This window comes from Carettochelys insculpta, chromosome 6, assembly GCF_033958435.1.
Source record: "Carettochelys insculpta isolate YL-2023 chromosome 6, ASM3395843v1, whole genome shotgun sequence".
In the NCBI taxonomy this organism is placed as follows: Eukaryota; Metazoa; Chordata; order Testudines; family Carettochelyidae; genus Carettochelys; species Carettochelys insculpta.
This window is the reverse complement of record NC_134142.1, coordinates 120,332,754-120,393,701: the sequence shown is the minus strand read 5'-3', so window position 1 is coordinate 120,393,701 and position 60,948 is coordinate 120,332,754. Positions and strand designations below refer to the sequence as shown.

Below are 60,948 nucleotides of genomic sequence, written 5' to 3'. Positions count from 1 at the left end.
TTTTTTTTTTGCAGCCTACAAATGTAAACACATACAAAAAATGAAAAATGAATACATTTTCACTGCTTATTATTTACTCACAATAATAATAGTACATCGCCATAATTTGTATATTTTCTAAGGACCAGCTTTTTTTTCTTATTTTGCAAGGACTGGTACTGGGCCACGGACCACATTTTGGGAAACGCTGCTTTATACCATTGTTCTCCTTCCTTGCAAGGTACTACTTGCAAAGATGAAAAATACATAAATAAACGCACAAGAGATAAATACAAATGAAGATATTTATTCCCATTTGCAAACAGGCACAGAAGGTGAGTGGGAGAAAGAAACATAAAAACAGATTGGACTGTGACTTTCAGATCATATCAATGCATCTATCACCATGCCAAGCCTGCTGTAACCTTCTTCCTTGAAGCTGATTGTGTCATATATTTTTATTGTGTCTCTCCCCCGCCCCCCCCAAAAAGTTATTTTCTGCTCTCCTCCTTTTGTTGGTTTTTTCCCTTTTCTTTCTTTCTTTCTTTTCTTTTTTTTTTTAACTTCCTACAATAAAGTTCCCTATTGGATAATGCCGGGTCCCTTATTGATGTCTGCTTCCCATTGGAGACTCGCAGAAGCTGACATCACTCAGGGAAAGGGTTGGGCGTTGGGCTTGGAAAGCTCAGTTTGTTACCATCATCCCCGTCAGCTTGTCTTTGCCTGGGTCGGGTGCAACTTCCATTTTAGGCGTTGGATCTGAAAGAGGAGGCGAGAGGGAAGAAGCCAGAAGGATCCCCGAAGAGAAAGAGGTGGAGAGAGGGAAAAAAATCACTGCACTGGTGCTTTTCTCTTTTTAAGCACATTTTGGCAGGGGTTTGCTTCTTCGGGTTTCCTGTAGGGGCTTGTTGGAGAAGTCCACATTCGAGTTTGTGTGTGTGTTGCAAGGGGGGGGGGGGGGGGGGAGGAAAAAAAAAAAGGTCTCGACCAGGGGAATTTTTGCTGGAAACTGACATTGTCACCCAGAGCGGTTAGAAGGAGGAGGACAGGGCAGAGGAGCAGCCGCACTGACAACTTTTACGATTTATTTTGCGTTTCTTCTTTCCCCGGGTGCTTTAAAGAACTGCCAGGGGAGAAACAAACTCTTTAGATCTCGCCGGCGCAGCTCAGAGAGGGGAAAGAGCCCGGGTGAGAAACGTGGGTCTCTTCCTCGTTCGATCGCCTGTTGTTCGCTTGGGTGGGTTGTTCCTTTTGTACAGCAAACGAACAACTCACTCCGTCTGGGTTGAGCTGCTGGGAGCTGGTTGTGGGGTGGCTTCTGTGCAAGCTGGGGGAAGAATGTGATGGGGTTTGGTTTTACTTACACCCTTTAAGATCTTTCTTTCAAGGCTGAAAACCGCGTTGTGTGGAGTTTTGCAGCTGATGGTAAAGTAGCTCTGTTAAGCTGCATTCTTGTTTGGGTGTTGCGTTCCAGTCGCTCAGTGTTTGAGCCGCTCTTTCTGCTTGGGCGGAGGAAAAAATGGGATCCACCCAACCGCACCTGAGGGACTTTCTCCTCTTAGGCTTCTAAAAGAATCCAGGTTGAGCTAGACCCTCCTAACCTTTAGGAAGGGTTGAAAAGGCTTGGGGGGGTGGGGGGGAAGAAGGGGTGTTTTTCACCGACTCTAAGTTGTAATCAAATTAGAGGGGGTGCGGAATGACTTAAGCCTTAAAGCTTCTCTGAAGGGTGGCAATGTAATGCTGGTCCACACTCTATGCTTAAGAGTTGGCTTATTTTAAAACTTAGTGGGCAGGAAGGCATATACAAAAGAACGCTTTAAGCAAACTTACTTAGAAGCATAAAAAATTTATTTAGGAGCTCAGGCTAACATAGTTGTGCTTTTTTTTGTTTTTTTTCCCCCCAAGTTGTTGCCCTGTTGTAACTTTCATTAAGCTCTTGCGTTCAGTCTCAGAAGTGGTGTTGTGGGTTGTTGTTGTTGTTTTTTATACCCTGCTAAGAATGTATGTATGTAGGTAGCTTGTTGGGCACTGGGATGTGGAGCTAGTTTCTAGTTGTGAGTTGTCATCTGTAGACTTAGTACCTCCATTAGAAAATAAAAGCCTGGGCTTATGCTGCTGCATCAATTGCAACAAACTCGAGTGGAGCGTCCATTTGTCCTGCTGTTTGTAATTATTGTAGGAAGTCTAACTTGTTTCCTAAGCGTAATTTTTGTAAAACCTACTTTCTCTTCCTCTCGCTCTGCTGTGCAGAGCTTGTCACGGCATTTGTTAGACTTCTGGCTCTCCTGGCCACAGGTCTTGGGGAAATTTTCCAGGTGGAGAAACAGAAAGCAGGCTGCTGCCTGGAAATTCAAGATCCACCCCCTGCCTCTAAGCACCTGTCTTTCTTCCCTTCCCTAGCCCCCCCCACCTGAGGTTTGGTCTTGGGTTCAGTAGAGCTGGAAAAGAGGGTGTTCTATTTTGAGTGGCCAGACTTGCTAGGGGATGGTTTGGCTGGAGTCTTGTGGGTTTCAGTGATGACTCTTGCTCTGTTTAGTACCTGTCAGAATTCTTCTCTTCCTCCATTCCTTTGTTATCTGGATAGACGGCATTGGTGAAAGAGGGTGGCTGGTGTGAACCACTCATGTTGGTGTTCGTAGCTTTTCACAACCATGGAGTCAATAGGAAGTGCCTTGAGATCTGGGGAAAGAACACAAAAACACTTGTAGAAGTAAAAGTAGATTAGGAACTTCCTCTTGTCTGTGCTGGGGGGCCTTGAGTGGTGCTGCCTCTTCTGCTGGTAGTGATGCTTACCACACTCAAATCTGATTGATACCCCTTTCCCCTGATCAGTCTTGTGGTCTATCAGCAGCACAGTGTGTGTTGGGCCTGGAGCATGGCTGTGGGTTCATTTACTGCCTTACAGCACTAACCCCCTCATCCTTCTCCCCTCTTAGGAGCTATGTTGGCTGGGTTCTGGAGTCTCTGGCCTCTCGGTAAGGCACGTAACCTTGATCTGTCAACTTGTTCCCACATCCCCAAAAAACAAGTGGCCTTTTGTACCAATCTGTCAGTTGGTACATGGAGCGGGATAGAGAATGTCTCTCTCTTGAGACAGGAGTAACTGGTGACTGGGTGATACACATGGTATCTTGCTCTCTTCCTGCATCATAGTTCCCTTTGTGTTAGAGTGAGGGAAGTTACTTATGGAAACAGGGAGCATTTTGCATGTGGAGGCCTTTCCTTGGAGTAGGGATAATCTTAGGCCCAGATTTGTGTGCTGTAAATCTTTTCATTGCTGCTTTCCAAAGATTTTTGGCATGTGGAAGGGGAGAAAACGTTAGGAATTCAGATGAGGTGTCCTTGAGGAACCCTGTGTAGATGAGACTTAACCTGGCCAGGAGAGCTCAAATTCTTACCTCTTCCTAGACTCTGCTGTTACCTAATTTGCCCCCTCCTTTCTTCTTGCATGGAAGGGATTATGCCTCTAGGGAGGGTCAGCACTGCTCAGTGGAACCTGTGTCCTGCCCTCTTTCCCTCATTAAACCCCCCCCCCCCACAGTTTCCTGATAACATGGCAGCTCTTTAGTTTTTACAAAAGAAAACAAACCCCCTTTTCTCTCTGACTCACTCAAACAAGTGACATATAAATGTCTCTGGTAAGGATTAACCTCCCAGCAGCCTGCTCCCGGGGTGCTGGCTGCAATAGGCCTTTTTTTTTTTTTTTTTTTTGGCTTTCGTTGGCAGCACTGTGGTCAGTTGGCAATGCATCTGTCCCCTCCCTATCCTGCCCCTTCTGTGTCTCTTGGCCTGAGGCACCAGTTTCTTGCAAAGCCGTCTGTTACGGATTTAGGGTTTTTTTCTTTTTTGGGTAGGTGTGGGGGGAAGTAGTCTTGAAGGGGTTCTGTCTCTTAGATATTTGTATGACCGCCATCACTATGATATCTGAGCACCTTCCAATCTTCAGTTTAATTCCCTCCTCCATCCCCAGTGCCCAGGGAGGTAAGGCAGTGCTGTTATCCCTATTTTACAGGCGACAAGCTGAGGCATAAAGTGACAGTCTGTGACTGAGCAGGGACTAGAACCCTGGTCTTCAAAATCTGAGGCTTGTGCCTTACCCAGAAAGCCACCCTCTTTTGGGAAGGAGTCTTGGGTCTCCTGAGGTGCCAAGATCCAGCACTTGGGCTTGATCATGTCTTAATACCTTGAATTTCACAGGTGTCTTAATAGGACAGAGGCTTGTTCTGTCCCTTGGGATGTTGATAGGCTGAAGTGTCACTGGGCACCTTATTGAGCCCAGCCAACACAGAGATTCTTGGAACTTTTCTGCGCTTCCCATTCATCAGTCAGAGCATGACTAGGTGTAGCTGTAACACTTAGTGTTTCCATGGTGTCTTCCACCTGAGGCAATCAAAGCATTTTAGAGCCACTAAATCTCCTTCTCCATAGCAAGAACATACAGTTGTCTCAAATTTACTGACATACATTGATGTCACCCAGATCAGCTAGGGAGGTGGTGGCAGAACTGGGAAAAGCTTCCAGAGGCCTAAGTTCCAGCCCCTTCTAACAGAAAGCTTTATAGTCCTGCAATATTATAGCATCCTTCAGCTCCCCAAAGAAGTTGTATGTTGTGCTTTGACTCTGTAAGAGGGGCGCACAGGATTAGAACTGATGAGGTCTAGTTTTCCAGTCCACTTCCAAATTCTGATTGGGCACAAAGATGACTGTGGGGCTCCACCTGTCCTTTTCACGCCCCCTGTTCCCCCAATGCACGTGATTGTTTGCCAAGCCAAACCACAAAACTTGGCTTGATCAGCCTTCTGCTCAGGGACACAAGACTGGAATGGTGCAAAGGGTTATGTAAGGCAGAACTGAGATGCACTGAAAGAGCTCTGTTGGTGGGGGAGATTCTCCTACATTGCTGTGACAAATACCGTTTGCACACATACTTAAATGCCATTTTGAAGCCTGGCCTCTCAATGTCTGATGGAACTTGACTGGGACCCTGCTCATGCAGCTGACTGTCCTTTCCTTCTGTAGTGCTTTCCTGCTGAAATCTTACAAGGAGATTTCCTGGAAGAGTAGGAAGATTAAAACAACTGGGCTGGGCTGGGCTGGGCTGGGCTGGGCTGGGCTGGGCTGGACAACTTTGCTGGAATGGTGTGAATTTGCTATGATCAGTCTTGCTACCTCTCTCCTGGCTCTGACACTAGGTCTGGATGCTTTTGGGGCAGTAGCTGTAAAGCTCAAGAGGATTGGCCTCGAGGCCAGGAGTCAGTCATGCGATAGAAACTTTATTTCTGGCTCTGTGCAGTGCACCTTCAGGGAAATTCAGGAACAACCTAAGAAGTAGCTCCCTGCTTTGAGAGATGAAGTTTGACTCCATGTCAGTGTAGCACAAGCTCATTGGACAACAATACCATATTGTGGATGCATCACCAGATATGATGCTTGATGGCTTCCATGAGCCTTTATCCTGGAAGAAAATGACATCCTCACCCATGTAATTTTTAGCAGCCTCTTGTTAACAGTGATAGGTGGAATCAGCCACTAGTGTGGGATTGTGAATGCACAGGTGTGTTTAGCTAATGTGATTTTAAAACTCAAATTGGCTAAAACAAGTAGTGTCAGTTGTCCTGTGAAATCGTTTTGTCTTATAATAGGGGTTGGCTGTGTCTGAGGTATCTCAACTATGACTTGGAGGACAAGAATGTTGTATATAAGCCTAATTGTGGAGAAAAGGTCTCTATTTACAGCCCCTTTGGTTATAAAGTCATCTCCTCGATCGACGTGGTTGTGACAGGCCTGACATAGCAATGAAAGCTTTTGCCTTTTGTGTGTCTCAGTTCTGGGCCTGGAGGGACAAATCCCTCTGGATATGAAGGGAGAATTCTTGCCCAGCTAGTCCTTGGTTAGAAGACCCACAACCGGGGGAGGGTGAGCAACTTGTGTGGTCAAATGTCTGACTTAGCGAACAGACTGACTCTCATTGTTTTCATGTAGGCAGCCGCCAATGGCATCTACTTTGAGCCAGCTAGGAACCAGCGCTATACGGGACTTCTTTGACTTCTTCCCCTAGTGTCACTTGCAAATTGTTGCTTAGTTATGACAATTGACATATGTATTAAAGTTTGCCAAGGAGACTTGTTCTCAGTCGAATTGCTGATCTTGTTAGTAAATGCTTTGGTTAAGCTTCTTGTCCATATGTCGTTGTTGAGCATGACGAACTACCTATATATATGTAAGTTTCTTGTGTTCCCTGGTGTCTTGGGTGGTGACAAAGCTTGAGGTTCGTTGTGGTTATTGACACCACATAGTCATCAAATCTGGGACAAACAACAGTTTTCTGTTCCTCTTAAGGAAGTGGGAAGCAAGATGGATTTCCCCATTGGTGATTTCGTTTCCTATCTTGTGGTTGATATCAAACCACACGACGAAGAGAGAGGGCACTGAAGGGGTGGCTGAGGGGAAGAGAACTGTGGCTTGTGTTGCTTTATTACCAGACATTGCTCTAGAGGGGTGGAAGACACACTTGGGTTCTCAGTGGGGTGCCATCTGTGTTCACACCCTTTGTCCTGGCTGGTGAGCCAGAATATGGACAGGTGTCTGTACCCTGATATTTACAGTGGAAGTTTCAGCTGGAATCCTGGAAGCTGAACTTGAGCTTGGTCATTGACTTCTTAGTCCTGGTTCTCACCGTAAAACATGGGTTGACTTAACTATGGGGTGCATTTGAAAAATTCACGCCTTCTGAGAAACAGTCGTTACGCTGACCTGAGTCCCAGTGTGGACACCTTGATGGAGGACTAAGCTATTCAAGGTGGTGGATTTACTACAGTGACAGAAGAGGCCCTTTCATTGCTATAGCAAGTGGCTGTGCTAGAGTGATATTGCTGTAAGCGCTTGGATGTAGACATACCCTTACATTGGCATGTTGTTCTGAGAGAGAATGATGGGAAGGGATCCTTTCCCTGTTCTTCAGGATGTCTTAGTAGCGCAGGTAGATCTGGCTCCAGTGTTGGCCTTCTCATGCTGTTAAAATCCACTGTGAACTCTATCCTTTTCCATGGTGGCTGGCGTAGATGGGCCCTGTGTTAGCAAACCCTCCTTGGTTCAGAAACTATTGATTGTGTAGTAAAGACTGAAGTCATGACGTAGCACAGCCTTGAAAATGGTGGAGAGGGCATAACCGTGGAGGGAGAAAATAGCCTTTCCTCCAGCAGCTAGAGCAGTCTGGCAAAACTTGGGAACTGGAGGGAGGTCTGGGGTTTCCCTGAGAAGGTTTTGCATTAGGAAGTGAAAACAGCTTTGGCCAAAGCTGCAGTGAGACCATCTTAGCCATTTTAAGAGGGGCGATGTTAATGTTCTAGGATTGGTGGAAAAAGAATTTCTGGCTTCATTCTTAACTGTGTCCAGCAGACTTAATGTGGAAGTCTGCACGTTGTGATGGGAAATGGGGGATGCTGGTGTCAGTCCATTTGTCCAATGCATTTAGCCAGACTTCTTGCAAACCCTGCTCAAAGTTTACTGGTTTCTCACTACCAGCACATGCTGGCTGTAGGCAACTGGAAGCTGAATGAGATGGTTCCTGAAACTTGTTGGCATATCTCCTTCCCTAATATCGTGCTCTTTCAGCAAGCAGCTATTTCACAAAACTGGGGGTTAGGGAGAAGTGCCCTGGACGCCACTTCTCTGCCCACTTCCTTCTCTTTAGATAGCTCTTCTGTTTCTTGCGGCTGTCATAGTAACCCATCTGCAGTTGCGAACACCTACCACCTGCTTCAGGAGCTGGTTTGTGTCCCTCCCCACGCTTGAGAGCTTAGGTGGCCTCTAGCAGAGGAGCTGTGAGTAGCCCAGGAACAAATGAACCACATAGGGGCTAGATTCCTATCCTGAATAGGAGCCAGAAAGTGCCTGTAACCCCAGGACTGGGGAAGATTCTCAATCTCGCTGCTTTGCCTTGAATTTTTGGATCTCTCTGACCTGTTCATGTGGCAAAACGTCTTGGTGCCCCTTGTGGACTCTTGTTTCTAATTGAACTCTAAAGTGGGGAATCTCTGCACCCTCTCTTCTCCTCCACCCTTGCTCCTTTCCACTTAGCTGAGGGCTCTGTGTCGGTCTAAAGGAAAAAATAGATTCTCAGCCAGAATGTCCCTGTGTGAATAACTTCTGCAGGTGGGTGGCTCACATCAGCCTGAGAAAATACATAACCACAGAGGCCTCCTTTCTTCACTAGATCAGTTGTGTTTCTGGCATGCTCTTGCCCCATAGGAGGAATGCATTCCTCAGAGCATGTTGCTGCATGCAAAGCTGCTCTTGCTACCTGGTTGTGTGATGTTAGGCAAAATGGGAGGTTTTTTGTGTTTGTCTGGGTTGGTGGTGGTAGTGGGGAGAAGTGAGTGACGCTCTTTCTTCATATGAATTAAAATCCCATAGCAGGGGGCTGCTCCCTGGAGAGATCCTCTGATATGAAATAGGCTTGGACCCGAAGCCCCACTTCCTTTGGTAACCGAATGGGTCGAATTCAGTGTCCTGTTACTGGATGTGGTGGTTGGGAGATTACATCAGAAAGTGACAAACAGGAAGTCTTGTCTCCCTCCCTGAAGCCACACCCTGTTCCATTCTTTAGTAACTGACCTGGCTGGAAGGCCTGTGTGCTAATCCACACACACCTGTTGTGTGGCCAGTCTGAGGAGGACTCACTTCTCTGTGCAAAACCAGCCAGATTTCTACAAGCCAGGTTGGGAGAGGAGGTCTCCATTGCACTGTTGCTCTGTTGATTTACTCGGTTGGGAGCAAGGATGGGGGATTCGCTTCTAGCAGCTGAGCAGCATCCCAGATTACAACTACCAGTGCTTCAGCATTAGTATTTCCCACGTGTGATGTGTGAATTTTCTTTTCCTCTAAGAGGTGCTAGGGTTGAGTAGGAGGTGTCTCCAAACTGGTGGTCATCCACCAGTGAAGGACAGAGATGAAAGGCTATACACTAGAAAGATTCTCCTAGCTTCAGTAGAGTCAGAGGTTTAAGCCAGTAGTGGGTGGCGGTAGAACGTGCCTTTACCACTTGATGTGTCATGGAATTCCCCTCCTGATGCTAAAACCATGTGGATGCATGGTGCTGGAGAGAATGCTGTTTCAGGAGCCAGTGGGCTGCGTTAGCAGTGCAAGGTGCCGGCTAAGCATGGTTTGTTTGTTTTTTTTTGGAGAGGGACATCCGCAGGGGGAGGTGAGTTGGGCCGGCATCCCATTGTTCTGAGGGGACAGAGGGGGTGGGTAAGTTCATCTCTTCACTGAACCTTTTACCTTGGCCCGGGACACAGGGCATGAACTGACGAATCCCTTGCTTCTTGTCAGATGCCTAGTGGCAGAGAAGGCGCTGTCTGTGCTGGTTTAAAGTTCAGTGTCTCCAGCCCAACGGCGGGCAGGGCGTAGCCTGCCTGGGCCACGTGTAGGCAAGCAGGGAGTTCTCTTCCTTGGTTCCAGCGAGTCTCCTCTGCACTTCAGGGGAGGCAGGGAGCAGCAGTTGGCAGGACGTTGTGTTTGTGCCTTTCCTTTCCCGCAAGGTTCTAATGTCTCTTCCTGTCTGACCAGGAAATACTGGTTTCCTTCCCTTCAGCCTCCACAGAGGGCAGGGAAAGCTGTGGGGATGGGGAAGGGCTGGGGGAGGGGATAGACCAACGATGTGCTGGGGAAAGGGGATGGAAGTCCGCCAGCCTTGCTCTGTGCCGTGTGGCCGGTAGAGGCAGGGCAGTGCCAGTGTCCTGGGAGGGACAGGAAGCTCTCTGTGCTCCGTTTACATGGTGGCTTTTATTCTCCAGCGTCCGTAATAATGCCAGTCCATCCTTATTGGAATAGGAGGGACAGGTGCCATGCAGGTCTCCTTCCCACTCCCCTGCCGCGTTTCCTGACGTATTTAGCACTGACCCATTATTCGAGTTCTTCTCCCTGAGTCAGTGACGTGTAATGGTCCGCGCGGGTCTCAAATACCGTGCCAGCTGAGGTCTTCCCCAGGACAGTTCAGCTTTTTCCCTCTTCTCTGTGGGGGATGGGGGTGTGTGTGTGGGACGGAGACTGTGGCTCTCATGAACAGCACCCTGGGGTGGTGCCATCTGCTAGTACGTCTGTTGCCCGAGGAGCTGTGAGTGGCCCTACATCTTCCCACCCCCAGGGGAAGGTGGTTAGCGCTCTAAGTAATGAAGTGACTTGTGGTGATTCGGCCTGTGGCTCTCGTATCCTGCTCCTGATTGCCTGCCTGACTTACTCCTGAGTTGGTTCATCAGGGTTTCTGAATCTGCCTCTGCGGGAGCAAGCGTGAGCACACACCCTGGGTTGGAACAAGGGGCATCTGATGAGGTCATGCTCAATGGAGCTAGATTTCTTGTGCTGTCTTCCTTCTGATACCTTGTGACTGGAGCCATGAGTCAGCTTGTGAGCATGCCCGATTGGGGGAGGGGAGTAGGGCAGATTTGGCAAGCCCCAGAACGCTCTTGTTTGTGTAAAGGACAGTAGCGGGGTTTGTGTGGAAGACAATTACCACCTGACTGTGCAGATTTCCCCCTTCCTGGAAGTGCTGTATTAGACCCATATTAGCAACTCCCTGCACGCCACTCCCACACTAAACATGACTTCAGCGTCTCTGAACCGCCTGCCTGTCTGTTCAGAGTGGTGAAACAGGAGCTCCACGAATTAACTGGCAGGGTTTCATCTGAAAGAGATGAGGGATGGGCTCAGAGGAGGCGGCGTGTGTCTGTGCGAGGGAATGGATAGAAATCAGTGTTGAAGTCTTATTTTTCCAGATGTTCAGCAGCGTAGGGATTCCCTCCATGACCAAAGTTTGTCAATGGAAAGCAAAACAGCAGAGGTTTCTGGAGGCTGGGGAGAATCTGTCATTCTTCCGTCACTGGGACAGTGGCAGAAACAGGTCCTCCCCAGCGCAGTTCTTCTGAGATCTTTGATTTAGTTTGGGGTCCTCCGTAATTCAAAAATCCCTCTGCTGGCTGGCTGATATGGACCTCAGAGGCAGACAGGAGGTATGAAAGCTTTTAGGGAGCTGGCTGGAGCCCCTCAACCTGTGTAGCACCCCCGGCAAATCAACTTCCAGTTCGTTCTGATCCCCCCCCGTGACCTCATGCTTTTGCAGATCCTTTAATTTTACCAGATGCAGGGTAGCCCTTGGCATGCAAGCTGAACTAGTTGGTCAGGGCTCCTGTCCTGCAGTAGCTTATTCTGCCTCATAGCTATGCGGATTCCTGTGTCGAAAGCATTGTTGTCAGAGAGAGAATGGGCTGAATCCAGTAGGTGGGATGTGGAGGGCACAGATGGCTGAAGCCCGGTGTGTGTGTGTGTGTGTGTGTGTGTGTGTGTGTGTGTGTGTGTGTGTGTGTGTGTGTGTGTGTGTGTGTGTGTGTGTGTGTGTGTAAGGACATACACATCTCCTAGAGCTGGAAGGGACCTTGGGAGGTCATCTAGTCCGGTCCCCTGCCTTCTTGGCAGGGCCAAGCACCATCCCTGACATCTATTTGCCCCCATACCTATATGGCCTCCTCAGGGATTGAGCTCACAACCCTGGGTTTAGCTGGCCAATGCACAAACCATTGAGCTGTCCCTCCCACCTCCAAATCTATTTGCCCCAGATCCCTAAATGACCCCCTCTCGGATTGCGCTCACAACCCTGGTTTAGCAGGCCAATGCACAAACCACTGAGCTCTCCCTCCCCAGTGGCAGGTGAGGGGTTGGGAGACAAGTCCATATAACTCTGACATCTGCCCACCTGCTGTGAATCACTTTCCCTTCTGGCTGCTTTGCTCAGACTTCCCATATCGTTCCCAGCGTGGAACCCTAGGGGTCAGTTGTGACTGACAGAGCTGTAGTGTGGGTGGGATGTTGATGCTACGGGAGCATCTTGATATGTGCTGTCTGGTGGCACCCCTGCTCCAGGAACAGTCGTTCAGCTGTGGATGTCCCTTCAGCTGGATTGTCCCTGTTCATGGGTACCTCCCTTGTGATACGCAGCTGTTTATTGCCATGTCTGTTGGGTACAGATGCGAGTCCCCTGCAGAAAAGTCTGCTCGAAATCTCCTCTTATGTGCTGTGGCTTTGCTATCCCTCCCCATCTGCTGCAGCCTTCCTCTGTGTGAGAAGGGCCACACTCCTGGCTGGCAGGTTGTTGTGCTGTCAGCAGGGATCACCCTCCTCTCCCTAAGGGACTTTACTCCCTTGCAGCTGATAAGAGAGGCCTTATCTCTGGGAACTTGCAGGGCCTCTGTTTGCTTTAAAGCTGTGCTGGTGAGACTCTCTTCTCATTGGGCATCTTTGTGGTCGGGGGGAGAGCAGGGGATGAAGGCAACCTGTAGAGGGAAGGAGGTGTAGGTTTTTTAAGGCTGGAGGAGGCAAAGAGGTGAGGAGCTGAGGGGCTGTTAGAAGACAGGGTTCCAGCTCAGAGCAGTGGTGGGCAGAGGAATTGGGTTTAGCTTTTCTTATGGGACAGCAGCAAAGTCATCCCTGTCAGCACCAGAGCTCCTGCCCCTGTGTCTAACTGTAAAACGGTAATCTTCCCTTTGCCCCCAACCTAGAGTCCCTGATGCTTCACCTGCTATGCCTGTTGTGAAATGGCCTGCCTCAAGCTGGCCCTAGGGGCGAGGGTGGGAGAGGGAAGAGAAGGGCTTTCTTCCCCTGGCATAGGGAGCTGCACTGGACAAAGTGGGAGTTCTGGCTGGTGACTGGCAGATCAGCAACTTTGGAATGCTCTGGCCCATTTCCCAGAATCCAGCGCTTTGTGTGTGTTTGTCTCTGAGCCGGAGTTCTGGTGCTACTGTGACAGGAAGTGGGAAAGCTGGGAGGGAGGGGGAGAGGGGAGACGTCTGCCTGTGCAGCCTGTGAAATCTCTTTGTCCCCAGAGAGCAGCTCAGCCTCAGCTGCAAATTCCCACAGAGAAGAGAGCTTCCTTTGTGTTGCTGAAGTGTTTCCAACATGTGAAACTCCTGCACTGGGGTGGGGGCTGTGGAGTGTGAATCTTTGGCGTGGGTGCCCAGTGCCCTGCTATGTGGATCCTACTGTGCTTGGAAAGGAGCCTGGGGTCATGGTTATGGGTGCGTGGGGAAGCGAGGCAGCTCTGGGGTACGAATCCAGGGCTACAGTCCAGTGTTTTCCAATTTTATTTGGCCACAGAACCCTTTTAAACTGGAAAGAATTTTGTGGAACCCTGTTCTCATGCTTTACCCATCTTGGCCCCCAAATCTCAAACCAATTAAAGAATGTGAGCTATACATCTCCTAGAACTGGAAGGGACCTCAGGAGGTCATCTAGTCCAGTCCCCTGCCCTTCTTAGCAGGGCTAAGCGCCATCACTGACATCTATTTGCCCCAATCATTAAGTGGCCCCCTCAACAATTGAACTCACAACCTTGGGTTTTGCAGGCCAATGTGTAAACCACTTTGCTATCCCTCCCCCTTATCTGCTGCTCCTGTCTTGCAAACCCACTCCCACATCCCCAGGATTAACTCCTCTCAGCCCCAAACCGGCTTCTGGGATTAACCCATCCATGGCGCTGGCTGGGGAGCCTATGCTGGGTGGCAATGGGTGCCCAGCAGAAGGAAGGCCGGTGTGGAGGTGTTCCATTGGCAGGGGCGAGCTGAGCCATGCCCGCCGGAGGGGTGTGGCCGCTTGGGTAGTGGGGCGAGCGAGGGGCGCTCTGCGACTCCCTGCCCTGCCGCCACTGAAATAATGGAACTGCATTCAGTTGGTTTAACGGCTGGATCCCTCCTGCCAGCCATTAAACCAATTAAATTTAGTTCTGCTGTTTCAGTGGCGGCAGGGCAGGGAGCCATAGAGGAGTCAGCTGTTGTAATGGGATTTTTTCGCGGAACTGTAGTGTTCCATGGAACACCATTAGGGAAACATTGCTCTACCATGTGGCTCTTGCGGCGTCATGGGCCCTGGCATAAGTGTCCTGGTGCATCCCTCAGGTTGGAAGGTGTATGCCACTGTGGCATTTTTAAGTAGAAGAGTTGGCTGGGTGGTTCTTAAGTGCAATGGGAGCCACTTGTCCTAGGGGTTGCAGTTGGATCTGGCTGCCTGGTAGGGAGAGGGGCTGAGGTTAGTTCTTATGGCTGTAGGACCAAGATCCTATAATGTAGCGGTTTGGCTTCTCACGGAGTTGGTTTTGGATGGTACTGCTCCCCCCTCTCAAACTGGGGAGCTCTGTTCCCTGCTGCACTGAGCTCTTGAGGGGGAGGGTATAGGGAGAAGCAGGTAGCAGTTAACCTGAAATTTTTGACAGGCAGGAGGAACCAAGCGTAATTTTTTTGGCCTAATATAAACTTATAACATGGGGCCCCATCCCACATATATACCCCAATTTACAGCCTGGGCGCTGGGCCTGTGTAAAGTGTACCCTTTCCCTTATGTGGGGGCTCTGAGAGACTGTCCCACCATGGGCAGCGGGGCCCCCCTTCTAGTTCTCTGCTGTGCACCAACACGAGAGGCTCTGATCGCTGAGGGGAGTCGGAAGGAGCCTGCAGGAGGAAAATTCACCTCCGTCTAGACAAGTGGAGTAAATAGCTTTTCTTATTCTGCGTTTTCCCTCCCACTCTGTACTGGGCATTGTGCAGGGAAGGGGGCATCTCACACACTTGAATAACTGAACCCACTGCCCTTCGCCAAGGAGGGCAACCCTTGAACATGCACACATACAAATCTGCCTTTGACTGTCTGAAAGGACAGCTGCCCTGGAGCCAGATTGTTCCACTGGTATGTCAGCAATCTCTTGCCTCTGTTCTGCTGCCAGCCAGCACTGCTTCCTTCCCATGTGCCAGCGCCACTTGGTTCGCTCTTCCCCCAGGAAGTGGAGAGAAGGTGTAACCCAGGTTACAGCCTGGGCAGGTCAGTGCTCGCATTGAGCTCCTGTTGCAATGGCTCCTGGTGTTTCTGACCAAGGTGGCTGAGTTGTCTTGGCCTGGTGGGGGTGGGGGTGGGGCTGGAAAAAGAGGAGCGGAGGAGAAATTTGTAAAAGCTTTGTGTGGAATGAACATGGAGGCTGAATTCTGTGAGTACTTCAGTAGTATGAGGGAATCCCTACTGCTGCTCAGTGGGTCTCTTGTGTACCTAAAGGGATTTCCACTCCACAACAGATTTGGGTGTAGGAACCTGCAGCAAACTGGCTCAGATTCTCTGATTTCACTTCCCATTACTTCCTCCTGCCCCCTCTGATCTCTGCTTCCAATTCCTCGCCTGACTTTATCCCCCAGATCAGACTACTCTGAAGAGAGTAAAGTCCTGTTCTCGAGTCTCTTCTTGCTTGGTAGAGGAGGATTTGCAACTATTTCCTCCTCTCCCTTTTTTCTTCAGGCCTCCTTCCCCACCCCCTCTGGGGTGTAAGTGCCCTGCCCTCCCTCTTATCTCTCCTTCCTTATCAACCTCTCCTGGTTGCTGAGCCGTCCCCATATAAGGCTAGGTGAGGCTGCTGGGTGGGTGTAAGCGGGGATGCAGGTAATGCTCCCACAGGAGGACTTCCTAATTTAGGTACGTAGTCATCATTTCTTGGAGGTGGGGGAGAGGGAGGTGGTCAGATCATTGTGATATCAGTGTGACTAGTCAGACCAGTCGTCTGTGTGTCTGTCACACACGCACGCACGCACAAAAGGGAGCAGTTTTCTTTCAGTCTTAGGCCAGTGTTGTTGTCTGCATGAGACACGCCTTGAATCTAGCCAGAGCCTCGCTGCTGAAGTGTGCCTCATTCCCAGGCGGCTAGGCTCTGTGGCCGTTGCATGAATACTCGAGGTCTGAAATGCCTGCGTGTGGAGGAACCAGCTGTCGCAGTGGAGAAACAGCTGAGTGTGGGGGCATCAGTGGATGCAAAAAGTCCAAGTTGTGTTAACTCTGCTGGTTGTTTCTCATACCTTTTCCTGGGAAAGCGCCTTTCCCTTTCCCAGGGGGAGGGGAGGTCAGGCCAGGTAGAGAGGTGGGAGGTAGAAAAACAAGTGAATGAGACAGAAAACAGACGAGATTCAGAAGCACCACAGTTCACTTGGGTGGTTGGAAGCTGTCAGAGTAGCAGGTGGGGAGACCACAATTCTTGACCTCTCTCTCTCTCCCCCCCCCTGCCCCCTACATGGCACCATCTCTCCTTGATTGGTCTTCTGAGGGGGCAAACAAGAAAGCGAAGGGTGGAGATGGCAGTGGCTTCCAGCCACTGAGAACTGAGCTGGGATCCCCAGCTTGCTTCACACATTCACCCGACGGCCATGATGTAATGTGGGAATAGTAGTGGCATGACTGTCAGCATTGAAATTACCTACCTCTCTTTTCCTTAGCTTTTCCCCTACTAAAGGATATTGTGGAATAGCCCAAGGGCCAAGTAACATTCTGGGCTATGTACTCCCTCCTGGGCACTTGTCCTCTGGGCACTGAGTTGCTTCTGGATTAAACACGCTCCAAGACTCAAACGTCTGTGTGCAAGCAGTTTGGCTGATTCCTGACTTTGACAGTGTCTTGGTGAATCATAGTTTCAGGTTTGGTGGTGCTACTTGGTGTCTGTTGAGGTGGGGCTGTGCTGTTAGCTGAGTTCCTGCCCCCAACGAAATGGACAAACTTTTGTTCCTTTCTTAACCTGAAGTTTTGTCTAGCTTTTATGCCTCGGTTTGAGTTGTCAGCCATTTTGGTGCACTATCTTAAAATGACAAAACTCTTGACTGAGAATATTGGGAACCAGAATTGAGAGCCTTTGACTCTTTCAGGGGATTGGAGCAAAACAAAGATTTCACATGCTCCTTTGAACTCTGTGTAGAAACAAGAGGTTTATTTCCCCCCACCCCACACACTGTTACTCTGTAGGCTGGAATCACGTCAGGACTCCTAGGCCTCTGTTGACTCACTGTGTGGCTTGTAGGAGTCTAGTTGCGTCTCAGTGCTGGTTTCCTAGTGAAATAATAGGGTTAATAGTTAAGGTTAATACTTTATGCATAAAGAGTGTAATGACGGTTGACTTCATGCTTGTAAAATATGTTCAGAAGCTCTGTTTGGAAATGGGTAGCAGTGTCAAGGGGTTCAGGGTGTATCAGGGAAAGTTTACAAACGAAACCAAAACACTAGCCAGTTCATCCCGAAGACGGGGAGCTCTGCCGTATTAGCAGAGGTGAACTAGTGCAAGTAAGCAAGATTAATTTGCCACTCTGTATTCCATCTACTGTCGAACACCATTTTAATTATTTGTGTTTAATTTTTACAAATGGCACCAGAGCGTATGATTTTAAGTCTTGGTAACATGATGCCTCTGACATTAAAGCACAAGTCTGGGGTTCACTATCACAGATCTACTTACTGGTGGCTCCAGGAGAGGGGCTGCTGCTTTTTCTCCCCCCCCGCCCCCCATCATTGCCTGAGAGGCTATGGCCAGAAGGAAGGCCCTTTCTGGCAGCATTTGAGAAACTGCTCTAAAATACTCAGTGTTTTCTAACTTCGCAGGAGGATTGAACAGGAGGAATATGGAGCAGAAGGCGATCTTGATGGTAGCCCCTTATCTCACTCAAGAGTTTACATTTATAAATCTGAAGTGTCTAGCTGATCTCTGCAAAATATTTTGTGGAGATGCTTCTCGGAGGGGCTGGGGGGGGTGAGTATCCTTCCATCACTTTAGTAGTAGTAGTAGTAGTAGAAGTAGTAGTAGTAGGAGGCATCCTTCAGTCTGCATAGCCTATGGATCGCGCCCTTTAAAGTTTCAATTGAGGACTTCATTTACAGCGTCTATTGTGACTATAAAGACCCACAAGAGAGTGACAGTCCTTGCTGCATCTCTTGCAGATGTAGTGGGTGTCTGGCAAGTCCTTATTGTGCTTTCTGTGCACTCGCTTCTCCTCTATTAGCTGTCTGATCTTCAACTTGCCCTTCTGAAGGCCCTTGTGTAACCCCTGCCTCCATCTGCTGCGGTTGTCTGCTAGTTCATCCCAATTGTCCAGCTCGATGTCTACCTCTCTGAGGTCTCTCTTGCAGACATCTTTGTAACGCAACTGGGGGCATCCAGGAGGTCTTTTGCCAGAGGCTAGCTCACCATACAGGATGTCTTTTGGAATCCTTCCATCGTTCATCCTGTGGACGTGGCCAAGCCAGCGGAGTCGACGCTGCCTGAGGAGGGTGTGCATGGTTGGGATTCCAGCTTGCTCGAGGACGGCGGTGTTGGTCACTCTGTCCTTCCATGATATTCCAAGGATGCACCTGAGGCAGCGCAAGTGGAAGACATTCAGCCTCTTTTCCTGGCGGGCATACAGGGTCCAAGCCTTGCTGCCATAAAGGAGGGTGCTGAGGATGCAGGCTCTGTAGACTTGCATTTTGGTGTGTGTGTACAGCTTGTTGTTATTCCACACTCTCTTGCTGAGTCTGGACAGAGTTGTGGCCGCTTTTCCGATCCTCCTATTTAGCTTGGTGTCCAAGGACAGGGTGTCAGTGATGGTGGACCCGAGGTAAATGAACTCGTGGACGACCTCTAATGTATAGTTGTCAGTGCTGATTGATGGGGATTCAGCAACATCCTGACTGAGTACATTCGTCTTCTTTAGGCTGATGGTAAGCCCAAAGTCCTTGCAGGCTTTGGAGAACTGATCCAGCAGTTTTTGAAGCTAGTCTTCTGTGTGAGATACTACAGCAGCATGGTCCCATTCAGTATAAACTTGATAGCAATAGGGAAGTCCCGAGGGAATTTCAGGGGCAGTCTGACACTTTTCCCCTTTGAGTGAAAACTTTGCATAAAGTTCGGCAACTTTTTTGTTTTGAGGCTGCCCTGTTTCCAGGTAAATATTTTTGATTTGGATTGTTTTGGGCAGAAGTTTTGTCAGTAAGCCATTCTGAAGATTCTCAGACTCTGGGCTTGTCTGAGTTTTCTCTCCCTGTAGAATTTAGTTCCACAACTGGACGCCCTTGGCCCAGGATGCTTTGTCCCTTAGTTCTTGCATGCTTTGTGATCCACATCGTTGTGGAGAAGCGCAGCTGTCTGTGATTCATCGATCAGAACTTGGTCTGATGAAGCTGTGGTTTGATTTTGCTGACTATTTGGAAGATTGGGACCAAGGTCTTAAACTGTCATCAGAAATGAACTAGTGGAGAGGAGATGGAGAGCTGCTGCATTGTGTGATTTAAGGATAATGAAGGACTCACTCATGGATACATCTCGGCAGGTGGAGCTGTGGGAGGCGAGGAGGAGGAGGACGGGTGCCTTGTGTGGACGTTCTCGGTGTTCGAAAAGTGGGAGTGGCGTAAGGCTGAAGGAGCCGTTCAGGCTTGCAGGCAAAGTGAAGGGCATCTACCTGAACGTGTCAGGCTCGGCACTGAATGCTGGACAACATAAGATGCTGGAGCGAACAGAGCCTGGGATTAGGGTGCCCTGTATCTAATCTATTCTAGAACTACTAATGCTTAGTACTAGTGAACACTTACATCTCTGAAGCCTGTACAGAACGAGACTTGAAATAGAGGCAGCATTCCCTACTGGCTAGGGCTTTGAATGGGACTTGAGAGACCTTAGTTCTTTTCCCTGCTCTTTCACTGACCTGCTGTGAAGCCGTCGTGTTGCTTTGCCTGTTTCATGCACCGCCCCCCCCCGCTCCCCTTGTCTCTCATTTTTAGCTAGGTCCTGCCCTGAGAACTTACGCAACTCTGTGCATATACAGCACCTAGCACACAAGGCTGAAAGTTGCTACTGTACTAGGAGGGTCGCAAGCGTGAGCAAAGGTTCCGCGTTACTCTCTCTCATCTGGAGGAAGGTCGTACCTAGTTTCTGATTTGGGGTACTTGTGCTGGCTGGGGGCTGTTTATATCCATTACTCATGGCTACTGGACAGGCCTGATCTGGTGGACTAAGCATTTGATGCAGTCAAGTCCTGGAGGCTGAGCCTGAACATGTGTAGCCGACTGACATCTGGGTGGCCACATGGCCTGGAGGGCTGTTCACAGAGATGCTCTCCACCCTGTGAGAGGGAAGAAAAGACACACACTTACTAAGTGTCCTCCATTGGGTGGGAACTCTGATCTCTTCTCGGAGAGGGGAGAATCACCACTGTAAAAGGTGGGATCGTAGATTTCAGAGTGTTGCAGCTCCGTCCTTTTCCCTGAATGTAAGGGCAGGACTGACCCTCTGTTGTGTGAGCTACTGTGTGGAAAACACTGGGATTGTAATTTTGATCAGAAGGGGGCCTGGTTTGAGTCTTTGAAGCCCAAGAGGACTGGGTATAACACAGAGATAAGAATGTAGTGGGTGAGGAATTGAATTCCCTTCCCTTCTGTGTGCCTCATAGGTTGTAATGCAGAGACAGGAAGGAAACTGCCTCATGGGAATGTAGCAGTAATATCTTGTACATCATACTCCTAACCATTCTGTTCATTGAAATTAAACTAGGGAATTAAAAAAACCAGCAAAATGCAGCTGTTAACAAGCCGTTGCCCTTTAGGAATCTGGTTTTAAGTGTGGTCTTGGAACAGCAGCTCCCTGTCGAGCTGGGCACAAGCTGACAGCTAGGCAGAAGGCTTCAGCATCTTTTAGGTGTGCAGCATTCTCCGCCATAGTAGTTTGAGCATCTCAGTCATCTTAAATACTAATCCTTGCAACACTCCTGTGAAGCAGGATGGAGCTAATACCCGCTCGGTCCCTCAAATCCCTTCTCTACAGTAAGGATAAATGACTCACCCAGGGTCCCTACAGGAAGTTAGTGGCAGAGTAGGGGGTTTGATTGTACTCCTGGGCTCATCTCCTGATTCCTGAACTGTCTTTCCTCTTTGGTTTGAAAATTACCTATTCCAGATGGTCAAAAGGGCAGGTGGTGCCCAAGGGAAGATGAGGAGCTGTTAGCAAAATCTGCTATGAAGAAACAGGAATATCTGCGTAAGTATGAGTGGCAGCTCTTAGAAAATAGGCCTTAAATAAAGGGCCTCTGGAGAAGGAGCGTGTTTTCTCAAGGATGGCGTACAGGACAAAATTCTGCTTTGGAAGCTAACTCTGGCGAAGCAGAACACATAAGACAAAGGTTCTAGCCATGGGTTTGAGACGCACTTCTTGGGCAAGAGACCCCAGGGGTGCGATTATGTTAAATCGTTGGAGAAGGAGCTAATTCCCTGTGTTTCGTTGGCTAGCACAGGGGTCAGCAACCTTTCCGAGGCGGAGTGCTGAAATTTGACCTTTGACCTCTACGTAGGGCCCGAGTGCTGGTGATACTTTTTAAGGTCACTAATAGTCCTATTTAAAACAGCTTCATTAATAAAGATGCAAAGCTTTACTGTGCAGGTGGTGGCTGGTAGCGTTAGCTGGTTTTGGTTAATGCACAGGCAGGGTGGCTTTGAGCAAGCTCCCGGCTGCATGGTGGAGGAGGGGCGGGGGCCAAACTCCTGCCTCGCATGCTGATGAAAGTGGGCTCGTGTGTCAGTCTCAGCACCCGTGCTGGGGGTTGCTGACCCTCGGCTAGCACTTCAGGGCAGTCTCAAACTTTTGCATTGGTGACCCCTTTCCCGCAGCAAGCCTGAGTGTGACAACTCCCCCCTGTATAAAAATAGTTTTTAATGACCCTCTTAAATGCTGGAGGCAAAGAGGTGGTTGGAGGGTGGAGTCTGCCAGCTCACGACTCCCACATAATAACCTGGCAACCCCCTGAGGGGTCATGCTCCTCGGTTTGAGAACGCCTGCATTAGCTGGTGGAGGGGGGGAGGAGCTTTGTCTGCTGACAGGTCACCTCTGCCTTGGCTGCGACGTTTGGCTTGCAGTCTTCTGACAGGTCTGCGTCTGAGTGTTGGATTGTTCCCTCTCCCCCTTGCCTTGGTAGTTCATACAATAAACTTTCACAGGACGGGGGTTAATAGAGAGCAGTCTCAGGCAGAGGTCAGTGGCTCCCCCCTATCAAGAAAGTTCAGCTTCCCCCACCCCGCAGTGCCAGCTCCCACTCCACTGCTGCCCTATCCACTTTTGGTGGGCACAGCGGGGTTTGCACATGGCGCAAGGAGCGGCTCTGGGCAGCGGACGCCAGGTGGGCGAGCAGAGGAGCCCTCTGGCTGCAGGCACGTGCAGGGCCGCAGGGCGGGTGTTGAGTGGGCCAGCCCTGAGAGGCAGGGCGTTGCTCCTGTGCTCAGACTCCCCCAGCACGGTGCCAGCCGTGAGACCCACAGACAACTCACTGGGGAGCACCTTGGGGGCGTTGCCTTGGGTCTGTTGGGGCCAACCTGGTGCTCATGCTCGTCCTGGATACCCCAACAGACCTTGGCTTTGAGGACACCTCCACTACGACTGCCAGCACGAACTCGCTGGACGAAAACATGGTGGCGATCCTAGCCAAGGGTGGCGCCTTTCCCGCCGGGGCTGCAGCTGGGCTGGGCAGCGGCGCTGGTGCAGTTGGACAGCTGCAAGGAGCCCCTGATGGCCGCCCTATAGGGCCACCGCATAACTCTGGCCAGGGAGCTGGGAGACCCCAGCAAACCAATGTTCGTCCTCAGCAACCCCTGCCTGGACACCATGGACTTGAGTGCCCGGTGCAGCCGGATGCACCTGGCAGCTCTGAGCGGAGAGCTACCCGCTGCCTCTGTAATGGTTGCGTCCATGCCGATAAACCTTCTCGGCGCTGGAGGGCTCGTGCAGCACCTTGGGGCTGTCTGAATTAAAAAGGGGGTGGGGAGCTGCATAATAATTCAGGGCTTGCTGGAGTCGTGCTGGTTATTTGAAAGTCCTGGTTGATCCAACACCAGATGAGAGTTTATGGTATATTCACAAGTCTGTGGGACAGAGTAATGCAGCCTCAGGCCCAGCCCTTGCCTGTGCATCAAGTGGCAGCATTAAGTTAACCCTCCCCCTAAATGGATGAGGCTTACCAGTTACAGTTCACCAGAGCAGCCCCCCGGCCTGATGTGTGCAAAAACCTATTGGCTTGCTGCGTTGCAAGCCGACTGGAATAGAACAGGTGCTGGAAGATAAAGCAAACCGACCTTTTTGTACTGGGAGAGGAGGCAAGGGCTCGTGGGGGCTGGTGTTGTGCCTCTCAATCTCTTCTGCTTGTGCTTAAAATGTGCCCAGCAGTAGAACTGGATTTTTTTTTTTTTATTGGTGAAGGAAGATTACAGGGTGGAGGCCACCAGATGTTCACAATGCAATTCAGACAGTCTCCAAAGCAAATTAAAAATCTTGCTGGGCTCAAAGTCCTCCCTGTGCTGTAGTGCCTGCTAAAGAACTGAAGCCGAGATGACTACTGTGTGTCTAAAAAGGACTTGGCTGAGGAAGGAATAAGACCTGCTAAAAAGGGCAAGGCAGGTTTGGTTTTTATTGTGTTGTCAGTGGAAAGGCCAGCAGGTCTGTGCTGTAGATTCCATGCGCTGCAGTACCTGGATTTGCTGTAGGTTGTGGCTAAGGGCTGTGGCAGAGCCCAGGGTTGGAACAGTGGGGAACAGGATATGTGGGGGGGAAGGTAGCAGAGACTCCCTGGCTCCGCACCCTGTGTCTGTTCTTTGCAGTGCACGGATCTTCCCTGTAACGTTGAGTGCACGTCTGCTCTGCAAGCCCGGGTGCCTTGCTGGGGAGCGTGGGAAAGTGCGCCAAGGCAGCTGGCACAGAAGCTGGACTAGTCTCTTCATGCCTGCCCTCCCTGCCAGGGTTGTCTGCTGCTACAATACTTCAGCAGACGTGCTGGGACGTGGAGGCTCTGAGCAGAGGTCACCCCTCAACTGCAGGGCAGGTTTCTCCGGAGGGCGGGTGCTGAAGGTGCCAGCAAAGGGCTGCCTGGGCCCTGTGAGCAGGTAGAATTGAGTAGGCAGCACTGGTGCAAGTCTGGTCAGAGTTGGTGTGCAGCAGGGTGGAAGATCTTCTTCTGTTGGGTACCGCGCAAGGTGTGTACAGCTGACCCTCAGCAGCCTCCACTGATGAGAGGCCAGTCTCCATCCCTTGCAGCAGAGGGTGGTGTGATACTTGAAGGTCACGTTAAACGATTCCATGTCACCTCCCATAATCCCCTTTACCCCCTTCCGTTTCCAGTTTACCCTCTGCCTCCCTCCTCCTCTTCGTTATAATCACTCTGTGGTTTTCTTTTTTTTTTTTTCCCCCACCGATGATTTCTACAGCTCTCTTCCCTCCTGCTTCCTCACTGGTGGTGGCCGGGCTGCTTCTCCCATGGTTTTTTCCATCTGACCTGGTTGTGCTGTGCCTTAGCCAATCAAATCCGACCTTCCTTCCTTACAGGTGTGTATGGAAAACTATTTATTTTAATATTTAATTGAAGTCTTTGATTCCTGTTTTCTCTCTCTGTAATTCCCTGCCAATACAAAAGAGGGGTCAGAAGGCAGGGAAACAGCTGCACTGTCAGGATTTAGGGTGTCAGACCCTCCCCACAGCGTGTCTTTAGTGTCATAAATCTCACTGGCTTGAGATTATGTGGTCTAAAGTAATGTGGAAGATGAGTGGGCCTTGTGGGAGTGACTCCCAGGGTGAGCTAACAGGTGCTGTGTTTTCAATGGGTCCCTGCCCAGCGAGGGGAACAGTGCCTGATGGGTGTGTGGAAATGCTGGACTGACTTAGCAGGAAATGGGTTACGCTCTAAATGGCAGCACTCTGCCTACGCTAGGGAATGAGGCAGCAAGAAGCCTTCCCTCCTACCAGAGCAGGTGGCCACCAAATTCTGGTCAGAACATCTCACTTGGAGCGGTTGTGGCCGGTGGAGGATCCTATGAGTCCTCTCACCCTTCCAGCCAGACGTGGTCTCAGGATGGGTGGTGGTATCACACTCTTGCACTTGGAGATGGTTTTAAGGTGGTGAGAGGGCAGTGATAGGTGGTGCCCCTCAATTAAAATGGGAGTGTTTTTGAGCACTGCTGGTTTTGGAGACTCCTGACGCCTGCTTTGCTCCTGGCTAAGGGTTGCCTCGCTTCCTACCCACCAGGGATCCCTTCAGAGGAGATGAGACTGGCTCTGTCAGGACTGCACCAGGGGCAGGGGACAGAGAACTGCCTTGCCTGTACAAATCCTGCCCTGGTGAGGCCTTCGTCAAAGCCTGAAAAACTTGAGGGGAGAAGCTGTCGAGAGCATAGCTCAGGGTTTCCTGTAGCGGGGTGGCACTTCTGCCAAGCATGGCAAGACAGCCAGTGGGGAACAGACATGTGCTCTTCCTTTTGAGTGCTGAGAAGAGCTGGCCTGGGAGTTGATATTTCATCTGTCTCTGATCTCTTCTTTCTTTCCCTCAACTATATGCCATGAAGTGAGGAGCTCCTTCCCCTCTATTCCCCCATCTCCTCTGTCTGACGCTGGTTCTCTGTCACGCCCCGTGCCCAACGCCCTCCCTCCCCGCTGTGCGGGGCCCTCGGCACCATGGACGACTCGGAAGTGGAGTCAACTGCCAGCATCCTGGCCTCCGTCAAGGAGCAGGAGGCGCAGTTTGAGAAGCTGACCCGGGCGCTGGAGGAAGAGCGGCGCCACGTCTCGGCGCAGCTGGAGCGCGTCCGGGTCTCCCCGCAGGACTCCAGCCAGACGATGGCCAACGGCACCCTCACCCGCCGGCATCAGGTAAAACCCTCCTTGGGAAAGGTGGGCAGGTGGGGCTCGGCAGAGCCCCTTTGGCTGCCCCTGCCTGAGCTGTGGTGAACTCTGGAGGCGTGTCTGGCGTCTACCGGAGTTGCCCCATAGCAAACAGGTGCTCCCTGGTCCCTCCCCTCTAGCACGCCTCAGAGGAGCTGTTTACACACCTAATGGATTTGAGTAACTGCAGTAAGAACTCACCAGGTGCATGGCAGGTCTAGGAATGGGAGTAGTATCCATGGTTCTGGCTGGGCCCACCATGCAGCTGAGTGTAGGATTGGCATGCTGGGGAACAGATTCATGGGTCAGTCTTCATAGCACTGTAGACTCATGTGGCGGATTGGGAATCCGTAACAGGTGCAGACTTACCCAGAGAACCAGGGGTCTCTGGCTTTCCTGCCCCCAAAGCCCTGTGACTAATTGTGAGGCAGGAGATACCAGCACCTCTGCTTTCCTGGGGTGCTGGCCTGGCATCCTCTGTAACTCTGTGGTGCCTGTTTTGTAAAGTGTCCACCATAGGCATGTCACAGGCAGAGTCCTGGAACAGCTACACGTGGCTCTGAGTGGGACTCTGGGCTCTAGCTAAGCTTCCTTCCCTGCCTGAAATGTTCTGCTGCACCAGTCTGGAGACCACGTTGGGTTTATGTGGCTCCCGCTGTCACAGTATCAGGACACCTGAAATCTTCAGCGTATTATTCCACCCCCAGCCTTGTGTTGGTTGGCAGAGCTGCTGCTCTCCCCATTTGTCTGGAGGGGAAACTGAGACCGAGAGATGCAGTGGCTTGCTCAGAGTTATACTTGTGCAGTGTGGCAGCAACCTGGGTTTGGGCCCTGCTCTGAAGTTCCTGGCGAACACTTTTAATACAAGCTAGTCAAATGGGACAGGGCAAGCGTCAGGAGGGGCAGAGTAAATAGTCTGAGTCTCCAGGGCTCCTAATTTGTACTGCCTGCTGCGGTGAATCTGGCTTGATCTGCTTTCTGTTCTCACGGCTGCCTCGTACTCATCCAGTGTGTTCTGTTAGGGGGTAGAAGTCCAAACCAATAAGAAGCCCTGTGGCACCTTATGGACTAACGGATAATTTGAAGCATCCACTTTGGTGGGCAAAGACCCACTTCGTCAGATGCAGGAGTGGGGGGGTAGAAGTCGCGTCCCTCTAGGATCCGCTTCAAAGGGCTAGAGGACAGCTGGGTTTGCTGAGCTGGCTGAGGATATGGGTGCTCCTGAGAAACTTCCCAGGCCCTGTTGGAGTTGGACAAGCGGATTTTATAGTTCAAAGCAGGCGATAGTTCCCTGGGCCCTAAGTGAGAGAAAAGAATGAAAAGCCATTACCTGCTGTGGTCTGCTTTGGACTCCCCCCGCCCCCGGCTCTTCCCCTCTGATCTCACTGAGTTACTGGGATGTGTCATCTGGTGGCTTGTGACTTCCACATCAAAGGATGTGAAATGTCTCGTCTCTTCTCCGTGGGGTGGAGATGGGGTGTGCATGCTCAGGAGCGGGCTTGGCCCTTCTGGCAGGAGGTACATGGCTAGAGCAGTCTGGCAGCCATGCATCTGAGCGCTGGGATGTCTGGCGGGTGGAGCACTGAATGTGGCTGCTTAACTCCTCCTGAGGGTTCCTCAGACTGGACTGGGGAAGAGGCGTCCGTCTCCTGCTTGGCTGCGTATCACAAACCCCTCGGGCGCTTTGCCTGGGGGACTCGGACCTTGGGGCCCGGGATAGCCCTGGCTGCTCTTAACGTCTTTCATCCGCTGCTAACCTCTGGGGCACTGGAACTGGCCGCTGCTGGGGCTGGAGCTCAGACTAGGGTGTGAGGCTGTCCTATAGTCCACACCACTGTGTTCTTTATCCTGGTACTTGCTGGTACTGAGTACTGGCACCTCGGCAGCCCCAGCCATGGGATTGTCTAGCGGGGAGAGGGGATGGGGAGCCAGCCAAGTACGGGTTCTTTCTTTTTATAAAAACAGCCCTGGTCCTCACAGGTTGAAGTGGAGCACTGAGTGGTGCCTGGCCTGGCCTGTTTGGCTTGGAGGTAACAGGACCGTGCATAGGGGGCAGGGTTGGGCAAAATACAGCCCGTGTTCTGGATCTGGCCCATCGCTGGCTTGTGGCCAAGAGGGACCCTCCCGCACACTGCTCAGAGCGGACAGCCGTGGGTGCTGACCGTGTCTCTGCATGCCACCCACCGCAGGATGGGAGGGAAGGCTTTGTGCTGGAGGGGAAGGGGGCACTGCATGATCTCGCAGTTCCCATTGGCCAGAAACCAGCCAATGGGAGTTGCCTGGGTCACGTTTGCAACACATGGAGGGGCCCTTCCAGGCGTGTGGGGTGCAGAGACGCACATGGCCCCTGCAGCCAGCCACCGTTGAGTGGTGTACGGGGGTGCGGCAGGCAGGGAGCCTGCCTGAGTGTCCCGTTGGGTTGCTGCCTGGGACCCACGTGAGGTAAGTGCCTCCCAGTGGGAGCCTGTACCTGCCCCCAGCTAGGGAAGTTAAATCCCCTTTAATTGGCTAATCAGTTAAATGCTAGGTTTAACTGTTACCTCATTAAACCGGGATGTGTTTTGGAGGGGGTGGCTGGGGAGGCCGCTCCAGCCCAATTGGGCTGGAGTGGGCCCCCTGCCACAGGTGGGGACCTGCTCTGGCTTGAGTGGCGCATTCCTGCCCTGCGGTGCCACCGCAGGTGGGGGTGCTCCAGTCGGGCCTGAGCAGGCCCAGCCTGCAGCAGGGGGCCCATTCCAGCATGGCTGGGCTGGAGCGGCCTCCCCAGTATGGGGCGCCCCAGACAGGGCTACTTTGGCCTGGCTGGAGCGCTCCTGCCCACAGCAGCATGACACAGCTGGAGCAGGGGTTGGTGGGGAGGCTTCTCCAGCCTGTAGTGATTAACCGTAACCAGTAGGACTGGTCCATTGTTAGGATGAGGCTTACCGGTTACACTTTAACGTCCCTACCCACGACCCTTTGCCTCACCTCCTGCCCCTGGTCACTACCCAAAAACTCTGCACCTATATACCCTCTCCCAGACCCTTCCCCAGTCATAACCCAAACCCTGGCAAGCTCCCTTGTTCTGGGTCACAACCCTGCATCCCCTTCTGCACTTCTCCAGGTCAGGATCCTTTCCTGCACCCAAACCTCTCCCCGACCCTGCACCCCAGCTCCCTACCTTGTGCAGCCTTCGGCACCCAACTTCTATCCCAGACCTCACGCCTCCCCTACAAAGGTCATGGATGAGTGCATTTCTTGTTCACTTCCCAAAGGCTTGGAGGGCCTCCCCGTCACAAATTATTGTCCCCCCGATCTGGGGTGAGGGCTGAGGAAGTGTTATAATGAGCTGATGCTATTTGTTTCAGAACGGCCGTTTCCTGGGCGATGCTGACCTGGAGAGGCAGAAGTTTCCAGATCTGAAACTCAACGGACCACCGGTAAAGGGCCTCCAGGAGGGGCTGAGACCTCTTGTTGGGAGGGTGGCTTCACCTTAGGGAGGCAAGGCCTGAGTTCAGGGGCTTGGTGGCTGGTCTCTCCTCCTTGGGGAAGAAAGGACCCATCTCTCCAAGGGTTGCCAGTTAGGTATCCCCGCCCCTCCCTGTGCTGTGGCGCATACTGTTGTCTGCTCTTCTTGATGGCTGCAGAGGGGCACCCAGGGAAGCCTCTCTCCTTTAACTAGGGCTTTCTGCAGGGGAGAGCTGACCTATGTGCCAAAGAACCCACATTCTCCTCGCCTTTACCTCTTTGGGCATGGAGGTAGAGGGCAGCTGCGGTCCAGGACCATCCCTTCTCTTCCTGCAGCCCAGTTGCTCCCATTTAAAGTGCGTGCGTGCGTGTGTGTGTAGTGGAGGGGGAAGAGGAAGGGACAGGACTCCTCCCTTCCCCCCTCCCCAGCCCTGAGCGCTTTGTGGCTAGCGAACTCTACGGGTTCCTGCTACATCCATGTAGTTCCATCGTCCCTCTTGTATTTTATCTTCCACTCTCATTTAACGAACAGTGCTCCAGGCTCCGAGATGCTCTTATCTCCTTTATTCGCCTCCTGCAAAGGACGCGGATCCCTCTCCCGACGCAGGGACCATGCAATCTGTCCTCCCCTGCATCTGGGAGGAGAGAACCCTGCTTGTGCGTTTCCCCACCCCCAGCCTGCTGCTTTCCTTATGGTGCTGCTTACTGTCCTAGCCTGGCTGTGGGTAAAAATAAGGTGTGGAGAAGCTTCTAGGGCCCACGAGGGCAGTGGACAATCGCAGTTCACCCCTAGACTGGAGTGGGGAACCTATCACCCATGGCTTGGCTGGATCTGGCCTGCGAGGTCTGTTTTCTCCCTCCCCACGGCAGTGGCGTGAGCTGGCTCTCTGGCACCGTGACCCTACCCCCACCAGTGCTGGCTCCGCACTGCAGGGTAGCCCTGAGCCTTGTGGGCCGGGTAAGCTAGGGCAGGATGAGGCCCACACACTCTCCTTGGCAGAGGAGGAAGGTGGTCCGAATGTTGCAGTTTCCCCTCCCCACAGCTGTGGGAAAGGCCGGAGGGGCAGGAACCGCTCACCTGGGGGCCTTTTCCCCCACTGCTCCTATTGGCCACATTCCCAGTCAATGGGAGCGGTGGGAGTGGTGGTGGGGGTGGGGGTGGGCGCAGACACGGGCGCCCCTGGGGACCTGCACCAGGTAAGCGCAGCCCCCTCCCCCACACTGAACCCCTCATTCTTGGTCTCCACTCAGAGCCGAGGAGGGTTGACAGTCTACTAGACTTAACCGAGCCTGGGGGGAAGCCTGGAGCCTTGTTCCTCCCTCTCTCTCCTCTGTGGTGTTGCAATGTGAGGGGAGTGAGATCCTTTCTTTTTCCCTTTGGTATCTTACTGCTGTGTGGTCCCCACGGGTGGGTTTTTTCCTGGGGGGGCGGTCAGTGGTCTCTGACCCAAAAAAAAAGGTTCCCTATCCCTGCACTAAGCACTTCCCACAGCCCCCTGGTCTGTTGGGACCTACTGACCTGCTGTTCAGGAAGTCCAGCTGTAGTCAGGGAGTAGGTCGGTGCAGTCCCCTGCCCCCTCGCTTGAACAAATCAGGAATATCACCGAAGGCAGCAGCCTGATCTGTACCAAAAGAGGTTCCTAAGGTCGCAGAAGTGCTGTCTCCTCTTTCGAGCCCTGCTTGCAGTGTGGACTGACTCGGTGTGCTCTTCCCTCACCCTAGGACCGCAGCCACCTCCTATACAGCACAATCCCCAGGATGCAGGACCCCGGGCAGATTGTGGAGGAGACGTACACCATGGAGGAGGACCCAGAGGGCGCCATGTCAGTTGTGTCAGTGGAGACATCTGATGATGGGACGACCCGGCGCACGGAGACCACGGTGAGGGGCAGGGCAAGTCAGGCGTCTGTCTTATATTCAGTAGTGTTGATTTGGTCTCTCCGTGGGTTGATGATATGGCATATGCCCTGAACTGCTCGGTCCTGCATGTCTCTTCAGCACTGTTGAGTGAAGCTGGGGATGAGGGCTGCTGCTGAAGGTGGAGGGGCCTAAGTGGAGCTGGGGAAGTCCGGGGGTGGGAGGCTGAGACAATCAGTGGCATCAGCAGCTCTTGTATTTGTGATCTGAGAGCACATCCCTCTGCTCATCTCTTCAGGTGAAGAAGGTGGTGAAGACTGTGACCACGCGGACAGTGCAGCAGGTCCCTGTTGGGCCGGATGGGTTACCCATAGAGGGTTCTCCTGTCTCCAATAACTACATCCAGACAATGGACAGGAACTTCAGAAAAAATGGCAACGGGGGGCCCGGCAGCTACATGAGCCAGCCTGGCACTGCCACCCTTCCCCGCAACTATCACTATCCAGATGGCTACGGCCGCCCCTACGAGGATGGCTACCCTGTTAGCGATAACAGCTATGGCAGCCTGTCCCGTGTGACCCGTATTGATGAACGTTACCGTCCCTCCATGGAAGGCTACCGAGCCCCCAGCCGGCAGGATGTCTATGGTCCCCAGCCACAGGTGCGGGTAGGGGGGAGCAACGTGGACCTGAACCGCTTTCATCCAGAGCCTTATGGGCTGGAGGATGACCAACGCAGCATTGGCTATGAAGACATGGATTATGGGATGATGCCAGACTATGGCACGGCCAGGCGGGCGGGGACTCCCTCGGATCCCAGGCGGCGACTCAGGTAGGAAAGGCAAGCAGATCACTTGTCCTCGGAGTACTTTCCCATCCCATCCCACCTCACTCTTAGTGCAGACCTATAAGTGATTCCCAAGGTGTGGACCTCCATGAGGCATCTAGTAACAGCTGATGTATTTGTATTTGTTGGAGGTGTGGTGGTTATTCCTGTGTGTCTGAGAAGACCTGTCATAGCTGTGGCTGTCTAGTTGACTCTAAAATTTTTGCAGCTGCAGCATTTAACCTCCTACAGCGAGGAGCTCTGCAGAGTTACCACGCACTGTCCAGAGGTTTTTGTTTGGAACATATGATCTCTTGAGAGCACAACCCATGGTTTGGATGTTGTTTGGCAAAGTTTAATGAGAAGGCTTCTTGATCTTCTGCCCCCTGCTTTGTGTCAAGATGTTCATTGCCAGCTTGGCAGGGGTTCCTGTCCTTGTAAGCTTGGCCCCATAACCTGAGTCTGCTCGGGTTGAACAAGCTTATAGTTTGATAGCAAAGGCTGTGTTGTGGTGTCTTCTGCCTCCATGTCACTGCATAACGCAGGGGTGGGCAGTAATTTGATGGGGAGCCATGCCAAGATTTTGGTAAGTGGTCGAAGGTGTCATTCTTCTATGGAGGGGTTGCGGGGTCTGGGGCAGAGGTTGGATGCCAAAGGGAACTTGGGGTTAAGGGATTGGGGTGTAGGAGAGGCAGTTGTGATCTTGGGGAAGGGATGGGGTGAAAGGTTGGTGAGGGACCTGAGACAGGGAATTGGAGCACAGGAGAGGGTGGGGTGCCAGATGCAGGCTGTGGCCAGGAGATGCTTATCCAGTGGGATCCTCAGGTAGACTCCCTGGCTGCTGCAGCCCTAGGCCATCAAAAGCAGTTAACTGCTGGGGCCACGTGCCTGGCAGTGGGGGTGGGGGAGTAGGCTTTGTGCCCTGCCCCCTGCACTTTCTGTACAAGGTCCCTCCCTCCCTCCCTGCATGCCGCCTGGAGGCATGTAGCTCCAGCAGCTGGGGCTGTGAGTGCCCTTGGCTCTGCAGCAGGCAGGAAGCCTGGCTGAGGGTCCCAGCAGACTGGTTCTAAAGACTTGGTGAGTGGGATCTGGCCCATGGGCTATATTTGTGCCTGTCCCTGGCACAGCAGCACCAAATCGTGATGTAAAGACACACGTCTCTTCTCTGCACAGCGTTGGCTTAAGCTTGCAGCTATCACTTAGCTGGACCTTAGGATCCTAGCCTGAGGTTTCAGGCTGGGAGCGGATTGATTGCTGGGCAGATGGCTAATTTGGGGTGCGCAGCCCATGAACAAACGGTGTTTGTGGTGTGGGGAGACGATCAATCAAGTGTGACAGTAGCAGTGGCTCTTCTGTCCCTTGGGCAGATTAGTCACTTCCCCAGCTGACTATACAGGTGATTCTGCTTCCGTGACACTGTAGTGCCCTCGGAGGGCTGCTGGCTGCTGGTGTCCTGTTACATGGAAGAAATGGAGGAGCTAAGTGTGAGGAAGGGAACCAGACAGGAACATCTCAACAGGAAGTTGCTGCCTGCACCTAAATACTAAGAACTGGATGTTCAAACCTGCTCTAGTGTTATTCTGGACTCTGGCATCTGACTTGGGCAGAGCAACAGCCTCATTCCATTCAGGGACCCCCTTCCCCTTATCAGAGCTTACCAGTGGGAGGCTGGTAAGAGCCATACTCAGTGACAGGAAAGATACAGATGGGTTCTGGGGTTGCAGCAGCACTCCCAAAAGATTCTCAGGCTCCCCGATGGCACCAGGCAGACAGCAAACAGGAAGGGAAACTTGACTGCCTCTCTCCCAAGCCTGCCTCACAGAGCTGTCTCCATGGGCTCTTGGCGGGGAGGGTCCAGCCTCCCTCAAGGGTTGCTCAATGGCCATACCCTGGCAGCCAGCAGTACTGTCGTCAGTGGAGTCAGACTTTGTACAGAATTAGTGTGGCTGCCCTGCCCTTGTCTTCCAACTCCGAAACAGGCTCTGTGTTAGTCACAGACTGGCTGATGAGGATTACAGAAGTCCATGGAATCCAACCTGGCTGGAGTTGGCTTATCACCACTATCTCAATTGCTTTTCTGCCTCAAATCTCCCACTTTTGGGGGTGGTCCTTGGCAGGATTAACAACCTGAAGATGTTTGTCTTGAGCAAGGTCCTAACCAATACTTGCTTTGAAGAGTGCTTGGCAAATTGCCCCTTGAAGGAAGTGCATTAACAATGCACCCTCCCCACCCCCATTGTCTCTGCTGGCTGTAATTAGTCATGAAGGACAAGAATCCATCTCTCATGTCTAGTTACAACTTGTTGATCATAGAATTCTGGGGCTGGAAGGGACCCCAGGAGATCATGGAGTCCACCCCCGCCTAAAGCAGGATCAACCCTAACAGGTCATCTCAGCTGTGAGTGTGTCAAGCCAGGACTTAATAAAAACCTCTAGGGACAGATGCACAATCTCAGGACTTGTTGTTTTGGAAGATACAGACTAACTTGGCTACCTCTCTGATAAATCTCAGGAGGCAAAACCGAATGAACTCAAAGCACCGTTGAGGAGGAATTCTTTCCTCCTTCGCTTTCCCATGGAAATGCTTGGACTGTCCTGAGTCAGTAGAAACAAGTTGACCTTTCACTGTCGCAAGAGGCATTCAGCTATGCCCGTTTGGGCTGGACGCTTAATATTCAGCTGAAATGGATTTGGCTGATGACACAATGAAGGAGCACTCTGTCTCGATCTCAGCCGTGGAATAGGCAGAAACGGTCTCGTGTCATTTTGCTGAGGTCCTGTCTTGTGGTGCTAGAGGATGACGTGGCAGTCAGTCTGTGCACTCTTTCACCATGGCATGTGGCTGTGGGGCATAGGATTGCAGTGCAACCACTAATGGTAGTGAAGCAGCAAAAACTCTCTTGGCAAGTTCTAGCTCAGGCAAAAAGGATTCTAAGGGTGCATCTCAAACAGCATTGTCATCTCAGCAGGAGTCACTTGTCTGACCAAAAGCTGTACCACCAATCAGACTGTTACTCCTGGCAAATACAGATCCAGAATGCTCGCCAGTGGCTGGAGTCAGAAACCCTTCAGACAGTCCATGGCGTATAATGTAACGTAAATCTTAAACCAGCCCAGGCAAGGTCCAGTGGTGTAGGTGTTGAAGATATCCAGAACTGGAAGTCTTGGCTCTTATTCCAGACTTCTGCCACTTATGGGATTTCATGCCAGGTACTAGGCGGCATATAGTTCTTTGTATCCCAAAGGGAGACCCACTTCACCCTGAGGAGTGGACATGACTTTTGTCTTTGCATGGGATCAAGCACAACTGCAAAACCAGTCCAATACTACTCTAGGTAAAGTTGACTGATCTAGGTCTAGGGTATTGTCTGCATTAAAAGTTTTGCAGGCACAGGTATATTGGCCAACCATTCTAACGTAGCTGCAACATACGATATAATGCCGGTATAGCTTACGCTAGTGATCTGACAAACTATGCTGGCATAAAAGTTCTTGTCAGTGTAGATATATCTATACTAGTGTTTATATTGATGTTACTCTGCTGGTATCATATGTGTCAGTTCTCCAACACTTATCCAGATGCCTCAGTAAAACACTTGTGTGAACACTACATTGTATGGCTATTGCATATGCAAGGCATTTTAAACAGATTCCTACTTTAACACCTCTTTCTTTAGGGATTTCATCATCATCATCATCATCAATAACCGTGGGCTCAGGACCCGTTGGTGTCTGCTGCCTCTTCTCACTGTTTCCTTCCATCTTTCCCTATCCAGTGCAAAGTGGCTTAGTTTCTGTAGACTAGCTCCACACCAATCTGCTGTATCCTCTGTTTTAGAGACTTGCTTTACTTTAAACTGGGCTTCTGATCTCTGCAGTCCAAGTTACAACTGTACAAAACATTCTGGCTACGTCTACACGTGCACCCAACTTCGAAATAGCTTATTTCGATGTTGCGACATTGAAATAGGCTATTTCGATGAATAACGTCTACACGTCCTCCAGGGCTGGCAACGTCGATGTTCAACTTCGACGTTGCTCAGCCCAACATCGAAATAGGCACAGCGAGGGAACGTCTACACGCCAAAGTAGCACACATCGAAATAAGGGAGCCAGGCACAGCTGCAGACAGGGTCACGGGGCGGACTCAACAGCAAGTCGCTCCCTTAAAGGGCCCCTCCCAGACACACTTTCATTAAACAGTGCAAGATACACAGAGCCAACAACTAGTTGCAGACCCTGTATATGCAGCACGGACCCCCAGCTGCAGCAGCAGCAGCCAGAAGCCCTGGGCTAAGGGCTGCTGCCCACGGTGACCACAGAGCCCCGCAAGGGCTGGAGAGAGAGTATCTCTCAACCCCCCAGCTGATGGCCGCCATGGAGGACCCCGCTATTTCGATGTTGCGGGACGCGGATCGTCTACACGTCCCTACTTCGATGTTGAACGTCGAAGTAGGGCGCTATTCCCATCCCCTCATGGGGTTAGCGACTTCGACGTCTCGCCGCCTAACGTCGATTTCAACTTCGAAATAGCGCCCAACACGTGTAGACGTGACGGGCGCTATTTCGAAGTTACTGCCGCTACTTCGAAGTAGCGTGCACGTGTAGACGCAGCTTCTGTGTCCAGGGCGTGAGAGGCATATCTTTGTTTCTGTTCTGATGATAAAAGGGCAGGCAAGTGGGATATCTTTGTGGCTGGGATGGTAAATTTAACTTCAACATTGTGGGGATTGAAACAAATTTGGTGCATTTGAAAGGGTTAACAAATGATCATCGGCCTGTGTGCTGTTTTTCTTTCTTTGTCTGCATCAGCAAAGAGTGATACTAGTTGGTCAGTATTGTTCCTGGTACCCCCTAGGCACTATGGGTATGCCAAGGACTGCCCCATGCCTCAAAGAGCATATTTCGGCAATAGACAAGTCAAAGTGTGAGAGAAGAGTCATCTTCCTCCATGCTGCAGAAAATGGATAGTCCAGATGTGCAGAGACTTGGCCAGGAGGACTGTATCTGTCATGACTGGGAACTGACATGAAATCTCCAGCATCCTATTCCAGTGCTGTAACGACAAGCTGACATTACTATACTCTTTTCCCTGGCTAATCCCCATGCAGAAACACAGTCTTTTTTCTGTATTGCATTAACACCTAGGCCAGGATTAGCGCCCCAGTCTACTCAGGGAGAATGTTTGTTTCGCTTTTGCCACCCCAGGTTGCAGGGTGAACGCTTTGAAATTAATTACATGAAAATGTCTGATCTGACTTTTTTTTGGCTTCCCAAAGCAGTTTTGTGCTTGAGCTGTGCCGGTGTCTCCCATGCAGCTGTAACCATTCCTGGCAAAGGGTGGAATTGATTTGTCTGGATGCAGCAACATCAGTCTTGCCATTTACTGTGTCCCATCGAATTAGGTGCCCTTGAAATCTGACCCAGCTACCTAACAGGATCCTGTACCCACCAAATGGCTATAACAGTCTTCTTTGCACTGAACATTGAGAACCAGCCTGGCTGAGGCTCTGGAGAATACTCACTAGGAGTGATCCTTCCCTAGGGTGGAGAGAGCAGGCTTGGTGACCTAATAAATTGCTTCCGCCTCTAATTTCGCAGGATATACTTTGGTGGCCGTAGCTTGGCCTCTAGTGGCCAGAGGCTGCAACTGTTCAGCAGAACCTTCTCTGCCTGAAAAAGCAGAGGCTTTGCTTCTGTGCCTCTAGGGATATGTTTACACTAGGGGGAAGATCGACCCAGTCGGGTTGATCCAGAGTTCCAGTTAGGTTGACCCAGAGTTTGAGTTCACATGCCTGGTGGCGATGTGTGAATTTGAGCTATTTGGGGTTGGCAGTCGACCTCTATGCTCTTCGATATCGTGAGGAGTTGGGGAAGTCGAAGGGAGAGTTTCTCCCATCAACCTCCCGCTGTGTAGACAGCCAGGTAAGTCCACTGTAGCTACGCAATTGCCATAGCTTGAACTGTGTATCTGCAATCGACTTACCTGCGTAGCGTCAACCAAGTCTGTGCCTGAGGATGATATCGGCATACTGATGTAGCACCCAGATGCCCCAGTGGAGACAAGGGTTTGGTCATGTGCTATAAGCTCACTTAGATGCTGCCCCAAAGGATAGCAAGGAAAGAGTAGCTGCCTTTGTCCTGGGCAGAGCATCCCCTGTTGTACATTTCTCTTCCTAGGCAAGGGACGCTGCTCCCACCGCACAGCTTAGGTTGAAGGGCTGGTGGGGAAAGAGGATGTGGCCCTAGCAGACAGAAACCTACATCGACTCCCTTCACTAAAATTTTCATGGGAGAAGATTCTTTGTAGAAGCAAAGAACCAAGCATACAGGATTGCCCTTCACAAGAGGGAAGAGGCTGTAATCCAGGGGTCAGTGAGCAGGGATACTAATGCCTGACTGAGTAGGGAGCATATGTTTTTCTAAGTTTTTTTTTTCTCCATCTCTCAGTGCACCTTTTGGTACTAACCTTGTTGCTTCCCAGCACTGGAGGCTGAGCTCTGCTCACCTCCGTGGCGTTCATGCTCTGTTCCCCTTTCTAATTCTCTCCCGTCCCCCTCTGCAGGAGTTATGAGGACATGCTGGTGGATGACGTAGTCCCTGATCAGTACTACTGGGCCCCACTGGCCCAACATGAGCAGGGCAGCCTGGCGAGCCTGGACAGCCTGCGGAAGGGAGGGCCCCTGCCAGCCAAGTGGCGCCAGCCAGAGCTACCTGAGGTGATTGCCATGCTGAGCTTCCAAATGGAGGCAGTGAAGTCCAATGCAGCAGCCTACCTGCAGCACCTGTGCTATCGCAATGACAAGGTGAAGACGGAGGTGCGCAAGCTGAAGGGTATCCCGGTGCTGGTGGGGCTGCTGGATCATCCCAAGAAAGAGGTGCACTATGGGGCTTGTGGGGCACTCAAGAACATCTCCTTTGGCCGAGACCAGGACAACAAGATTGCCATCAAGAACTGCGACGGCATTCCCGCCTTGGTGCGGCTGCTGCGCAAGGCCCGCGACATGGACCTCACGGAGGTCATCACAGGTAATGGGTGGGTTGGATATCCTGGCTGAGGAAGGGGACCTGTGCAGCGCTGGGGTCTCACCGGTGGCGTGTGCTCTGTCTCAGGGACGTTGTGGAATCTCTCTTCTCATGACTCCATAAAGATGGCCATTGTGGACCACGCGCTGCACGCCCTCACTGACGAGGTCATCATCCCGCACTCCGGCTGGGAAAGAGAGACCAACGAGGACTGCAAGCCGCGCCACCTAGAGTGGGAGCTGGTGCTCACCAACACTGCTGGCTGCCTTAGGTACACCAGAGTGGCAACTGGAGGGTGCTGTCTGAGGCTGGGGCACCATTGGCTGAGCTTTGCTTTACCTGCGATTCCCCTCCCACCTGGGGAGAAGGGTGGTTTCTTCTTCTTCACCATAGCTCGGTGGGGAGGAGACTCCTAGACTTAGTATCTGGATGAAGCAGAACTTGGTGTCCGTAGCGATGCTGGTGATGAGACAATACTGTTCTCTCCAATGCACAATTAGCCCCTCGTGTGCCTCTTTTGGCTTGTCTAGCCCTGTTGAGAGGGGCTGGGGTGGCTCAGCTTGGTGGGGAGCAGGAGCTTGGTTAGAGAGCACTCTAATCCTTGCGCTCTGAGCGGTGGCCACAATGTCCGTCTCGCCCTCCGACGCTCTCCTTCCTTTAGAAACGTGAGCTCTGAGCGGAGCGAAGCTCGTCGGAAACTGCGCGAGTGTGACGGGTTGGTGGATGCCCTGATGTACATTGTCCAGTCAGAGATTGGCCAGAAAGATTGCGACAGCAAGGTAACCAAGTCGTGCTGCACTAGATCCCGTAGAGTTTGATAATGGACTGATCTTCCTGTGCTTGGAAGGAAAGGCTGCTCCGAACTGTGTTCAAATGCTGGGCATTCAGCAGTTATGGAGCCCTTGGCTCTCAGAGCAGAGCATGTTCTGAGGATCAAGCAATGGGGAGGGGATCTGAAGTTTGGAAGGGGAGGTAACATTGGAATTGTCTTAAGCAAGGTCTTGAAGCATGGAGGTGTTGACTTTAAGCCAAGTGACAGTTCCCCTTCCTCCCTGTGACCTCCAAACCTTAACACCATCTCCTGTGGCCTTGAAGTATCAGATGACCAGTAAGCCAGGTGTGTGTCATTGTGAAGGACACTTCCCCCTTCCTCTCCCTTCAGTTGGTGGAGAACTGTGTCTGCCTGCTGCGGAACCTGTCCTACCAAGTCCATCGTGAGATCCCACATGCCGAGCGTTACCAGGAGGCTCCCCTTAACCCTGCCGGCAATGCTGGGCCCCACGCTGCCAGCTGCTTTGGTGCTAAGAAAGGCAAAGGTATGGCAGAGAGCCTGCACTTTCTTTCCTCCTCTTAGTGGGGACAGGTTTGGGGGTGGGGGAAGATGAGGCCTCTCACCATTGTGCTCTAACCATATCTAGCAAGAAAGCGAAATCACTGCTTGCCCCAAGGCTTCTTGTAATAGCCCTGAGACTGCCCTGCCTGCATCTTCAGCTCTCGGTGTTCAGGGCCCTGTGTCGGGTTGATGTGCTGTGTCATCAGGGAAGTGACAGAAGGATCTCCACTAACTTTAGGCTTTGCCCGTCTCCTTTTTTTTTTTTTTCTCCCTCCTCCTTGCTTTCCTGCAAAACCACCCTGCGATCCTGTTGGCATCTATCCTCTCCTGCTTCCTCTCTCCCCTGTCCTTCTCTTCGCTTCGCCAATAGACGAGTGGTTCTCCAGAGGTGAGTACGCTCTTGTCTTTTCCCTCTGAGGTGGTGGTTTGTTGAGTTCTCTCCTCTGCCCCCTTTCCAATGGGCCTATGGCGGGGGTGGATATTCACAACACTGGCTAAGGAACGTTCTGTGTAGAAGAGGCCCACACTGTGTCATAAGCCCAGCGGTGCTATTGCTGATTACACTTGCTCCAATTAGAAAGAATGAGGAGCTGGGCTGGGAGGAGGTGGAACAAGCTATGCTAATGCCTTGTATTCACAACTCTTATTAATCCTGAAGGCAAAAAACCTCTTGAGGAGCCCGGTGCTGATACGGTGGACTTTCCCAAAAGAACAAGCCCTGCAAAAGGTACACTCCCTGAGGCATTTGCTCAACCTTCCTCCCTCCTCCAGCTCCTGGTGATCGTACCTCAGACTCGATATAAGTGGCTTCTATATAATGAAGACTCCTTTTAGCAAGGGTGGAGACAGATGCAATCACACTGAAATGCTGCCGAGTGTAATGAAACTGTGACACCTGGCAATGCGGCACCTGAAAAGAGCTGCTCATACTTGGCTTATAAGAGGATGATGCGGTGCTCAGGGCACAAGCCTAGGACTTTGGGGTCAATTTCTTGCTGTGTCACACTACGATGTTGGGAAAGTAACAGCCTCAGCAACCAATCTGTACAGGCTACGGCAAAGCTCCGGTCGTGCTTCACAGGTCCTGCATTTCTCAGTGGTTATCGGATGCCTCACAGGGTTGCTGTGACCCTTCACACTGCCTCTTTGCTTTGTCTAGAGGCCAGGTCACAGCTTACTGAGCCATCCTCAACGCTGGCACAGCCAAAGGACTTGGATGAAACCCCTGTGTGAATCTGGCCCGTTTCCAGAAGCAGACTTCTTGGGGTGGTGGGGGGTGACCAGGCCTGCTCACTACTGTGGGTTTGTGGTCCAGGGACCCTGGGTAGTGGCAACTAGGTTTTTACCCTAGCCTGAAAACAGCAGCCTTTCCCCTGGGCCTCTTCCCCAGACACTCCCCCAGCACCTTCTCCCTGGAACCTCAAGCACACCTCCTCCTGTGCCTTTCACTTATCTCCTTCCCATTCCCTTACTTGTGGGGAAATGTTTTAAAGTAGCCCAGCTGGCCTTAATTGGCTGCTGGTGCTTTATTAGCCTGCTGCTTCAGGCAAGCTCTTAATTATCCACAGCTGCCTGCCTGCCTTGATTACATGGCAGAAGTCCTTGGCAGTTAGTTCAGGGGACAGAAAACCATTCACTCAGCTCCTGGTATGTCTGCCCTCCACCAAACTATAGTAGCCAGCTGCCCTGGGTCTGTCACAAGGGGTAACACGATGCTGTCTCACCAGAAATGTTGAGCATAAATACATTGAAGATTGAGTTTCTCTGGTACTATGCTGATTTGGGGTGTGTGGGGAAGAACAGGTAAGCACTTTGGATGAGGGCAGCCACACATGACCTGAGTGTGGTAAAGGCTGTACTAGTTCTACCTTTTTCATGGCAATAGTCCAGTAGCTCCTGTTAATTTTAAACTTTCCTGCTGTGCAGTACAATTGCACAAGTGATATTGGCAAGTGCTCTGGATTCTTTTGAAAGCAGGAAGATTTTGAGAACGTTGCCTCTTTTGTAAAACAAATACTGTGTGTTAATCCGGAAGAGCTGCAGGCATTCAGAACTCAAGCTGATTGGGAAGGGTACAGGGTTTGAAACCCACAGTGGAAAGCTTTTTTGAAAAATTCAAAGAACTCCAATTTTTTTTTTGAACAAACATCTTTGTCTTTTCCTCCCTGTTTCCCCACTGGAAAATGGAGGTGGGGAGAAATAAACCTGAGCTTCATTTTTGTGAAAATTTAGAAACCACTTCTTCCCGAAGCATTGGCTTTCAAAAAGGCCGACTTTTCCTCCAGTGACACTCCACCAGACCTCCTCCAAATAAAGGAATGTGTGCTCAGGAGACTTCATCATGCTCAAATGCTGGGTACACAAGTCTTGTTCGGTAAAGCGCGTCGCAGGACTGGAGATCAAACCCCTCCGACTAGTCCTATTGCCTAGATGTTTCTGCCGCCTCAGCATTTCTAGTTGGTCTGGTTTGCAGACCTGTTCTGCAGAGTTGTGGGTGTGTATGGAACACTGGAGTGTCCCTGGTGTGCTCATGTGTGGGCGGGAAAGGCTCTTTAGTTGCCTGAACTAGTTCTGTTGGTGCTAAAAGTGTCTGCTGGTGTTGACAGTTGTTATCCCTCTTTTCCCTGTATCAAACCACTGCTTTGAGCAGTCCAAATGTCCTGGAGGTAACGGTGTAAGAGGACTGTCTTAAAGGGACATTCCACATCAAATATTATAAAGAGCAAAGTTTAGCCAAGACCTTTTTAGATTGCAGAGTTATTGTAGCGACTCTTGTTTTGCTGCTAGAATTGCAGTCACGCTGCTTGGTTCACCAAAGTAACTGTCTGGGCCAGTGCTGGAGTGCTAGCCCCGGTGTTATGGTGCAGGTCTCCAGTGCTATCAGGCGATGGTTTAAAACAATTCTGGCCTCCTTCGAGAAGTCAGGGGGAGGAGGAGCGGCACACCAATGCTTTGGATTAGTTGTCTAATTACTTGATAGGCCATTGTTTACATTTGGATTTTTAACAAACCTCTCAAATAACCCCTATCTTGTTACTCCTGGTTTTGCTTTCTAGGGTATGAGCTCCTCTTCCAACCAGAGGTAGTCCGGATATATATCTCACTGCTGAAGGAGAGCAAGACCCCTGCCATCCTCGAGGCCTCCGCGGGAGCCATCCAGAACCTGTGTGCTGGTCGTTGGACGGTTAGTAACTTCGTGCGCGAGACAGAGACTAGGAATCTGATCTTTGAAAACGAGGAGATAATGGAGACTTAAATCTGGGTGGGGCGAGGGCACGGCAGAAAGGAGGGGTCAGTCCTGGCCCCACCGTTCTAGTCTTGTAGCCAGGATATCATGTGAGGAAACTAAATTGAAGCTGCCCAATAGTATGGACACAAAATAGACAATGTTTTTTTCAAAGTTCTGGAACTCGAATGTCAAGCTGCTCTCATTCTGTACAGTATAACTCGTGCTTTCCAGCATCACCATGACATCAGAGCTCCTGTAGGAGCCGTATCCTACTCCCAGACTCATTACTGGGGACAGCCACATATCAAGACCCAGGTAATCTCATGGAGAGAGTCTAGTTGAAATTGTAGCGCACAACCCTCTCTCCGGAGCCATGCCTGGGCACTCCCTCAGCATCAGTGCCAACGACACCCCTTCTGCACAACATCTTCAGCCATCTGTGTCCTACGTATCTACTCTCTCAATTGCTGGTGGATAATATGAGTGATTGCATAAGCCAGTGGTAAGCCTCATGCAGGACTGCTGAGCTGCTCCTGCTCTAGGAGGTGAGGGACAGGAGATGGGAATCCTTTTTGTTTTTGTAAGTCCACCCTCCACTTAATGACAACTTTCTCTAGTGATGATTGGTTGAGTTGCCCATAACCACACAGTGGATTGTATTCTGGCTCAAGGTCTCTAGGACAAGAACTGTCTCTTGCCATGCGCCAACGCAGTGGACTGCTGGACTAGTTGAGGCCTCTGCCATGCTCTTGCGATGCAAATGTCAGTCACTGGTTCTTTCCAGCAGTGTATCTTGTCTCTGTGGTCAGTTGGTCCGTGTCAGATGAAGGTGTGAGATGTGCCACAATGGATGGCTCTTTATGAATGGTCCCAGAGGGAGCTTCGTCCTGCCCCTGGGTGTGCCCGGGGCACGTGCTCTGAGCTACTGCAACTTACCCATCTGTCATGGTGGTATTTGCAGTGCAGCTGTGGTTCCCTTGATTGCTGAGCAAGTGGTTAGTTTGCACTGTTTAAGTCAATTGAGGCAGAACCTGGTCTTTCCTATGCTGTTTCATCAGAGGGACTCCTGTCCTGCTAGTTTCCAGGCAGGGCGACCCAAGTCTCTCTGCTGGGGTGATTTAGCCATTATATGAGCCCTGACTGAGAACAACCTCCTAGCCCAAGTACTCCATGGAAGCCTGTGAAGCACAGATCAGCTAAGAAACTACTTTGTTCTGCTCTAGCACAGCTGATTAGGTTGCTTGGGGGCGTTGCCCAGCTTGGTAACATCTGGTATTGAAAAGGCAACACTAGTCTGCATGGTTGGGATGATTCCCATGGGCCTACTGGGGAGGACCCTCGTTGCATGGTGTGGGTGTGCGCGGGGGAAAGGTGTGGCTCAGCAGAAGCATGGCTAGGGTTGGGTGCTAGCAATGGTGATGAAGGGGAAGGCATAATGTTGTCAGTGGGGCCCTCCTCACCTGCCTTCTCTGGTAACCCGTTGGCTCCCTGCTCTCGTCTCTGTGCAGTATGGCCGGTACATCCGCTCGGCGCTGCGCCAGGAGAAGGGGCTCTCTGCTATTGCTGACCTCCTGACCAATGACAGCGAGCGGGTCGTGAAAGCAGCATCTGGAGCCCTGCGCAACTTGGCCGTGGATTCCCGCAATAAAGAGCTGATAGGTAAGAACTGTGGAGGTGATGCCTGCTCTGTAGCTGCTTCTCCCCCCTTCCTCCTGCATGCCACCCTACCACAGAGGGCATCTCTTCTCTTCGTGTCAGCCCAGCATCGGCTTTCCTTGCCACCTGGAGCGTATTGTGATTCTCATTGTTCCTTTGGAAACTGCTCACTTTCATTCCACCCCTCTCGCCCAACCACGTCTAATATGAGGTAGGAGGTGCTGTGCTATCTTCCAGCGTGTCTCCAGTAGGCTAAAGGGAGGGAGAAACGCCTCGGAACCTACTCGTAGCCAAACACGTGTCATCTGTCCATGATGAGCCTCTTGCGCCATCTTCCCTCTTGTGTGGCTCCACCAACTCATCTGTCTGCTCAGTGTTCCTCATGCCTTCTGGTCCAGCTGTGACTGACTCTCACCTGCTCCCAATCCAGGGAAGCATGCCATCCCCAACCTAGTGAAGAACCTGCCAGGTGGACAGCAGACCCCAGCCAAGAACCTGTCTGAAGATACAGTAGTGTCAATCCTGAACACCATCAATGAGGTCATCGTGGACAACCTGGAGGCAGCAAAAAAACTGCGAGAGACTCAGGGCATTGAGAAGCTGGTGTTGATCAACAAATCAGGGTAAGTGTGCCCTGGGGGGCAGGGGAGGGGTGTGCTGGAATCTCACCTGAATCTTCCTGCTCCTGCTCCTCACCCGCTTTCTGCTCATGCGTGACTAAGGAGGGATTGGATATTGAGCCATGCTGCGTCCTCATCATGCTGTTTTCAGGAACCGATCAGAGAGGGAAGTCCGAGCCGCTGCCCTAGTCTTGCAGACAATCTGGGGGTATAAGGAACTGCGAAAGCCACTGGAGAAGGAAGGGTGGAAGAAATCTGACTTCCAGGTACCTGATGTGGCTGGGAAGCTGGTGGTGGTCAGGGGTTTTCAGAAGCTGGGTAGAGACGAGATCCCTGGTGTTGGGAGAGGATCTCCACTTGGCCCTTCAGCACGTTTCTAATAATGCTTCATGTTTAGAACCCTTTCCTGTTGCTTCTGGACCAGTGTTTCCTGTAAGCTGAGTGCTTGGGTGGCGACTCTCTTGAACCTTTCCCTGGCCAGCTGCTTACTGGGGTTGCTGTGTATATGCCATTGCACCCACAGCCAGCAGCATGGATTTCTATGGCGGTGCACATCTGCACATACATTAATGTACATAACAAAACTTATTCTGCCCAGGGGTAGGAAAAAATAGAAGGAATCTGTTCTGGTCCCAAGCTGGCCCTGTCTTCCTGTTGTACCCCACAGCATTGCTGTGTCCAGTAGCACTGGCCTGGGACTTTGGACATCTGGGTTCAGTTCCCAGATATCTGACCAGGAAACTCTAGAGTTATCAGGTACCAGTGTTTGCCCTCTGATGCCCTATAGCATCTTAAACTGGGTTGGTGAGCCCAGGTGACTTCAGTTCTCTCTCCCTCACCTTGGTCAAGTCATGTGGTGCCAGATACATGGGGGCCAGCAGGTCCTGCTCTCACTGAGGCTGGTGAGGTCCTTGATTTCAATAGCTACTGTTAGGTGCTGAGCACTCTGGGCAATCTGGCTACACTGATAGGAACAGGTCTTAAAATTCTGACCTTAATGCCTGTTGCAGATGCCTGTTTTTATAGAGGGGGAAGGGCACTTCCTGCCTTTCCATTGGGTGGTCTTCATTAGCATGAGATCAGTACCTGGATTCCACCTCCGCATGCAAGTTCCTGTATGAAACTAACCTTTCCCCTTGACAAATTGCTATTCTCACACCACCTTGTAAAAGTCATAATGCAAAGAAACTTGCTCACCAGGTCAAAGCTTGTCTTTCACTGCGTCTTGCACCTCACCCTGGCCAGCTGCTTACTGGGGTTGCTTTGTACATGCCATTGCCCTGTCTTCAGCTGCTGGAGGGCAGTGCATCCATTGGTACACATTCTGATGTGGCTGAACTCCTGCGATACAAGGGATCTGTATGTTTGTGATATGTGGGGTCACAGATGTTACAAGGCCCTCTCCTCTTTCAGGTGAATCTAAACAATGCCTCTCGGAACCAGGGAGGCAACTCCTTCGATGACAGCACCTTGCCACTCATTGACCGGAACCAAAAAGCAGGTATATCGCACTGCTGCCTATAGACAGCCAGGCAACGCTTCCAGGTCTGCTGGGTGAGAATGTCCAGCAGCACTCCTTCCAGTTCAGTCCAGTCGTGCCCTCTGACCGAGTATATTCAGATTGCTTCAGTCGCTTTTGCTGAGGACACGTTGCTCATTGTGGTTAATGGGTTCCCTGGGCTCAGCGAGTTTTTTTTCTCTGCCTCATTCTTGGTGGTTCCCTGGGAGCTGTTTGCTGAGTGCCTTTGGCAGTGAGTCTGTGCTCCAAACTCAGCATTTATTCCCCCCTCTGTCTAACTCTTGAATTTAATTCTTACACCAGCCCTGTCACAGGGTGATCAGATTTACTTGCCCTGCATTCCACGTATGACGGGCTTCTGAAGAGCCTGGGGTACATCTGCTGGGGCTCAAGGCTTCAGCCCCTTGGGAGGTGCCTGAGGCTCAGGACTTCAGCCTTGCTCATGCTGAAGCTCCAGGTCCCAGCAGGCATGCTGTGAAGGGCAGAAGCTCTGAGGACACCTGCGCCCCCTCCCCCTACCCAACACAAACACCTCACCCTGCCACAAGGTAGAGGTTCCAAACACTTCTTTCCCCCATCCTGCTATGTGGAAAATGTGGGACGGAGGAGCTCCGAGCTGTATCTGAACAGTGGAAGAGCTGCATGTGCCTTGTGAGCCGGAGTTTGGCCTCCGATGCCCTATAGCACCTTAAACTGGGTTGGTGAGCCAGGTGGCTTCACCCCAAGCTGAGGTGATTCTTGCCTGCCTGGGTGTGCCCTAAGCAGTAAACCAGCTGATCTGCTGCCTCAGGGTTGCCTGGCTGGGTGAATACCCTGGGGGCCTGGTGTCTGAAACTTATATTCCCCCCCCTCTCTAGATAAGAAATCCTCCCGAGAGGAGATCCAGATGAGCAACATGGGACCAGGTAGGAAACTGGCAGCTGGCTTCATGGCACAGACAAACCGATTGGAGCACACGGACAGGAGTAGCTCTGGTCTAAGCAGCAGGTCATGTTCTAGGCTGATGTAAATAACGTAGTGGGAGAAAATGTGTAACAGGTCAGGCAAGTTGGTTGTAAATAGCTTTTGGCCTCATGAATCCAGTACAGTGGTGCTGACAGCCACCATGGCCCTAGGGCAAGGAGAGGGGGGACGGATGGCTCTGTGCCTGGAGGGCGGGGCCAAGAGCAGAGGGGGTGGGGCCAAGAGCAGTCAGCTCTCAGCATTGCCCTGCTAGCAGTGCTTGATCCTCTTCCGTTCTGTCACAGCCGTGCACAGCTGAAGCGGTGCTGCCGTAGCTTTTCAAAGAGGCCTAGAGCTTTGGCTGCTGCTGCCAAAGTACCAGTGGTGGTGGCTGGAGCGCTGGGCCCCTTTGAAACGCCGGGCCTGGAGGCAACTGCCCCGTTTGCCCTGTTCTGTCAGCAGGCTTGATCTAGGCGTGCCCGTCTAAGCCCCCAGCTGCTGTCGTGGAGATCTCTCACTTATCCTGTGTCCTCCCCCTAATCCAGAGAACAACTATTCCACACTGAACGAGAGAGACCACAACAGGACCCTAGACCGATCTGGGGACTTGGGTGATGGGGAGCCACTGAAGGGAGCACCACTGATGGTAAGCCATGCTAGATGGTGAGTCTCCTTCGTCCCCTGCTACCTACGATGTGCCGTATAGGACCACAGAAGCCTGGGGTGGTGGGGTGGGAAGGCTCTTGACCTAGGTGGTCAGGACAGGCAGACTGGATGATGGATACTTGTTGGCCTGCATGTGTTTGAAAGGAGCCACGAAGAGGACCAGGGCTTTCTCAGGTGACTGTGTTTGTGCTTTGTCCCATCTTCTGCCTGGACAGACCCAACCTTCCCCGTCCCCTGCCAGTCTATCAGGTTCAGCCTCCCTCTCTCCCTTCCTGTGTCATGCATCCTTCCCCATGTCCTACTAACAATGTGTGTCTGCAGGAAGATGAAAGGCAGGAATCCTTGCATGAGGAGGAGGATGACTCGTTGGCCTATCCCCCTATGGTATGTCCCAGACTCCCTCTGAGTCTCCTGCTCACGTACGCCAGGAAGCTGAAGGATAACCTTCTGAGGCAATCCCGTGGTGCTTGGCTATTCAAATCACACTCTAGTCCAGATCCCAATCGCTTGCTGAAACATGACCATGATCTTGGTTGATTTATTTTGCTGGGGGTGCATTGTGTTCCTGCTTGACAGCAGTGCTCTGTCCACCTGGTGTTGACTTGGTCTCATTTTTCTCTCCACAGCAGAAGATCTAGTCTCCTCCCTGCCTCCACTCAGTATGGGTTTATAGTACGTTATATACGACTTTTTGTGGTGGAATGGACTGATTTTTTACCTTATTTTTGCTGGACTGTTTGTGCCAACTATCCAGCCAAATGATTGGCCCTCTGCACCCCTTCTGCCTGGGGTGGGGGACTTCCGGACAGGGCCCCCTCACTCCCTTCTGTAGATGGCTGCACCTTGATCCTTGGATGCCTTTTATCTTTCCCTCCAAGAGCAACTCTTGCAGACCAAATACTTCTGATGGCTCTCACCGGACCAGTTAAGGCAGACTCTTCAAGGAACTCCTCCTGACATTCCCGACTCCAGAGCACACGGTGGAGCTCGGTGGGGCCCTGTTGTCCCAGGACTATGTTTTCCTTTGAGACATCAGCTCTGCTCATGGAGACGGGGGGATCAAAGGCCACTGCCTTCTTCTCTTAGTCTACAGAATATATTTTTGTGTGGTCACTTGGCAACAGAGGATGCCGGGAATACAGGAACATTCCAGGCAGTGGTGATGGGAGGGGTGGGGACTGGCAGTTGCTGGGAAGGTGGGTGGGGGTGGGAATCATGAGACAGGAGTATCATGATTGATGACATTGGAATGCCAGATGGCAGGGGTCTGTCCTGAGCTGACTTCTGTTCGGTTGGCCTGTCCCTTCTTGGAGGAGGGATGTGTAAATGGATGTGCGAGGGTGAGGACTGGGCCAGGTTGTGTCCTGCTTTCTAGTGGGGCCTAGGAGTGTGTTCATGCAGATTAGGTTGTTCGAGGGGGGGAAGTAACAGAGAGGAGCCAGCCTGGGAGAAAATGAAAAGGATGAGGGGGAGAACCCTGGTATGTTGCACAGACGGGGCTGGCTCTCGGATTGGAAGAGAATGTGGGGTTTTCTTTAAGGGTTGCACGGTTTTGTTAACTGTCCTAAGTCTGAGGTGCCATGGCTTGGGTGGTGGATTGGGATGGGTAGGAAGTGAAAACTGACGACTATCCCCATCCCATACGCATCGGGTGAATGCAGCAGCGTCTGTCGGTCTCTCGACACGTGCCTTTCTTTGCCACTGTGAAACAGTTTCTTCCAACTTCTAGGTGCTCTTGCTTGTTAGGAGGAGTATGTTTTTGGATTTAAGGGGTTGGGGGATCTCTGGCTCCTGGTCTCCTCCCCACTTGAGATTCTGGCCTTACTGTGTTGATAGTTGGATTTCTAGGAATGGTTGGGCTGAAGGAGATAGAGAGGCTCCTTTGTCCTACTTAAATCTTCATTGAGGTGAGGTGGAGAAGGGAGAGCACAATCCACCTACATGGAATGGCCTGTTGAGACTAGAAAGCTTCAGGAACTCGCTTGAGAACAGCACGGGGTCTTGGCCTCCTCATTCCAGCCTGCCAGGTGGGAGGGGAAACAATGGGTGCTCTGTCTTTTTGCCTCCCTAAGGAGGATAATCTGAGCCCCTCTCCTGTACACAGTGTAACTGGAAGCCTCCCCCTAGGCCACAAACTGGACCTGGGTTGCTCTAGGCTTGTGTGCTCAGGTGGGATCCTCATTTTTCCTCCGCACTGTCCATGCACTACACAACGGGAAGGTCTGAGCTGGAAGATCTCTGTGCCTCTCTAACCCAACCTCTGTCGCTTCCAGCCTCTCCTTTGGAAGGAACTGAAGTACAAATCCAAGCTGTCTTTCTGGGGCCTAACTCTTATGTATGTAAAATGCTAATTTCCTTTTTAAATTCCAGATTGAACCAAAAACTCCTCCTTCCCCTCAGACTGCTTTTAGCGCCTGCAGCGGGGAACCAATAACTGACTGTTCTGCTCTCTTCTGCATCCCGTGTGCTGGGGTGTGGGAAGCCTGTTCTTTGTCTGATTCCTGCGCGTGCTCTTGTAATGCTTTTAAAACAAAATGATTTTTTATATAAATAAAGTTTTTAAAGTGCGTATCGGGGGAAAAGTGGTGTTGCTGCTTCAGAGTGGGCTCGAGGCTTGTGCTAGCGCAGGGCAAAGCAGCCTGCGGTTGGCCCTCTGGTAGGATCACATATGGGGAATCCTAACACTAGGTTAACCCCTTAATGTTTGCCTGTGATGTAGGGTGCATTGTATGCTGTAGCTGGGGTGTCTAAGATCACACAAGAAGGGTATGAAAGCTCAGGGGATTGAACTGGGATAGCAAGTCCTAGGCTAGTGCTGTAAACGCTGAGCCTGCCTGTTGCTGTTATCTGCCAGTTGATTGATTGAACACCAAGCAACAGGCCCTCTGTTATAAAGGTCTCTGTGTCCAGTCCCCACCACCATCACTAAAGTGCACAGCAATCATGTGTTGCCACTGTTGACATTGCTTTGGCCATAGGGCTGTTTCACACGGACTAGGCCAGATTCACGAATCCCAGCAACAAGAACTTGTTCCCTTGTGGGCTCCGCCCTCGGACTGATTATCATCTCAGACTTTTGCTAATGGAGGCAGCACGTAGATGACAGGTGGTGAAGCTGGCGCCAGCCTTCTCCAGCACACTGGCATTGGTGTGCAGTACTTCAGCACCAAAGGAGGACTCTGCTCAAGAGTGCCGCCGTTGCCCCCTGGTACTTGCAAAGGGTATAAGCACTCGGCACTGCTCTTGTTCCCTGGTGCCACATAAGAGAAAAAGACAGATGGAGGTAGATCCCCAACCAGATTTGTGCACTGGAACACAGCACACAAGACAGCCACATTATGGCCTGCACCGTTCACTTCAGCTCTGAGGAGGAGCTAGTCGCATCTGGTATCGGGCAGTTTCTCTTTTTGGTCAGGGAGGTTTTGGAGGTGGAACCATTTGGCATCAATGAACAGCCCATGACACACTGAAGCTCACTAAAAGCCAACAGGCAACTGTTATGAACCCCTATGCACCAACACTGGATGCCGATGAAGAGGTAAAAAGTTTCTGCTTTCAGCTGGAAACCATTTTATCAGAGACCCGTAAAAAGAGATCATACGTCTGGGGAATTTCAATGCACATAGTGGATGAGACTCAGACCTGTGAAAAGGAACAATCAGGAAAGCAGGAGCTGGCAAAGGTAACTCATGCAATTCTGTTCTTGAGGACAAGTTCAAATCATCCTGGAGACAGCCACGGTCAAAGCACTGGCATCTTGACTATATCATAGCTTGTGCCAAAAATTGCAATGACTTATTTCTTATAAAAGCAATGACAAGTGCCAATGATTGCTGGGCTGATCATCACCTCATTCAATCCACAGTTAAAGTGGAGACTGCAAAAGAAGCAGGTCAGGCTCAAGCTGAAGGTTCAAGACCTGAAGGACCTTATTAAGTGTGACCACTTGGAAGCAGTCTAAGAAGAAAAGCTTCCATCAGAGTTTCCAGAAGAAATTTAAGGAACACTGGAGCCAGCTGAAAGCAGTAATCCACAGTGCCTCTGAGGAAACCACAGGCTACCCAACCAGAAAACATCAGGCCTGGTTTGACAAGAATGAGGCTGAGAGCGCGCACCTCATCAGGGAGAAGAGAATGACAAAAATTTGGCATGGGCTCCTCTCTTTGTATTCCAAAGCGAGGGCTGAAGTCCATCATAAAATCAGACAGCTCAAGAATAAATGCTGGACTGAGAAAGTAAAAACTCCGTCTCATGGACATCCACAATACACGTGGTTTCTTCAGTGCCATTAAGACTGTTCATGGGTCAGCTTGTTACGGCATGAATCTCCTTCACACTAAGGATGGAACCAAACTTGTGAAGGACAATGAAGCCATCAACTGTTGCTGGAAAGAACATTTTGAAGATCATCTTAACTGCAACTCCCTGGTTGCAGATGAAGCCTTTGAGCGAATCCCACCAAACCTCCTCAGGATGAGTGTGAAGACCTTCCCAGTTTGCATGAGGTACACTGTGCCATTAAGCAGATCAAGAACTAGGTAGCACGTCCAGGTGGGATCCTTGCAGAAATTGTAGAACAATACTCCAGAGCTAATTCAGCAGCTTTACCTGCTCATCCTTCATCCAGATTTTAAGGATGAGATACCCAACGAAATGAGGGATGCCCTAATTGTCTCCCCCTTCAAGGGGATAAAGTGGACTGTGGAAACTATCATGGTATCTCTTTCCTTTCCACTGCGGGCAAAGTTTTGGCACAGATCCTTGCAACTCACCTTCTGCCCCTGCTAGAAGAAATTTTACCAGAATTAGCATGGTTTCTGTTCATGTTGTGGAATTGTAGAGATGATCTTCACAGTACAGCAGCTGCAAGAAAAGCATCAGGAGCACAACTGACCACTGTATATGACTTCCATTGATCTAACTAAAGCTTTTGATTCAGTGAATTGCCATGCTCTTTGGACTGTACTTTCGAAAATTGGATGGCTTGATAAATGTGCTGTAAAGTTGCTTCACAACAACATGGAAGTGACTGTTCTGAGTACAGTGACTGTCCCAGAGCAAATCTTTCGAAGTATAAACAAGCATCAAACAGGGCTGCATCGTTGCCCCAACCATGGTTGCAATTTTTATTGCCATCATGCTTTACCTAACAGCTGGGAAGTTCCCAGCTGGCACTGAAATAATTTACAGTGATGGAAAGCTGTTCCTACTTAGCTGAAAGTTGAGAGTAAGATCTCCACCACACCTATGGTTGAACTTCAGTATGCACAGTTTTTGCCCACTCTGGCCGTGTCTACACTAGCCCCAAACTTCGAAATGGCCACGCAAATGGCCATTTCGAAGTTTACTAATGAAGCTCTGAAATGCATATTCAGCGCTTCATTAGCATGCGGGCGGCCGCGGCACTTCGAAATTGACACGCCTCGTCCCAACAGGGCTCCTTTTCGAAAGGACCCCACCTACTTCAAAGTCCCCTTATTCCCACATGGGAATAAGGGGACTTCAAAGTAGGTGGGGTCCTTTCGAAAAGGAGCCCTGTTGGGACGAGGCGTGTCAATTTCGAAGTGCCGCGGCCGCCCGCATGCTAATGAAGCGCTGAATATGCATTTCAGAGCTTCATTAGTAAACTTCGAAATGGCCATTTGCGTGGCCATTTCAAAATTTGGGGCTAGTGAAGACGTAGCCTCTGAGAGAGACCTTCAAACAGTAGACCCCCACGTTGCACAGACTTGACATGCGCTTTTTATTAATGTGAGTTGAGTTGTGGCTTGGGTGTGCCTCAGGAAGGGGGAGGAGCAGCTGGATGTGCTGCAGGATGAAGGCAGCAGAAGAGGCTCTTAGACTTGGTCTGCCCTTGTTTCCTACCCCTCTCCGCCCTGCTTTCTGAGGGATGCAGATTTCCCACCCTCCCACCACCCGGACAGTTGGGCAGAGACTCTGCACATGTACACGCATGCCCCTCCCCCCCCCCTGCCTTTAACAAAGAACCTGCCCGTGTGGCACACCACCCAGAGCTCATCTGCACTGCCAGTCCCTGGCACTGCAGTTCCTCTTGCCTCATGCAAGCCAGAGGGTGCTGCCAGGCCAGGCCTAGGCTGCATCCCCCGAGTGACCCAGAAATGAGGGAGGCCTCAGCGGCATGCGCTTTCCAGGTGTGGAGAGGTGCAGCTCCGCAAGGGTCAGCGTGAGACCGGACATGGGGATGAAGTTTGCTTCTAGGGTGAAGGGGTGGTCTGGCACCAGCTCGGCCTGGGGCTTTGCTCCCCAGGACATCCTCTGGGCTCCACTTCTGCCTCCCAGCTCCTGCCAATTGGGCCCCTGCATCCTCCCCACGTCCTGCCCTGAGTTCCCCTATAGGTCCCCTCATCTACCCCCCAGAGCCCCTGGGACCCTCCACCCAGGTCCTGAGTCCCTGCAATCCTCCTTCACTGCCCCACTGGCACCTCCTGCAGACACATCCCCCACCCCCACACACACACCTTTCCCTAGAGCTCCTAGCCTCGCTGCTGCCAGGAATTCCCCTGGCCCCAGCGGCTCCCTGGGGGTGGAGCTGGCAGTCCCACCACCAGCTCAATTTGCACAAATTCAAATTATGCCCGGTTTCCCAGGAACATAATTCTCACGCAACTCAGGTTTACTGTATCCTGAACATGTTTGACAATGTTTACGCATGACTTGGTCTCTCACTTGACATCAAGCAGACCAAAGTGCTCCATCAGCCTTCTCCAAATGAAGTACCACATGCTCCCTTTATTAAAATCAAGAGAGAAGTACTAGAGAATGTTGACCATTTCCTCTACCTTAGAAGACATCTCTTATCCCAGGCAGATATCGATGCAGAAGTCCAACACCATCAGAGCTGTGCGGCTTTAGCTTGTTTATGGCATAGGACTTTTTGAAGATCACAGCATTTGCACACCAAACTTCTTGTTCATCAAGCTGTTGTTCTCCCAACATTGTTGTATAGGTCTGAAACATGGACAATCTACAGACATCACTTGAAACACTGTCTCCACAAGCTCTTGAAGACAAAAGGGGAAGATAAACACACCAACATTAGTGTTGTTGAAGAGGCAAAGACCATCAGTATTGAGGCAATGATCATCCATCAGCAACTCTGCTGGACTAGTCACGTCCAGATGCCAGATCACTGCCTCCCAAAAAAAGGTCCTGTTCTCTCAGGTGAAAGAAAGGTACCATAATGGACAAGGGAAGCATCATAATGACTTGCTAAAGGGTAACTTAAAGAAGTGCAATGTTGACATTGAAACTTGGGAGACACTCACCCAGGATCGCTCACAATAGGGAGAAGTAATTCAAAATGCAGGAGGACCATTGTGTACTTGCTGGCCAACAAGCTGAGGACGACAAGCAGTGTAGGAGGAAGGAGAGACTGGCTTTTAGTCATGTTCATCAGTCTCCTGTACCTGTAAAATTCTGTCCTCACTTTAATAGAACTTGTGGTTCAAGAATAGGCCTTATCATCCACCTGAGGATCCACAACTCCCATAGAATATGATCATATTTGGCAATGAGCAATCACTGTCATTGTATTCTATATTTGTGTGGCTCCATCATTCCTGCGTTTAACATGAGAAATATAAAGGATAAACCTGTTTAGTGATCTAGGCGTGCTTGTGAAAGCCATTTAGTGGTACTTAAAGAACTTACTGGCCCAGTGCAGAAGACAATGATCAACGAATGGTCTTGTTTTTCCATTAAGGCTGTACTAGAGTTGGTCCTCTCAAGACTTGTGGCCAGGTAACCTGATGCTGGAACACATCTTCAACGTGGCACTTTTCCACAGCAGTGTAAAAGGTTTGAAATGGAACACAAGAGGCCAACCTTGGACAAAATCTATTCATAGGCCAGAAATCAAACAGTAGAAGAGCTGGCAGTTGCAAAACACCAAGACAAACTGTGCTTACCATCAAGATGTCTGCTGGAAATATCTTAAGACTGAAAAGACACTGAGATCAACTTAGCTCTGGAAGGCCTTCGCAGAGGGGAGGGGAGAAACCAGAGATTCTGGCTCACCAGGACAGGATAGTGGGGCACTCTGGAGGTATCAGCTCACTAGGTGACAGTCTCAAGGGGATCTCTGTGACTGAACCCATCGCACTATTAATTGGTCTAGTAGGAATATCTCTTCCTGAATTTTGTTTTTTGCACAGTACTCCCCCAGGAGTAATGGGAAACTCTGTGCACCTGCCAGTCACAAAGTTGGTTCTTCAAGCCTTGTGATTGATTAAGCCACAGAACATATCAGATGGTTCATCTTAAAAGTTCACACTTCACAGGGGCTTCTCCAAAACCTATCTGAATGCTTCTGCTTTAATAACAAATATCTGGTTAAACACACTTTCCTTACCCGTTAGGTACAGGTTTCGTTACAGTTGAGCGTGCAGTTCCTGAGTCATCTTTCAATCACACAAACTGGTCCCTCCTAGCCTGCCCCATGCTCAATCGAAGCTGAGGCAGGCCTGAAAATCACATATTTAGATGTCGTTCATGAGTCACCCTGGGAACCAGGGTAGGTGTGGGGAGAGTTTCTGGCTGGGTCCCATCTCAATGGGGAGCTGGGGTGTGTGTTTTGGCTGCATTCTAGATAGAGGTATGCATGTGTGTAGAGAACAGAGAGAGAGGACCTGTCTGGATCCCAGCCACAACGATGGGGCCCATAATGGAATAGGCTGTGATCATTCCCTCTGGCACTCCACCTGCCTGCTGTGCCCCACACTGCTCAGCCAAGTCCCCTTCCCTGGCCCACAGTCTCTGCTGGGCCCTGGAGATGGCGTTGGAGTGCGTGACCTGGTGCTGGTTGAAGCTGCCCAACTGAGAGAAGCTGTTGCTACAGTCAGAACAGCTGTACAGCTGCTCCCCAGTGTGCATGCACTGATGGGCTTTTAGGCTGGATGGAAAGCTCCTGGCGCGGTCACTGCAGTGGTGCGCCCACTCCCCCGTGTGCATGCGCTGGTGCCGGCTCAGATGTGAGATCTGTGCAAAGCCCTTATGGCATTGAGCACAGTGGTGCGCCCACTGCCCAGTGTGCATGCGCTGGTGCCGACTCAGGCTTGATCTATATGCAAAGCTCTTGCTGCATTCAGAGCAGTGGTACAGATGTTCCTCGGGGTGTGCGCATTGGTGTGTTCTTAGTCTTTTTTTCTCTGCAAATCCCATGCCACAGACAGCACAGCAATGCGGCCACTCCCCGGTGTGCATGTGCTGGTGAATTTGTAGGCTGGCTTTCTGTGCAAATCCCTTGCCGCAGACAGCGCAGCGGTGCGGCCACTCCCCCGTGTGCTTGAGGTGATGTACTCTCAGGCTGGAGCTGTCTGCAAAGTCTTTGTTGCACTCAGCACAGTGGTACGGCTGCTCCCCGGTGTGCGTGCGCTGGTGTAACCTCAAGTGTGCAGTCTGTGAAAAGCTCTTACCGCAGTCGGCACAGTGGTACGGCCGCTCCCCAGTGTGCGTGCGCTGGTGTGCTCGCAGGTGTGCGATCTGGACAAAGTCCTTGCCGCAGTCGGCACAGTGGAACGGCCGCTCCCCGGTGTGCGTCCGCTGGTGGATTCTCAGCTTTGCGCTGTCTGTAAAGCTCTTGCCGCACTCGGTGCAGTCGTGTAGCTTCCGCCGCGTTCGCATGCGCCGATTCCGGGTTGCTGTGTTGGCACTGTTGGAACTCCTATTGGCGTTGGCCGAGCGGTGGGGCTGCTGCCCAGTGCGTGTGCATTGATGGGTGCTCAGCTTTGAGCTCTCTGCAAAGCCCAGGCCACACTCAGCACAGCGATGGGGCTGCTCCCTGGTGTGCGTGTGCTGGTGCTGGCTCAGTGCGGACGGGTTGTTGAACCTTTTGCCACACTCAATACAGCAGTGAGGACGCCAGTCCATGGGGAGCCTCTGGCGTGCAGCCAGGTCTGGTCTCTGGCTGAGTCTACCCGGGGGATGGACCGTGTCCTGTTCATGGATCCCCACGTGGGATGTGGGATCCTGTTTTCCTGCCGTGATCTCCACACATGCAGGCGGTGTCCTTGTTTCTCCTAGGATTTGAGGCCCTGCTGGGGAGAGCAGAAGAATCCCTGCGTTAGCTCACGGTTAAGTTACAGATATGTCAAGGAGGAAGAAGTCAACACGTGCAATTTCCTCATTTGTCCATTTTCTGGATGGATGCCTCCCCCTGCAAAAGCAGCTCCTGTCTCAGGGCTGCACCCACCACCTCGCTCTGGGCATCGACACCACAGGTGCGGGTTGCAGGGCCTCTCAGATTGCTGCCCCTGCCCCTGGCTCTTCTCATCAAGGCAGAGGAAGTGGGCCACCCTTCAGTGAACGGCACTGCCACCCACATCTGATCTTGCTCACCCCAGCTCCTTGGCAACAGGTTTGGAGAAGGGTGAATGGCTGGGGCTCCCTGGGCCAGGCAACGGACAGGCACATTATATTAAAAATCACCTTTAGCGACCTGTGACTTTTACTAAGTTTACTGTAACTGCCCCGTTTGACACAGAACCTAGTGCCAACGCTGCAGCCTGACTCAGGGGTTCTACAAGGCAAGCTGTTTGTTTGTGCACCTAGCGCAGACTCCAAGGTGCACCATGTGCCTCTTGGGTCTCCTTTGAGGCTTAAACAGTAGCCTGCCCAGGCCCCAGGTAGCACCTGGAACAATGGGGCCCTGCAACAGGATTTGGGCCCCTAAGTGCTAACCCAAATGGGTCCATGGTTTGTTTGCCATCTGATTTTGGTTTTATTACTATTAGGATTTGAATTTCAGAGAGTCAGAGATTGGGGTGGAAGACACATCAGGGATTCATCTACTCCACATCCCTCACAGCAGCACTAACTCCAGCCCCATTGTGCAAGTTGCTGGTTCTTCAGTTTCCCTTCTGTTCTGGCATGAGGGATGTTCACGAGTGCTTGGGCTGTGCCAAAGCTCCTCTTCCAGCTTGGTGGGTCCCATGTATTTTTGGGTAGATTTGCCTCAGGTGTTCATAGCAACCCTCAGTTCAGATGCCAGCTTGCTGTTTGGTGAGCTTCTCTCACCACGGGCCAGCATAGGGAAAAGAGATGATTCCAAATTCCATAGTCTCTGCTGTCGCTCCAAGTGATTCTAGCAGGACCACCCCCTCTACCGCTATCACTTTTTCTCCTGCGCTGGATAGAGGATGGGAGAATGGTGGAAGCTTGGGCACAGTCTCTGTTCCAGGCTCTGGACCCCTGCAACAGCAGCTACCTGCAGTGTCTCAAGTATCAGCTGCTTGACAGCTATGGTTGTCCCCAGCACTCTTCTTACCACAGGCTCATTCTGCCTTTGTGTCTACATTAAGGATCCCTCTCCTAGCCCCTGGGTGAATCAGAAGGAATGGGATTATTATGACTTACCAGAAGAGTGGCTCTCGGGGCTGGAGTTCTCAGCAGCCTGGATCCAGAGCTCTGCCTCCCCTAGCTCAATCCGTTGGATCAAGTCTGGTGTAGAACCTGAATAGCCTTTTTTTTTTTTTTTAAGGTGGGAGGAAAGAATCAGTTTTATTACTAGGTTTTGGCAGCTGCGAACCCTCTATTTGTGCAGCCTACCATGCCAGGGCCCTGATATCTGTCAAGGTGCCTCTGTTGCTGCTTCAGATGATACCACAAGGGGGCCCAAACAGGAGAACAATGAAATCAACCTTCCTTGGAGATTTCTTCCCACCTCCCACCAGTTCATACTGTGAAGCAGCAACATCAATGTTTTTTGTGGGGGCTGAATATGGGAGGTGTGGACAGGTGGGATCATCAGACATATCAGTTCCTTTGCTTTGATGCAAACATTGTCCACCTGCACCGTGGTTAAATTAAAGCTTTTTTTATTTTGAGGGAGAGGGGGAACTGTCACAAGCAGCAGGGAAGTTTTCTCTCTGCCTTATTTGCCTAACCAGAGTCGCTTCTGGAGGCTGTTATCCTCAGTGAGGGGGGAGGGTGGGATTTCTGGCGGTGCTGAAAGGGGCTGTCGTTTGCCATCACTTGGGCACTAGGTGGCATAGTGCAGCTGAGGCTGGAGGGAGCCCGGACGTTTCACGGCGGGCAGTAAAAGGCAAATGGGTCCTTACCCAAGGAAAGCAGGTCCCGGTAATTGCTCAGCATCTGGTCCCGGTACAGCAGCTGCTCCGGCGGGGACAGGAGCTCCCACTCCTCCCGGGTGAAATACACAGCCAGAGCCTCGAACGCCGCCTCCAGCTGTGGGCACAAGCGTTCCGCACTCAGCCCCGGCCGCTGCCGCTCGCCGGCGGCTCCGCGGGGGCGACTCCCACGGACCCCCCAACCCAGCAGCGGGGCCCAGGGAGCCTCTGTCCTGCCCCGCCCCGCTCCCCCGGGGGCCTCGGGGCC

General features: G+C 51.4%; 2 protein-coding genes across 7 annotated transcripts in view; one reads left to right on the top strand and one right to left on the bottom strand.

The window, feature by feature from the left end:
* The first annotated feature begins 657 nt into the window (after nt 1-657).
* CTNND1 (catenin delta 1) lies at nt 658-51,163 on the top strand. Of its 4 annotated transcripts, XM_074998084.1 has the most exons (22): nt 747-791; nt 20,741-20,821; nt 24,028-24,145; nt 25,159-25,462; nt 28,822-28,893; nt 30,644-30,802; nt 31,077-31,609; nt 38,169-38,632; nt 38,717-38,900; nt 39,291-39,408; nt 39,792-39,945; nt 40,333-40,350; nt 40,621-40,689; nt 43,019-43,146; nt 44,700-44,850; nt 45,278-45,470; nt 45,619-45,733; nt 46,881-46,968; nt 47,844-47,891; nt 48,474-48,574; nt 48,916-48,978; nt 49,221-51,163. In XM_074998084.1, the coding sequence occupies exons 4-22, from the start codon at nt 25,268-25,270 to the stop codon at nt 49,230-49,232; spliced, it is 2,865 nt and encodes a 954-aa protein (XP_074854185.1). In that variant the 5' UTR covers nt 747-791; nt 20,741-20,821; nt 24,028-24,145; nt 25,159-25,267; the 3' UTR covers nt 49,233-51,163. The 4 variants fall into 4 exon arrangements, with proteins under 4 accessions (XP_074854184.1, XP_074854186.1, XP_074854187.1 ...); XM_074998083.1 differs by lacking the exon at nt 20,741-20,821 and having other exon boundaries at nt 658-791; XM_074998085.1 differs by lacking the exons at nt 20,741-20,821; nt 40,333-40,350 and having other exon boundaries at nt 658-791.
* Nucleotides 51,164-55,146: 3,983 nt separating this feature from the next.
* LOC142014867 (uncharacterized) overlaps nt 55,147-60,948 on the bottom strand; it is a 6,209-nt gene continuing 407 nt past the window's right edge. Inside the window, exons 2-6 of one of the 3 annotated variants that reach the window (XR_012646064.1) lie at nt 60,672-60,798; nt 59,968-60,072; nt 56,266-58,649; nt 55,881-56,174; nt 55,147-55,615 (exon numbers count right to left, since the gene is read on the bottom strand). Coding sequence is in view for 1 of the 3 variants with exons in the window: in XM_074998082.1 (XP_074854183.1) it covers nt 57,199-58,649; nt 59,968-60,072; nt 60,672-60,798 (1,683 nt within the window). In the remaining 2 variants the exon portion in view is untranslated. Of the gene's footprint in view, nt 58,650-59,967; nt 60,073-60,671; nt 60,799-60,948 lie in introns of all 3 variants that reach the window. The other 2 variants (XR_012646063.1, XM_074998082.1) reach the window with 2 other exon arrangements.

What these genes read in the sequence shown, in the direction of transcription:
- CTNND1 (XM_074998083.1), top strand. Translation starts at nt 25,268, where the DNA reads ATGGACGACTCGGAAGTGGAGTCAACTGCCAGCATCCTGGCCTCCGTC. An exon ending in AAGAACAAGCCCTGCAAAAG is followed by an intron (nt 40,690 to 43,018) that starts GTACACTCCCTG and finishes TTTGCTTTCTAG; the next exon opens with GGTATGAGCTCCTCTTCCAA. An exon ending in GTGTTGATCAACAAATCAGG is followed by an intron (nt 45,471 to 45,618) that starts GTAAGTGTGCCC and finishes TGCTGTTTTCAG; the next exon opens with GAACCGATCAGAGAGGGAAG.